The sequence below is a fragment of the Phaenicophaeus curvirostris genome, chromosome 5 (genome assembly GCF_032191515.1).
Source record: "Phaenicophaeus curvirostris isolate KB17595 chromosome 5, BPBGC_Pcur_1.0, whole genome shotgun sequence".
In the NCBI taxonomy this organism is placed as follows: domain Eukaryota; kingdom Metazoa; phylum Chordata; class Aves; order Cuculiformes; family Cuculidae; genus Phaenicophaeus; species Phaenicophaeus curvirostris.
In genome coordinates this window covers 67,130,333-67,202,421 of record NC_091396.1, presented here as the reverse complement: position 1 = coordinate 67,202,421, position 72,089 = coordinate 67,130,333, and the positions used below count along the sequence as shown (strand labels likewise).

At 42.0% G+C, this 72,089-nt stretch overlaps 1 protein-coding gene across 3 annotated transcripts; it reads right to left on the bottom strand.

Annotated features, from left to right (window-relative positions):
* Positions 1-32,087: 32,087 nt before the first annotated feature.
* Positions 32,088-62,052, bottom strand: EXOC5 (exocyst complex component 5). 3 transcript variants are annotated; one of them, XM_069856825.1, is made up of 19 exons: positions 61,905-62,052; positions 56,320-56,411; positions 52,698-52,845; positions 52,114-52,308; positions 47,890-47,954; positions 47,428-47,456; positions 47,165-47,274; positions 46,647-46,691; positions 46,409-46,549; positions 45,321-45,403; positions 44,282-44,491; positions 43,990-44,025; positions 42,954-43,101; positions 40,400-40,508; positions 39,510-39,630; positions 37,955-38,041; positions 35,195-35,303; positions 34,466-34,681; positions 32,088-34,037 (listed from the first exon to the last, which is right to left on the bottom strand). In XM_069856825.1, the coding sequence occupies exons 1-19, from the start codon at positions 61,929-61,931 to the stop codon at positions 33,849-33,851; spliced, it is 2,160 nt and encodes a 719-aa protein (XP_069712926.1). In that variant the 5' UTR covers positions 61,932-62,052; the 3' UTR covers positions 32,088-33,848. The 3 variants fall into 3 exon arrangements, with proteins under 3 accessions (XP_069712926.1, XP_069712927.1, XP_069712928.1); XM_069856826.1 differs by lacking the exon at positions 43,990-44,025; XM_069856827.1 differs by lacking the exons at positions 43,990-44,025; positions 44,282-44,491.
* Between the last annotated feature and the right edge of the window lie 10,037 nt (positions 62,053-72,089).

Here is a 72,089-nt window from a genome sequence, read left to right as displayed (position 1 = left end):
AGAGAGATTACTCTTCACTGCTTGAACCCCATGAGAACTGCTTGATATGATACAAACTTTAGAAGGGGGTTGATGTCTTGGTGTGCAAGACTGAATATCTCTTTTTTCCATCTGATTGATACAAAGAATCCATACCTACTGCATCCATCTAGAGAGTCTCTCCCTCCAGTTCAGTTAGTGATAACCACAAAAATGCTAAACAGAACAAATAAGGATTTACCCTAAAGTAATCTGCAGGTGCCACATCAGCCAATCTTCCCTTCAGATACACATACAGAAAGGATAACACACAATATTTAGCAATCCATTTTTCTATTCCTTTTCATTACCACCTCAATGGAAAATACATATATATATATATATAAATACACACATATATATCTCAAATGGAGTGGGTGCAGGAGTAGAGAAGATAGAGAAAAAATGTAACATTTAAGTCCCTATAGTCAAGCTTATTGCTGCATAATCAAAGAGGAAAGTAAACCTTAGAATCTGCAGAAATTCCGAGCTAAGATCAAAACTGGAACTTGTTTTCCTTCCCCAAAACACTGTTTGACTTTAGGGCATTGTAGTCTTCCACCTTCTGCATGTCCTCAAAAAAAAAATTATTGAGCTGTGTAATGGGAACAGGTGCCAGTCATAAAGCCCAGAAACTCTGTTTGTCCTCATAAGAAATTGTCATCTCACTATGTAAGTACAGCCTGGTACTGTCGATAAATATAAACAGCATTTTGATAAAGAGAAATTATAAAGCGGTTCTTTGGTCTTCTAAAGAAAATGGGTATTGTGGACAGCTGTTTGGCTGCTGGAGCTACATTTAATGAGATTTATGCACAAAATTGTTCTCACGTTTGAGTGATATCTTTCACAATGGCACTGAAAACAATTGAGTGTTGTGGGATAAGTACCTTTTACAGTATATCAAGGTCAAACCTTTTACTTGATGTACTTAACTAACCATGTAAAATATTACATCAGCAAGCCTATGAGGCACTTAGAGATATATTCATATTTGCATAATGTCCTCTGTAAGTTAGTCTGCGGTCCTTAAGGGTGTTTAGAATAACTGCATGCAAGAATATACTTAATCCAATCTCATTTTAGCTTTTGCTCTTTTAAGATTTCAAAATTAATAAATCCTCCTGATACTCCAAATTACCATGAGCTTTTATAAGCATAACTTTGTAACTTTAACCCATTTATGAACATACCCTACAGGCATATGTACTAATGAATAAGAAATAACATTAGAAGTTTAAAGATGGTCTCTTTATGAAGTAATGTAAGAAAATCCTGTTAGCTGGATCAAGTACAAAAGTGTGATTTCTTAAAAATAGAAAATCCTTCACAAAATTACTTGTAATTACAATAACCAAAGGATAAAAAGTAAGAATAGTTTAAGTATTGTGCATTATTTAACTTGGTACATGAAATATGTTTTATGTATATGTATGAAGCATGCAAATAGAAATCTGATCTAAAGTGTGCTTCCATGGCTACAGGATTTTAATTTATTTATTTATTTTCTATTGTGCTTGATTGCTGTCAAGAATACTGACAGATAAAGGATTTCAAATTACCTTAAACACTTGGTGCTTCTTCAAGTGAATTAAGCTCTTCTCTTGTTTGCCTGTAAGACATTTGGAAGAGACAGGGAAATCTTCCTCGTTGAAGGCTCTCCCAGCATCCCACAAGTTCTCCAGATTCACAAACATCATCTTTGCAGAATTAAAAAGATGAAAAGAACCCTGACTATAATAAATGGGTCAGTAGTTGACATTCCTCCATCTACTTGCCGTAGGGTTGATGTAGCAACCGTTGTCTGTCCACAATCAGGAGTAATTACAATCCGTCAAATGAGATGTCCCGGTGACCAAACCCTATGAGTAGAGCAAGGGGAAGACACTGAGTCCCAGATATTGATGTTGGAAAAAAGGCCATGCGGGACCCACACGGAAGTGGGATGTAAAGATTTGTTTTGCCCACCATGAATTAAATATGGACAGAAGAAAACCAGAGCACCTCTTGCTTCCCCTCACCCCTTCCCACTTAAACATAAATGGCCAAATGATGAGGATCTCCTCTTTCCCAGTTATTACTTATTATGATAATCCAGTCTGTTTTGTTCCCAGATCGGCTTTAATCACTATTCTCCTTACACAAAATAACGAAAAAAAGGGATTTTATCTGGTACGAGCAGTCAGTGTGTATCATCAGAGCTGCTTTAGATCAATGGAGCTATGATACACAGAAAAGCTGAACAGCTGGCCCTGAGACCTTCGTGCTCCCAATAGATTAACTCTGTTGATTTCCTAAGAGTGGCATTTCAGCATATCGAGAATGTATTGCTTTCAGAAGGAGGACAGGTGCAAGTCCCAGACGTCAAAGGAGTCACCCTTTTATTGTAAGGGAGCTGAAGGGTATTGACAGGTCTTACAACGAAAGCCATTTCATTCATCACATGTTGACTTTGGCAAGTTTTCGCCCTGCTCAGTGGAGCAAGAATAAAATAAATTTAAAGCAATGACAACCAAGATTTTACCAGGTGGGTGTGCTACGGAGAAGCTCCACTGCTCTTCCACTGGATGTCACTCTGACATTGAGCCGAATTCTAGATCTCCCAGAGACCGAAGATGCTTTGTTCAGGGGATAATGCAAGAGCTGGTGGAGACAAAAGCTAAGTGGCTTCTTATTAAAGCAGCTTCAGAGATGCGATGACTCTTTGAGAAGTGGGATTGTGCTTTGTCACAGGGACATAAAGAATAATTCTTCAGCCTTAGCCAAACAAGGCTGTGAGGGGATAGATCTGCTGCAAATAAACCTAGAACTATTGCCTAGAGGGAGTAACTGAAGCTAAAGGACAGTAATGTACAGGAGCATAGGAGAGTCGTGCTCTTATTTAGACTGCTAATTAGAGGGAGATTTCAGAGTGTAAGACCAGAGAATCATAGAATCACCAGGTTGGAAGAGATCCACCGGAACATTGAGTCCAACCATAAGAAGGTGTGGGGTTGCCTTGCTAAGCAGACTAGCAGGACAGTTTTCCTTCTCCACCCAAGAAAATAAATGCCAGTTAGAATTAAAATGGACCTTGATCTGTTTATAGGTGACACTTCATCAATTCATGGGTCAGGAGGTGACCTAACTCTATAACCCAGGAGGTCTGTTCTAGTCTTCAGTTATCAACGACACATGAAATTACTAGGAACTGTATTTATCTCAAGTCATTAATACTTGGTCTAGACATAAGATTGAATATGAAGTGATACTATTCTGCGATATATAGATTATTCTTTACACTGAATCACAGAATGGTTTGGGTTGGAAGGGACCTTAAATATCATTCAGCTCCAACCACCCTGACACGAGCAAGGACAACTTCCACTGCATCAGGTTGATCCCCATCCAGCCTGGCCTTGACCAGCCTCCAGGGAAGGGGCACCCTGGGCAACCTGGGCCAGGGCCTCACCACTCTCACAGTGAAGAATTTCTTCCTAATACCTCATCTCAATCTCTCCTCTTTGAGCTTAAAATCGTTTCCCCTTGTCTTACCCCTGAACACCCTGACCAAAAGCCCCTCCCCAGCCTTCCTGGAGCCCCTTTCAGGACTGGAAGCTGCTCTAAGGTCGCCCTGCAGCCTTCTCTTCTCCAGGCTGAACAACTCCAACTCTCTCAGCCTGTCCTTGTATGGGACATACTCCAGCCCTCGGATCATCATGGTGACCTCCTCTGCATTTGCTCCAACGGATCCATGTCCTTCCTGTGTTGAGGGCTCCAGAACTTAACACAGGACTCCAGGTGAGGTCTCACATGAGGAGAGTAGGGGGGCAGAATCACCTCCCTTGACCTACTGGGCACACTTCTTTGCATGCAGCCCAGAGTACAGGTAGTTTTCTGGGCTGCAAGTGCACATTGCCATCTCATATTGAGTTTCTCATCTGCCAGCACCCCCAAGTCCTTCTCTTCAGGGCTGCTCTCAATCCATTCTCTGCCCAACCTGTGTCCATGCTTTGGATTGCCCTGACCCAGGCACAAGACCTTGCACTTGGCCTTGTTGAACTTCTTGATGTTCACACAGGCCAACCACTCATGCCTGTCCAGGTCCCTCTGGTTGACATCTAACAATATGAACTACTATCCACAGAATACACTTTCCTGTGACTGTGTAATAATTTTATGTACACAATTAACAGTGCCAAGCATACAGAGAAAAGATGTCACTGAACCTTACCAATATGACAAGTTTGAAGTGACTTTACCACCGCATTACTGAAATTATCAAGGAAAGAAGAGCCTGACATTCCTAAATTTCTTAAAGGATGAATAACTTAATTTAATTCCCCACACTGAATAACAGATTTACTTGTAAATGCGCAGACTTTCATTCTGTGCTCAGGTTAAGAACCCTGGCTTTGGGGAAGAAACACAGTATTTTCTTTTATACACAACAGTAAGTTTGAGACAACCCTTCAACTGTAAATCTCAATTCCCCTCATTTAATGGGCCATCACCAATGCACCCATAACAGCAGAAGTCAGAGATTTGAGAGTTTTGAAAGGGTTTAGATACACAAGTCCCATTAAACTCACAGGAACTGTTTCTGTAAATCTTTCAGGCAGCTCTAAAAAAATTCAGTCTAAACTCCTTCCCAGCTCTGACTGCATATGGTAAAGAACCTTAATGCAGCCCTGGAGAAAAACAGCAAGCAGAAAGACTACATTATCATCAGTGTTAGTATGGTAGAACAGGAGAATTGTCTTTAGAAGAGGAGGCTGAGGGGAGACCTCATTGCTCTCTACAACTACCTGAAAGGAGGTTGTGGAGAGGAGGCAGGCTCTTCTCCCAAGTGACAGGGGACAGGACGAGAGGGAATGGCCTCAAGCTGCACCAGGGGAGGTTTAGGCTGGACATTAGGAAAAAATTCTTCACAGAGAGGGTCATTGGGCACTGGCAGAGGCTGCCCAGGGAGGGGGTTGAGTCCTCTTCCCTGGAGCTGTTTGAGGGACGGGTGGACGAGGTGCTGAGGGGCATGGGTTAGTGCTTTATAGGAATGTTTGGACTCGATGATCCAATGGGTCTCTTCCAACCTGGTTATTCTATGAAGTTTAATAGAAGACACTTCTAAGTGCCATCACGTTTGTCCTGCACATGTAGCTGTCACATATGGTATCAAGTGAGTGATGGTGTAACACACGTAGTACAATTAGCCCCATATAGTTGTTGGCCAGAGGTAAAAAGAGGGCCACAAAGATGAGCCACAAAGTGGCTCCAGGCAAGCTCAGGAGGGGCTCTTGATCAGGGAGTGCAGGGAAAGGATGAGGGGGAATGGTTTTAAGCTGAAAAAGGGAAGATTTAGACAAGATATAAGGAAGAAATGTTTTCCTGTGCGGGTGGGGAGGCCCTGACCCAGGTTGCCCAGGGATGTAGTGGCTGTCCCATCCCTGGAGGTGTTCAAGGCCAGGTTGGATGGGGCTTGGAGCCCCTGATCCAGTGGGAGGTGTCCCTGCCCATGACAGGGAGTGGGACTGGATGGGCTTTGAGGTTCCTTCCAACCCAAACCATTCTCTGATCCTATGAAAAATGCTTCTGAAAGATTGAGAACTACTATTGAACATAACACGTTAAGTTCAAAAAGCTGAAGTAAGGAAATTAATCAAAGGCTTAATGGAAATATTTACTTGCAAATAGCACTACCAGTGATTCTGGTGAATCAAGCGTGATTCTCCTTTAGGGGACACAAAGTTTGATAAAAATGCAGAACCCTGATGTTGATTGAGTCCCGTGCAGGGACAGGAGTTGGACTCCATGATCCTTGTGAGTCCCTTCCAACTCAGGACGTTCTACGATTCTATGATTATGATAAATGCTCATTGAAGACCTACGTGGTGGTGACAAGGAGCTGTGTGGAGTACCAGTGCTCCAAGACGGACACTTGTGGCCCCAGCAGCTGCAATTCTGTACAGGAGCAGCCCTTCTGCAGAGGAAGCAAATAAAGAAAAGAGCTCAGCTCTGACACAAAACATCTTTTAACTCAATTACTGTTTACAAACACAGCCATGCTCCTGTCTGGGGAAGCAGAGCCCAGATACTGTCAAACTGGATAATGAAATGGAGAAGGAATAGGGGGAGGAAAAAAAAAAACCCAAACCCCTCTTCTTGGGCATCCCTTGATTTCCTAGCCCTGGTCATTTGGAGAAATGCATCCAAACCCACCCAGAGACACAGTGAGGATTGGCCTCCCGAGAAGAGCAGGCAACATAAAAGTCTGGAACGTACTCTGTCCTACACCCATCACAGCACAGCATTAGTATATTGGATTTAGTGTTGTGCTTCCACAGATATAAAATTAGGCCGACAGAAGCCTGGATTGAGGCCCTTGCTTCATACTGCTAACTTGTAGAGAACTGGTAGCCAAGAGCATTTGGAACGGTTGTCTCTCTCCAGATGCTGCCATTCATTTCTGTGGGAACAAGACCACTTACATCTAATTACAGTTTCTGCTCAAATTAACAAGACAAAAATGACAGAAAAAAAAAAAAAAAAGCCTTCTCTGGACTAACTGGTAGACTTCGCATCAGCACAACTTACGAAACACTTGACTTCCAGACACATCGACTTTTAAGTGATTTGAAGTTCACTTTTCAACTGCTCGATTTCTCATTGCTGTATTAAAGGCACAGCAAAAAGAAGAGGAAACAGTTTTACTAAAAAGAGCTCCTGCGTATGAAATATTTGTTAAATGACCATGCACTCAGCTGTGGAATTTTGATCATCATGGCATTAAATGCCGTTAGGTAAAATCATTCATATCATTCCAAAAGAGGGCGTTACATCAAGATAGTTAGTCATTTAATACATTCAGTGGAAAATTCTGGTGGGTTTTTGACATAAATTCTTCAGATAATGGGTTCTTTTGCAGTTCCTTGCTAAGGTCAAGCCTAGTTTCCACTGAAGTCAGTTCTTGGAGTTCAATGGCAGTTGTGTTGGACCTTTAAGGTCAGATTTTCAAAAGCTTCTCACTGTCTCACAGTGTGTCTCCACAGTTAGTTAAGCTTGTCTCTGAGCCTGATCCTTAATTTAGTAATCATCTGCCCAGTTAAACCTCAAAACACCTACAGATTGATGCCGGAAGACCTTCAGGAAGAGTAGGGTAAGAGGAAAAACAACCATTTTGGGGAGCTGTGAGGGAAGAAGATGTGAACCCCTTCCACAGACAATGCAGTAGGAGCTCAGGCTGAAGAAACAGCTTCTCAGGGTACTCCTCAGCTACTTAGCTGGTAATGGTAACTCCACTGTTTGACTTCGCAGTGGGAGCGACTGAAGTAGGACTTCATATGGTTGGTGACAGCAACATGGAAACTTAGAAATTTATGAGCACCTCTGTGATGGAATAACTGTTAACTAAGAGTACCTTAATACTGCCACAACAGCTGAAGTAATTTATATACTTAAAAGTAAGGTACGTTCATTTCTTTTGCTGAATCCAGTCTCCAGAATCTTCCTCAAAGTCCTATTTCCCAGAGAACTGATATCCCAGCCTACTCGCTAGAGAGGTTCCATGGAGTAGGGAACAGTAGGTACAGCAGTACCAATCCATTTTTATGTATTCTTTAAAACAAGTTAACATAGTTTTACTTTCCTGGATTCAAATTCACGTTGGTAATTATAAGAAGAAACCAATAGGTATGGACCTGATAAAAGAGAAAAGAAACCTTCATCTTCAAGCTGCTGAAAGATTCAAAGCTGTTTTATAAGGGCCTAGATAAATGTCGATTTTCCTTTCAGGTGGAAAAATCCAAAAATACTGCATTTGTGTAACAAGGAAACATCCCTAATATTTGACTTAAAAGAAATCTTTTCTGGGAAAGACTATGATGGTGCAAACCAATCACAAATTGATAATTGTATGTTGTCAGTTTGTTCCAAGGACAAATTCTTGGAATAACAGCCACTAAGTTGGCAGGTTTAAAGATTTATCTAGAGGGAACATGAGAGGGAATGTGCAACAGAACAGATTTTTCACTTGAGACACATTCCAAGAGCTGCAAAACTACAGCAGTTTCCAAAATGTAGGACAGACTTCCCCGGGTTATTGCCTTACACACATGTCCACACGGCCAACGATTAAAAATTCACAAGAACATCTTGTCGCACGGCTCAGCATTCAATTTGCTTTCCAGTCTCTGAATCTAATCTTACCTTGAGCATTCCTAATCCCGGGAGGAAGGCAGTCTTGTAGTTAAGACAGGACTAGACTCCAAAGTCACAAGAGTTCAAGTCCTGATCCTGCTTCTAAGTTTTGAAGAAATTGTTTAATCCCTCCAAGATGCAGCTTTCCATGTGTAGAACGGGGATAATGCCACTTGCTTTTGGTTCTCTGCTCAGGCTCTCCAGATCCCAAGTTATTTAGGAAACAGTTTCTTACCATACATTTACCTTTTGCTTTGTGGAGCAGGGCATCCGAAGCCATCGGAGCCCTTAAGCAATGTACCAATCTTAGCAGAAACTAGTGAAATAACATCAAAGGACATCATGGTGCATGCAGCTTTAAAACCCAGGTCAGACAAAAAGCTCTCCAGAATGCTTTAAACAAAATTGATCCTCTCTTGAAGGCCATGGATCAGCTACATCATTGCTTCTCAATATGGTTCACCACTTAAGAACTGTTTTTCTCCACCCCCACCCCGGTATGAGGCTCCTGGCTCTGAAGGAATTTAATCTCTAACTTAATATTTACTGTGTGAACACCAGGAAGGCATTGCTGAAGAAGGAATTCAGTTTTGTGATTCCTACCTCAACAAAAGCTGAACTGTATTATAAAGTCATAGAATGCTTTGGGCTGGAAGGGACTTTGACAGGTCACCTAGTTTAACCCTCCTGCAGAAGCAGAGACATCTTTAACTCGATCCGTTGCTCAGAGCCCCATCCAACCTGACCTTGTATTTCAACCTGAAATTGATGGGCTGGATGGAGAGACTTCAGGATTAAATTCTCTGGCTAATATAGGCCAGATGTCAGGGTAGATGATAACAGCAGATCCTGCTAGTCTCACAAAAAGTTGACTAATCCACTGTGGCCAACTCTCAGTTCGAGCTCAGCTTTTAGTCTGGAGAAGAGTAGGCTGAGGGGAGACCTTATCACTCTATACAACCACCTAAAAGGAGATTGTAGAGAGGTGGGTGTTGGTATCTTCTCCCAAGTGATACGTGATAGGACAAGAAGGAATGGCCTTAAGCTGCATCAGGGGAAGTTTAGATTGGACACTAGGAAATATTTGTTCACAGAAAGGGTTCTCAGGCATTGGAACACACTGCCCAGGAAGGTGGTTGAGTTGCCATCCCCGGAGGTGTTTAAAAGGCAGGTAGAAGAATTGCACAGGCAAATGATTTAGTAGTGGACAGGTACAGTTGGAGCAGATGATCTTGAAGGTCTTTTCCAACCTAACGATTCTGTGATTTATGAGCAAGCAATGATTTCTTACCGTATGAACATGGAATGCGTGCAAGGAGTAGCCACGGGAAAGCCTCTACAAAACTCTCAGGAGCAAATATCACCCCAAATATTGCTGCCCATTTCGTGATTTTTTTTGCATATCAGGAAAAGGGACGCGTTCAGAAGAATACAGGCTGCAAATTGTTCACCCCGTTCCACTAAGCCTACTAAATCATCTGGAGGTGTCCCAGTTATGCAGAACTACAATCCCTATTAAGTGGCACTCATTGCCACTAAGCATCATTGGACTTACATGATTTCCCTTGTAGATGTCTGGATTAAGTGGTTTTGCCAACTAAGCACCTCCTTTTTCTGATTCAGCGAAGCGTACTGAAACATACGTATTTTACTGCTTTATATATTTCACATAGCAAGAAAATGGGCTGGTTTTGTGGAAATGAAAATACAGTTTATCTGTTGCACAAATTTTCTATACACATGAGCTCCCAATGCACGTGGAATACATTTCATTCCATCTATATATGTAGCCCTACATTATGTTCATAGTGGTTTTCAGAGAGCAGCAAGCAGCCTCCCTGTGCACTTATCCTGGCCTGATAACATTCCTGTGAAACAGAAATCATACGCTGAACGCTGGAATAATGTCAACGCACAAAGGAAGGGGAAATAAATAAATAAACAAAACCAAAATCCAGGCACCTTGAAGCAAAGCTCTGAGAAACCGTCTGTCTCAATGGAAAATCCTAAGGCTGGTGCATTTGGCCGCTTTCAGAGCGTAGTTCAGCGAGTAATTCCTCTTTCATTGGACACTCAAAGCTCTAGAGTCACATCTGTTTGTGCTGGCTTGAGATTGGCACACTGCTCCTGCTGATGAAAGCTGAAGCGATGGGGCCAACCTACAGGGAAAAGCATGGCTTTCAGGATTTTTCCTTTCTTTCCTTTTGCTGCAAGTATTCTAATACAGTGCCAAGGCAGTGAAAGAGGCAAGCGCACACAAGTTTTCTTTGGAGGACGAGGAGAAAAGAAGGAGGAGGGAGTGAGCACTGCTTCAGGGTGGAGAGAGGGAAAGCGTCTTATCTGAAAGATGTACCTGTCAGAGTTTTTTTCCTTTTTTTTTTTTGATAATAACAGAACAGGTCAACAATGATCTGGACCACGGAAGGCAACAGAAGGCTTGCCTTTAACTCTGAGAGGCAGCTTCAGTCCTTGAGCCTCTGTGTAGCAAGCACACACCCCCAGCCTCTAGTGTAAATGTGCCTGATTTTCAGAATATAATCACAGAATTGTTTAGGCTGAAAAAGACCTTTAAGACAATCTTTCCAAACTGGTTCCATTTCAGGTGAGGCAGATCAAGGTTTTTAGACTCACGCGTTTGACCCAATGAAGCATTCAAGCACTGATAAATTAGGGGCTGCAAAGCCTAACATCCAGGTGCCCAGTCCCAGGAGACCACACAGCTTTGTGGCATGTGTCTAGGTTCCTTTCTCAATTGAAGGGAAGAGCTGGAGGCCTCTGGATTTGGCTGGTAAGTCTGCAGCTCATACTTAAAACAGTGACTCTATCACCTTTGTTCGTAGAATCACAGAATGGTCTGGGTTGGAAAAGACCTTTATAGGTCATTTAGTCCAACCCCCCTGCAATAATCAAGGACATCTTTAACTCAATCTTGTTGCTCAGAGCTCCATACAACCTGACCTTGAATATTTCCAGGGATGGGGCTTCTGCCACCTCTCTGGCCAACCTGTGTCAGTGTTTCACTGCTCTCACTGCAGAAAACGTCGTCCTTATATCAAGTTTGAATCTCCCCTCTTTCGGATTGAAACCATCACCCCTTGTCCTGAACAGACTAAAAAGTCTGTTCCCATAATTCTTGTAGCCCCACTTTGAGTACTGAAAAATGCCATAAGGTCTCCGTGGAGCCTCCTCTTCTCCAGACTGAACAATCCCAACTCTGTCAGCATTTCTTCGTAGAGATGTGCTACAGCCCCGTGATCATCTTTGTTGCCCTCCTCTGGACTTGCTCCAACAGGTCCACATGTTTCCTGTGCTGAGAGCTCCAGAGATGGACACAGTACTTGAGGTAGGGGTCTCGGAATCACCTCGCTTGACCTGCTGGCCACATACACTGCTTTTGATGCAGCCCAGGATATTGTTGGCTCTCTGGTCCGGGAGCTCCCATTACTCGCTCGTCTCCAGCTTTGTCTCATTGCTGGTGCAAGACCTTGAACTTGGTCATTGGGAACTGGAACAGGCTGCCCAGGCAGGTGGTTGATTCACCTTCCCTGGAGGGGTTTAAGGGACGGGTGGACGAGGTGCTAAGGGGCATGGTTTAGTGTTTGATAGGAATGGTTGGACTGGATGATCTGGTGGGTCTCTTCCAACCTGGTGATTCTATGATTCTATGATTCATGAGGCTCACACAGATCCACTCCTCTAGTTTACATAGGTCCTTCTGGGTGGTATCCTATCCCTCAGGCTTGTTATATTCAGCAAGGTCCAAATAACTTTCTATTTTTCTCCATCCTTTCTTGTGAGTACTTAATAAACAAAATCCACATAGGCCTGAGAGATGCAGACATTGTCCAAGCAGCTGCCTCCATCCCGGACTGAAGGGATGGACCAGGGACATGTACTTAATTTCTAGCTAGGCTCTTATTAACAGGAAATGATGTTATGGCCCGTAGGCTTCATCTAGGAATAAGCATAAGACTCAGGACTCTGCTCTCTTCTGAGGGAGCAAAGGCTGCAAATTCATTGAAACCCAGGTTTCAAATATGGTTCCCTAAACACCAAGTGGAAAGGATGGCCAGGAGAAGAATATACACTCTACAGCTCTTGAAACAGTTTCACCAGAAGGAAGATGGCACATGACGAGGAGCGGCTGAGAGAGCTGGGGGTGTTTAGCCTGGAGAAGAGGAGGCTGAGGGGAGACCTCATTGCTCTCTCCAGCTCCCTGAAAGGAGGTTGTAGAGAGGAGGGTGCTGGCCTCTTCTCCCAAGTGACAGGGGACAGGACAAGAGGGAATGGCCTCAAGCTCCACCACGGGAGATTTAGGCTGGACATTAGGAAAAAATTGTTCACAGAAAGGGTGATTGCGCACTGGCAGAGGCTGCCCAGGGAGGTGCTTGAGTCACCTTCCCTGGAGGGGTTTAAGGCGCGGGTGGACGAGGTGCTGAGGGACATGGTTTAGTGTTTGATAGGAACGGTTGGACTCGATGATCCGGTGGGTCTCTTCCAACCTGGTTATTCTATGATTCTATGATTCCTTAGGCCAGATCTCTGGGAGGTTTTCAGGATCTTCACAGGGGAAGATTACAAATAAATAAATAGAGATAAACAGAGGTTAAAAAAAAATAATCAAACAACTAGGAGTTGCAGCAGGGCTGAGATTTCACCCAGCCTCATCCTCATGCCTTGTGAAATATCTGAGAATAATTAAAGCTGTTCCTTTTCTTTAATTAGCCTTGTGTCTCATTAGAGCAGCTCACTGCCATGTCTTTATTTACTTGATTATATCTCCTCCACACCTTTGCCTTCCCTCATTCACCTAATCTTAACATCTCTTTTCCTCCCCTTAAAGCTCTTTATTTTAATGCTTTGATGTTATACTGGCTCCCCTCCGACATGCTTTGTTTAAAAGAAAAACAAAGATGGAAAAATCCATACACGAAACAGAAGAGTCAACTACATCTTGACAAATCAAGCTTTTAAAATGTCAGAAAAAGCAGATTTAAAGATGAAAGCTCATTCTTAACCCAGCTTCCTTCTTCAGAGACCTTAATATGATCTCTTTATGTAACCATTTCCCAATTAATTCAAAATATAATGCTAGCTGTGGTTTCTCATAGAGACTTGCATTCATTAGGTTTGTGGAGAGTATATAGTTTTCAGACTTTGATCGATTTTTAAATCTCATTGAGACGCACAGAACAAGGCATCTTTTAAAGACATCAATTGTCCAAACAACCACTGTTTGAATCTACAAACGTACAATAAGCAGATATTTTCCACTTGGGTGGCAAGCACAGTTTCTCTGGAAGACTGGTTACATTTAATCTTAGAGCAGCAAGACAAGCCCTGTTCAAGTTCTGACCTACATAAGGAGAAAACAGCAGTTCATAGATTGATGGAATCATAGAACAGTTTGGGTAGGAAGGGATCTTGAAGATTATCTAGTTCCAACCCCCTTACCATGGGCAGGGACAACTTCCACTGGATCAGGTTAATCAAAGCCTCTTTCAACCCTCCATCCATCAAACCCTCACACATATTCATCATCACAGTTTGCCTTTCTCAACACATTACCAAAGCTTATAAGCAGGGCCATGAGAGATCAGATCCCTCAATCTGTAAGATTATAACCTGTAAAAGTTGCTCTGGGCACTTGTAGTTATCTCTTCCATCCTCCTGAAGACGCTCATGCATTACACCTACGGTACGAGGACATACGGCTTTAAATGCAGACACACACCTAAAGCAGCCCAGATAAACACAGGAATATGAAAGTCCATTCCCACCAATTCTGTTGGAGAAATAGACACCTTAAACAGAAGAGACAGTAATTGCAGGGCCAGAGATTTCACAGGCACCATTTGAAAAGCCTTTCAGCTTTCAAATCTAAATAACAATGCTACCCCAAAGCCGTTCAGCTGATGCTTCATACAGTAGGTCGATGGCATACTCTGAAATACAAAGCAAGATGATAAGAAGCCATAAGCTGTGGGATATGGTATGACGGTTTCCCTATGCATGTTTTGGGTGATGGACGTGGTTTTGAGATGCTCTCTACAACTACCTAAAAGGAGGTTGTGGAGAGGAGGGTGCTGGGCTCTTCTCCCAAGTGTCAGGGGACAGGACAAGAGGGAATGGCCTCAAGCTCCACCAGGGGAGGGTCAGGCTGGACATTAGGAAAAAAATTGTTCACAGAAAGGGTCATTGGGCACTGGCAGAGGCTGCCCAGGGCGGGGGTTGAGTCACTTTCCCTGGAGGGGTTTAAGGCACGGGTGGACGAGGTGCTGAGGGACATGGTTTAGTGTTTGATAGGAATGGTTGGACTCGATGATCTGGTAGGTCTCTTCCAACCTGGTTATTCTATGATTCTATTTCATTTCTAAGGATTCCTGTGTGGAATCAGGAGTCCAATTCCTGTTGCCTTTCAGATCTTTCCACTCCTGACTTCTTCAAAGTGCTTCCAAGCCCATGCCCTGCTTTGCCTCCAGCTGCAGCCCTGTTATTGGACAACACTACTGCAGGAATGCACTGCGGATACAGCCTGAGATCCTGTCTGAAAATGAGTCCCTGCCTGAAAAATATGACACCCAAATCTTGGTATGAACCAGTGTTCCCTGCATTTTTCCTGTGTAAATGCCCTGAAATATCAAATATGTTCCCATGGGTCATTTTTAACAGGATCAGGAGGGGAGATGGCCAGAACATTGCAGCACACATCGATTCGCTTCCAAGTGAGCCCTCCTCTGCGAGCCTCACATTTTAAAAATTCCTATCCAGACATTCTTGTTACGTCCATGACATACATTGAACAATAAAATAAAATCATAGAATGGTTTGGGTTGGAAGGGATCTTACAAATCATCCATTTCCAACACCCCGGCCATGGGCAGGGACACCTCACACTGGATGAGGTTGATCAAAGCCCCATTCAAACCGGTCTTGAACAATTTCCAGGGATGGGGCATTCACACCATCTCTGGGCAACCTGGGCCAGGGCTTCCCCACACTCACAGAAAAACATTTCTTCCTAATATCTCATCTCAATCTCCCCTTTTTCAGCTTAAACCATTCCCTCTCATCCTACCCCTGCACTCCCTGATCAAGAGCCCCTCCCCAGCTTTCCTGGAGGATTGGGATTACCCTGACCCAGGTGTAGGACCTTGCATTTGGCCTTGGAATATGTCTGCAGATAGAACTCTTTGAGTGTAGTAGGACTAAAACTTATGCCACTGGATCTTAGGTGACACAAGCCAGGTAGAAAACAAGAAAGAAATAACTGAGAAGTGGATCGACAACGCAGATTGACAGTGAAACAGGGGTCATGGTACAAAATAAAAGCAGAAAAAGGAAAGCACGTTGCTCTGGGGTGAAGAGATAAACTTTTGGCCAGTCAGTGGAAGAGAAAAGGAGCAGAAGAGAAAGTCCATTACCAGCAGCACAGAAGCAAGGCACAAAGACAGAAGCCCTGGACCGTGGCCTAATCACAGAATCACAGTTTCCTCTTGAGCCTGCAGAGGACCAGTAGTAATTATACATCCTCGCTCACTGAGTCATTAAGGTTGGAAAAGCTCATCAAGTCCAGCTGTCAGCCCAACACCACAGTGTCTACTAAAACAAGTCCCAAAGTGCCACATCTACACATCCTCTCCAGGGATGCTGTTTCCACCACTGCCCTGGGCAGCCTCTGCCAGGGCTTCACCAATCTTACAGTAAAGAATTTTTTCCTAGTATCCAATCTAAACCTCCTCTGGTGCAATATGAGGCCATTTCCTATCATCCTATCACTTGTTACCAGGAAAAAGTGAACAACACCTACCTGACTACAACCTCCTGTCAGGGAGCTGCAGAGAGTGATAAGGTTTCTCTTCAGTCTCCTCTTCTCCAGACTAAACAACCCCAGTTCCCTCAGCCACTCCTCGTAAGACTTTTTCTCCAGACTCTTCACTAGATTCCTTGCTCTTGTTTGGACATTGCCCTTACCTGCTATACCCTCCAGGCAAGGAGCAAGGTCTAATAACAAACATATCAAAAGTGCAGCTTGGTGTGCTCTGACCAAGTCCCCTTGCTCCTTTGGCCACTCTGTTCTGACCCCAGCGCTGCAGTGTAGATGGAAAACATCTATTCCTTGGGTATTCATCACTTGGACCTTATTTCCTAGTAACAGACTAGACCACTCAGGACTTTTCTCTCCCAACGTGTGACATCTCAGCAGCTGCGTTAGAGGAAAATGTGGGTGTTCAGCTGCAACCCAGCAATATGCTTCCCTCTGGGAGAGCACAAGATGCTGTGAGGACACAGGTCCTCAAGGTCCAAGACCCTTCTCTCAAGATAGTTATAGCTGGTTCACAAGGTCAGAGAGGAGCCCGGGGCAGCAACAGTGCACTGCAAGCATATGAAACATCAGCTTGGAATTTCAGGGACCAGGAACCACCTCTGAGCTTCCCATGTGATGCCTGAGACCAGAGAAGTAGTAAGAAGGTGCTTTTAGCATAGGAATGAATGGGTGCCAGAATGCAGCCTTAGATCTGGTTCAGGGAGCATCCAATGATCTCCCAAAATCTGATATCATTACAGACTATGGGGAAAAACACTAAAAAGTAAGATATCAGCAAAACCTGTAACAAGATGACAGTATAGATGGGTTCCTCAAGAGTCCCAAACAGGATCATAGCCCTGTCCTCTCTGCTCAGGCAAAACTACTGAAGAGAAGAATTTCCTCTGTGACAGAGCATGCTGGAATCATGCCCAGGCCCACCACGGCTCCATCCCAGCACTTCAGTGCAGAGCCCCTGGTGCTATTCACAATCAAGAAAGTGAATTCTATATTCCCTTGCTTCTCCCTGCCCCCCTGGCAGCCAAATTCCAACACCAGCATTATGCAAATCTAGCTCAGCTACCCTGCCCCCCTACTTCTTAGGTCTATGCAATATTTTATTGAGTTTTTGTTTCTGTAGGACAGCACAGAAAACATCACGCATTGTCCTCCATTGACAGTCTCAAGCCACAAAGGAAAACATTCCTGTCCTCACAGAGGAGTTTTGCACCCCATCGATGGCAACGTGCTCTCCTGATGCATCATATTCCAGGTTATAGTGTATTTCCCTGGCTAACGTTACCACTGTCCCAAGGGTGGGATCTCCCCACAGCCAGCTGACAATCAGCTTCTCCAGCATCCAAGGTGCTAAACGATGCACCCAGCATCATCCACTAATTGGTCCAGAGCAGCTTACAGGCAGCTGCATTCCCTGCAGATGGGGTTGTGTAACTGGGGTTTAAACACTTGCATCCTACGGCATCAGGCTCTGCCGGGATCCTCCACCAACCCAAGGAGCCAGCGTGTGTGTCCAAAGCAATTTCAGAGCACGCCTCGTCGAGGGAGAAAATGTTGCTACCCCAGTGAACTTTCTCCCACCTGACAAAATAAAAAGCAGGATAGAATTACTTGCCTGCTCAATCCCTGTGTTAATCTAGTTGCAAGTATAACCTGATTTCCCTCCTGTCCCCGTAGTAGGTATTGCAACACCTTACATATGGATCATTTTAATCTAATATAATCTGGCTGGCTAGAAGGGAGGTTTCCCTCCACCACAGCTGCTTGTGATTAATGCTAAATATACACATCAAGCTTCCATCAACAAGAGTGCATCTCAGCTTGGCTGTGTTTGGTAAATCAACAGCAAACCCTATGAAAGATGCTGCAGTAAACCCTACAGAAGATGCTGCAAAGCTTTACATGCTTAAGTTACATTGAGCTTTTTTTTTTAACCTAAATGCTTCCTCTATTTACCATTTCTGATGCATCAGGATTTATTACTTCTTTTCTTTAAGCAAAATTGATTTAAAAGCTGATCACCAGAGATAGGAAGCGTCACCTCACCTTTACAAATAACAATCCACGGGCAAATACTCATTAACCGTTCTGTCCTCTTCATTTTCCATTCACTTACTGCAAGCTTCAGCAAGGAGAGAAGCATTTGTGTTGAAACTAAGATCGAGCACATACGTGATAATAACAACACAAAGCCAATAAATGCTAGCTTTTTAATCATTATTAAATACAAACATGTATTCTTATTTTACTATAATTATCAAACTAGGATTAATATAATCTTGTATATTGCTTCCCTTCACGGTGAATTAAATTATGTAAAAAGTCTCCCACTAGTATTCTTACCCAGCAAGAAACATTTTAATTGTAAATTTGCCTTTTGGAGTCTTTAAATCACACACACACATTAAAAAAGGCCAGGACTATGGATACTGTGTATCCACTAATCTGTAAATAGACTCCCAGTCCAGGACTCATCTCTGAAATGTGGCATCAATTGCACAGGCTCCCATTTAGTTTTAGTTGAATAAAGCCATACTAGATACGCAAATAACATCAAACTTGCCGGATTAGAAAGGGGCACCTCGTACTCTAAATCATGATTGTCAATCATCACCCAGGATTAAGGGATATAGTTTAAAAACCTAAAAGCAAGCACTTCCTTTTAACTTCTGCCTACTGTGCATTTTGGATTATGGCCCAGAAAGAGCATTACTTGAAACAAGGCTGCCTCCCTTCTACCATCCCAGGGAAGTGCATCTTTACCATCCTCTAACCCCTGTCTGGGGGAGAGGAGGGAAAAAAAAAAGTCTCAGCAAAGCATACAATTTAGATTTGAGATCTACCGCTGACTGCGATTATATTTATAACTCGCTTTTCACAGAAAAATGGGGGTTTATTTTTGGCTTAATAAGCGCTTTCTGAACGCAGCCACCGTTCTTATCGCAAAGATGTAAGGCAGTTAAAAACCAGAGCAGCCGCTCTACTCTTATACAGAGCTGGCAGCTTTCCTGAACCACTCCTGCCTGTCACATGAAGGGTTTTGAGAGTATTATTTGGAATGTATTTCATTGCACACCTGAAAACGGAGGAGCATCCTGTGGATAACTGCACCTGTCCCCTCGCACACGAGACAGCACTCAGCCTTCTACTCTGTCCCCCACTTGTCCCTCCAGCACTTCTAAGTTCCCCTGGTTGAGCTACAAGATATTTCTGCAAAGCTAGAGTTGGAAGTCTCTCCTTCACCCCTAGAAAAGGCCACGGGATGGGGAAATTGGTCAACAAACTTTAATGTTGAAGGTGTACGACGGTTCAGTGAACTGAGCTCAGGATTGGGTCATAACACGGGAATAATTTATGGGAACCGTTAGCAGAACTGGAGGCTCTGTTTGGCCCTTTACCCATCGCTTAATACCTGATTTTCCAGGCAAACAGGTACGTGGGGTTCCTAATTCAGGCCATTTTGGGCACTTGGTTATTTCTGGACAACAACCATCACACTGAGGTACCCGCACGTACAAGTTACACGGAGAGATGGACACAGGTGAAGAGTTGTGGGACTCAGGGGTGGCTAAATCCATGCAAAATGGAAGGTGCTTACAGAAGCAGGTGGAAAGAATAGCTGTGTGCATGAACAAGGGTCCCTCTGCTCCATTTGAAGGCATTTCCATCTGTCGTTCTGTGCTTCCATTTCTTTGGCTGCTACCAGAGAGGACAATACATATCTCACAGCTCACATCCACCCTCATGGACTTGGGCAATGCTTGCAGAGCACTAAGTTGTGCCACGTCATGGCACAGACCCATTAAAGTCATTCAGGCACATAAGGCCTCTTTGAAACAATGATATTTATATACCCCAATACTTCTGCGGATCTGAATTTCTAAACTGGATGCTGCAGCACTGAGTTTGCTCAGTTTTCCATTACAGATCCCTCGAGTGTCCTAGAAGGTGGTCCTACATAAGCAAAATTTTCTTGCTACACCTGAGTGTCTTCCCCTTTTCTCTCTCTCTCTCTATATATATAAATATATATGCATTTTTATATACACACTTGCATGGAACTGGATGATCTTTAAGGTCCCTTCCAACCCAAGCTATTCTATGATTCTATGATTTAACATTTTAAAACATGTTATGTAATATAGCCAAGTTATGAGGAAGAAAATGACAAACTAGAAGAGAACAAAGTATTATCGCTGCCATCTTATTCTATAAAAGTAGAATTAAATCAAATCCCACTGCTAATGAAAATCTTTCAAAAAATCAGTATTTTTGGAATATCTGTATAATTAAGATGTCCACTGGATTTTGAGAATAAAGGTCATATCCTGAGCAGGTGTAAACTGTCCCAATTGCACTGACTTCACTTCCACAGTCTAAATGAGTCAACGATCCTGCCTGTAAGGTACAGTTTATGGCTGCATACTGATTAAAGAAAACATGCACTGATTCTTTAAGCAAGAAAGGGGGGAAAAAAAAAATCAGCTAAGGCTAATCTTATCAACATATAACCTTTTAATCAGATTATTGAAACAACATGTTAATTTATGAAAAGTTCAGCACTCTATTAAATTGCAAACAACGTTGTGAATTGCAACCCAACAGGCTGCTTCATTGAATTCATGCAGCCACTCCTAGCAAAGGCATTCCAAATTTGAACTTAATTAATATTCCTACTCCTGGTTTCCATAGTTTCTTTTTAAACATGAGTACCAGCAGAAACTGGCAGTAACTTTACCCATATTCTCAATAATAACCCCCCTCTGGCTGTCAATATGTATGAAAGGGAAAATTTCTTGCATACCCCAAACAGCCTGTCATTTTCCCGTCTTTTGTCAAAAATAGGTTGGCAACTTTTTCCTCCCCCCCCCCCCCTCCTTTTTGCTTACACAGCTTAAGAAGCTTAACTGTTTCTCTGCTTGAGTTACAAGTCCCTCCTTTGTCCCTTGGAGGGAACAGTGGCCACGATTCTCCAACCTCGAGCAGCAGCCAATTTGCAAAAAACCCCACATTTTAGAGATGTGCATGGTGGGGGAAAAGCTTTCCTTGGACAACCTGGAACTGAAGTGATTAAAACGTTTGGAGAAGTGGTTCATATTTTCCTTCCTTGTCTAGAAACTTCAAAAATGGCTACAGCTCATATTGGACCAAGAACATACTACTCTAAATATGCTTTAATGCTACTTTTGTATTCCTATATAAAAAGGCGACCGCCCTTCATACAAGCAGGACCTGACCTAGCCCGAGTACCAGAAACGTAGACTAAGAAAGCTTCCCTCTCATCATCTGGACAGAAAGCAGGAGAGGAGCACAGCACTGAGCAAGGAGGAGGAGAGAAGAGACTTTCCTACTAGGGTCCCAGTTCTATAGGGCACAGCTCCTACTCTGCACCTTAACAACACTCCCCCTTCTGCATGATGTGGCCCCAAACCACGTCTTTCGCTGCCATGTGAGCCTGTTCACTAAAACTCCTCATTCACGGTATCTAACCCAGTATTCTCTGCCTTTTGGGGGAGTATTTCATCTTTTCAAGACAAAGTCTCTTGGTTAGGCACTATACCTAAAACTATTCCCTAAACTGAAACCAAGATGTAAGCTCTGGGTCTCACCATGGGTTTATCCAACCTGATTCTTCTCTGGGAATTTCAAGGAGTGGTTTTTTTTAGACAATTTGTCTGCTTTAACTATAGGTAGTAGAGGCATAGAAACCTGAAAAAAAAAAATTAAAAAATCTGTTCTAATAAATTCAGTGCAAAATCTTCAATGCAAAGAAATACCTATTAGTGTCTCAAGAAAGCAAAGGCTATAGAGCAATCGCAGCAGTAGTTTGTTGTTTATTCCATCTGTTGATTACTTGAAACGGTTTAGTGTTTGATAGGAATGGTTGAACTCGATGATCCGGTGGGTCTCTTCTAACCTGGTTGTTCTACGATTCTATGAAATGTGTGAACTGGTGTCTGCTTAGCACATGTATGAGATATGCAAGACTAATGTGTATCACACAGATATGGTTTAATCATGGACAGGTATGCTTGGACTCAATGATCTCAAAGGTCTTTTCCAACCAAATGATTCAATGATTCTGCCTCACATGAATCTAACACAGGTGACCACTCATCCACTTAAAAGCTGGAGGACACAGCACAGCACAGGAGGTGCTTCAGAATGATTTAAGGGAGTCTTGGGCATCTTCAGGTGGAGGAACCTGACAACGTTCCCCAGACTTCTATTTACTCCACTGTTCAAAGAGTAATCCTTATGCAAAAAAAGTAATTAAAAACCTCCTGACAAAATAGAACTTGGATACACACAATCAACATGTCCACCTCCTGCACCTTCTTTCCAGGGCTGTTATTACAGTCTGAATTCAATGCTGATTCTGCTTTAAAAATAGTAGAATGGACCAGATGACTTTCAGATGCCGCTTTCAATCTGAATTATCCAGTGTCTTTGAAATACCTAGCAATACAGGCAGTTAAATCTTATATCTGCCCTGCAGCTAAGTACAGCCACAGTAGAATTGGCCAATTGCAAAGGTTAGACCACAGAAAAATCCAACTTCATAAAGAATTAGCTCCCGCATGATAAACTGGCACAGTAAGTCTACGACACACTCTCAATAGGTACAGGAAACAATGACTCCAAGAACCAACTATCAAACATTGAGCACAGGGCAACCTTGGACTAGGCAGGCCCCATATTTCATTCCATCAAGGCTGATGTCAACCGCTGTTTCCAAGATTTTGCAAAATAAGAAGCCTGCCTTCAGGGTACCACAGCGTGAAAAGGTGAGGTTTCATTCTGTCATTCCAAATTCTTCTGTTTTATTGAGTTGAATCAACTAAGCTCTGTTAGCAGTTGCCTCCTGCGTTGCCAGACGGGGAAACTCAAAGCCACCTGTGAATCAGGAGGGGTCAAGATGACAAGGAACTGCTTGACTGATAGAGATCCTGTTCTTGGAATAGTTTCTGTTCTCTCCTGCCAAGTACGCCTTGGCTGAAGTGCGAGTTGGTTTGGGAGGAGGGATGAGGAGAGGGGAGGGTGTGCTGGGAATCAAAAAACTGCCTCCAGGTAAGGTAGTCCCAAAGCAGAGTTGAAAGAGAATGGCAGGTCAGATGGAAGCACCCTAGGAGAGGTGCTTCCCAGGATGTTCTTCAGAGGGAGATAAATAATTTCTCCTTGGTGTTCGTGGTAGCCTTCAGCTTCAGGGACTCTCAAAGTCCTAACCTGAGAGAATTGGTTAAAAAAAATAGAAATCAATCAGGAAGCTCAGCTGCTCCTTTGATGTTTTGTGGTTTACAAGGTAAATACGATGGCTAGAAATACCATTCATTGCTGCACAGGGGAAAAAAAATACTCTGATTCTTCAGGTCCCCTGGCAAGGACAGCAGACACCATTTCTGTGACAGCCTGACAAGCATTGGCTAGCAGATGGATTCAGGAAAATAAGAGGGTGAAAGTAGTGAAGACGTATGAGGGCAGCTCATAAACAGAGCCCTGCAGGAAGCAGACAGACATGAGGTGCGCCCTAACAGACTGCCAGAGTAGCTCTAAAATATCAAAAAAACCCCAAGAAGCCACTCAGACCAGGACCAGCATTGAAGAATTCCACCTGCAAAGGGAAGTTTGCTGTGTTCAATGTGGAAGAAGAGATCCAGAAAAGAAATTTTTGAGGACAAGAGAAGAAAGCCCACTTCTATGAGAAGCCAGCGATGGAACAGATGGATGGCATCTGTAGATTGTCTAACTTGTATCATACCTCATTGTGCAGTCTTAGACAAATGCACAATCATCAGTCAACCAAATGGTCAGACAGCAGCTGTCACTCATGCAGGCAGAGCTGGGATCCAAGGGGGAGCAAAATGAGAGGGCCTGTTCTTCTCTGCCAAGGACCAGCAGGTGTGGAAGGAGAGAGATGCCAAGCAGAAGGGAACCAAGCTAGAAGAAAACTCATTTTGTTTGAAGTTAGCCAGTGTCAGATTAAAGAAATCAAAGACTTGTTTAGAGCAAAGCAAAGAGAAATGAAGGAAGCATTTGTCAGATTTCAGTCCAAGCCTTTTGTCCAGTTTAACCTCTTTTCTCTCGTTCCCCCATTTGCTTGTTTTCTTCATCAGCCACAACAGAACGGCTCCTCCAGAAAAGACTCATCCCTTGGCTTTGAGATCACCAGAGAGACCAGGATCAAAGTAATTTAGGAAACACATTTTTCATGTCTGCATCACCGTGTACGCTAACGTGCTTCTTGACACAGCATTGCCACTGGAGATAAATCCATAAGCGATGTTGTGCCATAGCCAGAGCTACTATGCAGTCTTCGTAAAGACAACCACTGAACACTGAAAGACAGTATCAGCCTGCTATCAAATCCTCTGTTCTCCAGTCTACCATCAGGCTTCCAAATGAAAAAAAAATATCAGCTCTAGATTCTTCCATTTGCCAGGGAAAATGAAATCCAATGAGCCAAGAAAGCTGAAAGGGATGAATCCATTACAGGCAGTTCTTCAGGGGTCAAAATAATAAGTTTCAGTGGGCTTCCTTGGTCTCAACAAGTAGGTGAAGCCATCTTACCCTTTAGGTATATCTCATTTTAGCTGTTCTAAATGAGCGGCTCGTGTCTCTTTGTGGTGATGAAGCAACCGAGACTCATCTAAGCAAGCAAATCATCTGTCCTACTTAAGTTATATGAATAAGACTTTGGATGAATAAGACTTTGGAAGAGCTCCCTTTGCTCTTAGACCATGATATAGGGAGTGCCCACAACTAGCACACTACACATTTAAATTCACTGAGTGGGTATTCAGTGATCCCAGCCCCCTGTGATGCTACCGTGCCTTGAGAACTGCTTCACTTTTGCCTCTTTTGGCTCCTTTATGTCTTGCGTGGTAGTGCAGGGTAGCTGTGTTCTCGTCAGCAATCTTGTTTCATCGCAGAATAGGCTCCACTCCGTTTTCCCCTTGGAATCCACCTGGTTTGACATCCAAATATAACATTCTGCTAAATTAACAATAACAAAAGAAATTTTAAAGAGTGCCACATCACTCTCCCCCAGCTTCCTCAGCACATCTACATCTATGTCTATTTTATATAGAGCAAGTTCTGCTGAAGAACGAGAGCCATTTCTCGACTGTTATGGCACAAAGCAATTTGTTGGCACTTTAAAATTAAAGGAAAGTACACTTCAATTCAACAATCTCAAGTGTAAGGGTGTATCTGACAGCACACTATTTAAGCTCCACTCTTACAAGCTCCTAAGAGTAAAAGGCTGACTTTTCCTGAGCCTGATTAGGACTTTATTCAGTCCTGGAAATAAAGAACCAAGATGAACTCTCCTTTAACCGGTATTGCTGTTGATTTCTGCCCTCGCAACAGGACTGAACAGTTGAGCACTAAGGACTCCCATTGAATCATTATTTTCTGCCTCCTCTTTTTAAGCTAGGCCCCTAACGTTGCTAAATGTACCATTTTGACATGAAACAAAACAGAAGACTGCCCACCTTCTTGTTTGTTACCTCATACGGTGGGTCTGAATGGAAAACACCAACATGGAGAGAATTACGAGTTGCACAAAGAATAGCTTGGGTTTTCTCAATGTTTGCGGTGTCTTAAATGGGAAACAAACTACATTTTGGATCACGTCGCTGCCACACAAGACAATCTCCCTCTGGTGGTGTGAGCTGAGGGTATGTTCTGAAATAATTTCCTAGAGGGGAACTGACAGCTCTTTCATGCCCTTCCCCTCCTCCCTACACACAACTAGCAGCGTTATTCTTACACGATCATTATTTCTCAAGACCAAATGAATTAATTTCACTTACAGCAAAGCTCCTTCATGGCAAAAAGACTTCAAAGGGATCTTTGCCCACCTTTGTGGGGACTATCACCACCTCAGATGTGTCTTCTTTGTCCACTTTAGCCTACTACTTCGTTTTCAGAGAAGAAGCATTATTTGTTGCTAACAAAACTACCACCTTAGCACCTCATTCACCAACAAATTAGGTGCCATCAGCTGAACACGCTCCACCGTCTGCTCCAAGTTATACACCAGTCATGGTAGGCTTTAATTTGATTAGTGATTGGGCTAAAAGCAGCTAAATAAAAATTATAATGCCCAAGAGCCACTTAGACTTGTTCAGACACTTTAAGTACCAAATCCCTTCAGCAATATAACATTATCTTTACAGACAAAACTGAGTTTAAAAGTACAAATCTAATTTGATCTCAAGTGCATTGGAATTACTATATTTAGGCATTGGATTATGTACCACAGAAAGCCTCATGCTATGTAAGCAACAAAACTAATTGTGGAAAGACAAAGGTATGTGTCTAACGTGCTTATGGACTTTTAAAAATTCATATTTTCATTGAAGCTGGCAAAGTCACAGCCGCTCACATCAGCAGTGAATTTGGCACAGAGCCCTATATGTTGAGCGAACATAAGCCGGCTATTTCTGGTCTCCTTCAGAAGACCTGGACTTGAAGCCCTGCCTCAAAATTACAATTTAAGGCTCTCACTGTTGCAGGAGAGAAAAAGTAAATTAAAAAAACCCAGCAAGTTGATTCTCAACAGCTAAGCAAGACTTTCTTTTCTTCAGTCTCAACTGGGGGCTCGGTTCACACAGGCATTTATGGCAGATGCTCAGACACCACAGAAGGATGCCATTACACTTTTAAAGAAGCTTTTCAAATGCAGCATGTTATTTCAGAATAAACAAGTTACCTAGAGAAGAGAAAGGAATAATCCATTCCTGCAGCCACCACCGAGATTCAAACATATCAGCATGTACAAAAAAAAAGAAAAAAGAGCACAAAAATGGACAGATTCACCAGTCTAGTTGAACTTTGGTCTGGCTGGACAGGGAGATTCATTTTGAAGTCTTCAGGTGCACGCAAGGATTCTGCCTGCTTTGAGCTCTGCTGCTGCATGCAACTTGGTTCCCTGCCTCCAGACAGACATCCCAGGGAGGAAAAAGCAATACAATCCGTTTCTTCCTAAACACAAATCCTTGTCTGCATCTCAGAACAAAACAACCATCACAAAACACATGCAAACAACATGATTCATAGAACAGTTTGGGTTGGAAGGGACCTTAAGGACTACCCAGTTCCACCCCCTGCCATGGGCAGGGACACCTCCCATTGGATCAGGTTGATCAAAGCCCCATCCAACCTGGCTTTGAACCCCTCCAGGGATGGGGCAGCCACAGCTTCTCTGGGCAACCTGGGCCAGGGCCTCCCCACCCTCACAGAAGAAACTTCTTCCTAATATCTAGTCTAAATCTCTTCTCTTTCAGCTGAAAACCATTTCCACTCATCCACGATAAAGAGCCCCTCCCCAGCTTTCAGGGAGCCTCCTTTAAGTACTAGAAGGCTGCTAGAAGGTCTCCCTGGAGCTTTTTCTACTCCAGGCTGAAGAAGCCCAACTCTCAGCCTGACCTCCTATAGGTGCTCCAGGCTTCAGGTCATATTTGTGGCCTCTTCTGGACTTGCTCCAACAGATCCAGGTCCTTCCTGTGCTGAGGACTCCAGAATTGAACACAGGACTCCAGAGGAGGTCTCACAGATACCCCTCTAAAACTTTCTGCTTCACATGGGATTTTCCAGCAATAACAACACCCGGAGAGGAGTCTCTTCTCTCACTCCTCCTTTATAAAAGGAGGTATGTTCACGAGTTAATCAGACTAACTTTACCCTCAGGGGCTTCCAGAAAGAGAGGGGAAAACATTGATCAACGTAGCAGAAGACAAAATATGCCTAAAAAGATGTAACAGTGATCTCCAGTTAATTCAGGAAAATCTTCAAAGGGAATCCACCTATTAAACACCTAAACAGAGGTTGTACCCAGTATTAATACAGAGAGCTGGGTCTCAGAGGTATCATTTCAAGATGTTTCCTAACAGGCTAGGGAGAGCAAGACTGATCAGAAATTCCGCAGAAGAGTAAAAGCCTTTCTAGGTTGAAGGGTGGTTTTATTTTTATAATGAGAAATTAAACTCGCACACACTGGAAAGCAAAGTTGAGTTAAATCTAACCCAGCTTTGCACATTTTAACAATTCTCTCTGCTGTCTGTAGAACACAGCAATATAAATATTGCTATCTCTGTTAAAATGAATTATTGACAATTTTAATACATGTTGCACAGTACATATTAATATAGAAAAATACATGTTATCAGCAGTGCAATGTTGACCATGTACTAATCCATTCCACCTGCTCAAATATTAGTGCAAATAATTATATATTTGTAATGCATCATTGCTGTCTAGTTTGAATCTTTGCCTCCAGAATAAATGTCTCTTCTCTGAAGTTGTTTGCTATTATGAGTAAAATGTTATATATTCATACTCAAATTGACTTTGGGTGCATAAGTAAAATGAGCAACCTTCAAAAATCCACTTGTCTAAGACTCAACAAGACATTTTAATGAATTGTTTACAGTAAAATGTTATAAAAATGTTTCAGATACAAGCTCCTATTAGCTGGCTTCTCCGCAATACTCAAATACCAGGCATCAAAGCAGCATAGAGCTCAAAATTACCATCTTCAACTGGCAGCATCAATTGAGGTGGACCTTAATCATGTCTGTCAGCAGGAGCTATTTATCCCGATATCGTGCAGTTTATCTACCGATGAATCTACTCTAGGGACTTCTCTTCACAGTCTCGCCTTTCTTTTCAAGCAAAGAGGTGGACTTAGTGACACTGGATGCTTGGTTGAACAGCTCCTATCCCCAACGGACTGATGCTTAAAACAGAAAAGGCAGATGTGGATGAGGCGCTGAGGGACGTGGTTTAGTGATTGATGGGAATGGTTGGACTCGATGCTTCTGTAGGTCTTTTCCAACCTGGTGATTCTGTGAAATGTACAATGAAGACCCTGCTAGGGCTCATTTGTGTCAGCGTATACCCCTGGCTATAAGGGAAGCTGGGATAGAAAGAAGAAGGACAAGGGCAGCCTTACAAACAGATGAGGTGGGGTTAAGGTTTTTGATTATAAAGCTGTTCTCAAAAACATGAGTCAGAGATGGCTCAACTTTACATTTCACATTGCTTTCCTGGCACATGACCTAATGGATGCTGAAGATATCTCTTACCCCGAGATAAGGGACCCTTACGTGATACTTCATTTCAGTGCACCAAGTTGGATGGGCCTTGGGCAGCCTGATCTAGTGGCAGGGGGGTTGGAACTGGATGATCTTTAAGGTCCCTTCCACCTCAAAACTATTCTATGACTCTATACAGGACAGACTATGCAGAAACAGAGACCCACAGAGATGAGAGAATACAGGGAAGGCAAAGGAATAAAGGGGAAGGGAAGGGAGCTGAACTCCTCCAGCCAGGCTACGCGCGGATGAAGAACCACTAGATAATACGTAAGTCTCCTAGAAGCCATGCTGCAAAGTGAAAGGTTTCCCTCTCTCTCTGGTAGTGTGGTAACAGAGGGGAAGGGATAGAGCAGTCCTAAGGGATCTGGAAAGGGAAACAGGGCACAGGCACATAAAGCTAATAGAATAAAAGTAGAAACCAAGGCTTCCACATACACCAGGGGCTGTATTGACACAGAGTAAGCAGTGCCCCATACAAGAGAAAAGACGACAAGCAAACACAGCTGCTTCCCCACTCTAAGATAAGCAGAAGACATGGTATAGAAATCTCCTACCACCAAAAGAAATGAGAATGGAGGAAAAGCAGCCAAAAAAAAGCAGCAAACAGGACTCGGCAGGAGATCTGGCTCCCTCCCCTCCTTAAAACAGGTGTAGAAAAAAACAGAAAAAAAACCAGTATCAAAATGCTAGCTTCGATATCCAGAAAGAAAACACTTCTATGTAGATAGCAAAACACAGATCTGTCTCCACTTACAACTAGCACAGAGGTGGTGGTGGTGGATAATGCCTTGAAGCCAATACTCAGCAGAACAACAGGACAGGAAAGGTGCTCCTACCTTTCAGTTGTCCTCTAGGAGAGCAGCTTTTGGTGCTGATGGCTGGTTTGTTCATCCACCTGCTCCTAGGACAAGAAGTGTAAAGCAGAAGAGCTGCTACCTGCACCTAAAAATTAGACAAGAAATTATTTCGATGTCCACTTCCTTTATCGTATAGGAAAAACAATCACCTCAGTGTGGTTTCCCTATCTATGACTAGTTCAACTCAAACAATAAACCAATTTAAGGTATTTATTGCTATGAAAATTTAACGCAGTGCACTGTCTCTGTTGGAACTTGTCATGACATCTCTAACTCAGTACATTAGGTTTATTGCTACGCAGATATTGGATTGAGAAACCTGGAACTACAGGCCAACATGTATCCAGCCCACAAAGGAACCCAGCGGGTCTCATCCTCTTCAGGGCACTTTGTAAGACGTAGTATTTTTGCCACATATTCCCAACCCTTCCTACAGCAATGGAGCAATCAATTCTGATAACATTCAATCACAACACACCAGCACCAGCTCCGTGGTGGGGAATTTCTCCTTAGGCAGCTGAAATTGAGTTACCCGTGACAATAAACATGGAAGCAACCAGTGATTTAAAACAATTTTGGGAAAGCTAATAAGGAAAAATACCCAAACCAAACTACTCGCATAGATTGCAAAGTAAACTGACCTGTCCCCTGTCAATACCTTGTCATCCTCAAATCAGGCACTTACCATTACACAGATCACTGTAGCCTTCAAAGAAAATAATTAGTCTGTGATCAGGCAGATTCTCCTTCCTTCCCATCAGATTGCAAACAGCCAATGCCTTTCTCCTCCTCATGGTAGAAATGAGCAGTGCTCACATTCACAGCACCGATACTTGTCCTTCACAGCAGATGCACACTTGTATAAAGGAACCTCTTCTCTTGAGTTTTAAAGACAAGTGAACAGCTCCACAACAAAGTATTCCACAGCCAGTTCCTCTCCTCTAGGGGCTCACTTCATTTCAGGGTAGGATTTTAATTCAAGCTCTGCTTATTCTCCTTGGTTGATATGTCAGGTTTCTATTAATCCCATTTTAACCTTCTCCTTCCATGTATTGCTACTTCACTTAAAACTGCTTGTGCTTCACATCCTTTAAGTTCATGTCTTTTTCACTTCTTACCATCTAAGTATTTAGTTCTTTTTCCAATCACTTGTATTTCCCATTTTTTTTTTGTATTTTAATTTGTGTTGGGAAGCATTCTTTCCGAACACCAACTCCTCCCCGCCCTCTGTGCGTACGCAAACAGAACACAACACCAAATCATGTTAATAAATTATAGGACTTGGAAAAACACAGCTGATTTTTCCAGCCTACAGCAGTTCACCACAAAGACATTTTCACCAATTGTAGACAACATAATTACACACACATACACACACCTCCTCTCAGGCATTCATGTGGCTGCCAGCCCGTTAAATACTTATGTTCTAGGAGCGAACCTTAGAAAGGCAATACTTTAACTTGTTACGTGAACATTAAAAGGCATATTTGTGTTTTGGATAGTACTTTATTGTATTCATAAGCCACTGGAAGTATTTTTCCCAAATTACATGCTGTAAGGGCTCTAAACTTAAAAATGTGAAAATTATAGTTCCCCACCCTAATGCAACTTGTAGAGCAAAGTTACTGACAACGCAGTCTTCTCTAGAAATAAAAACTCCTCCAGTGTGTGCATGGGGAGGGTCTTTTAAAGGAAGGGGAAAGGGAAAGCTCACACCAGCAATAAATTTGGTCAGTAAAATTACTTTTATTCTTTTTTTTTTTTTAAATAGAAGGGCTTATACAATTGAGTATAAAGATTTTTTTGAAGGACATGGAAATAAAAAAAAAGTGTCTGGGTGGAATTCTCTTTATTGAGGAAGAGTTTACATATCTAAGTTTAAGTATTCACCTACTTTTTGCTGCCTCCTGTTAACAGGCATAATGAAAATATTGCACTGACCATATGCATGGGAAACACAGCTAATAAAGCAAGAAATATGGTAAATACATTTCATACAGTCTTAAAATAATTCAAATGATCATACAACAAACCCTGAAACACTTCTGTGATCTGCAGTCTTAAGATGATGTTCGCTCTTCTGAAGCATTTACAAATTTGACACTTTTTGTCTGTAGAAAGATTTTGTATTGGTTAAGAAAACCACAGCCTTAAAATTGTTGGCTTTCAGTTACAGAGGTAACAGAGGTATTATCTGAATTCACATCAGAGCTCTTGGAAAAAAAATATGGCAGCAGTACAAGTACGTGCCTCCTCCAGTGTCCAAACCTCTTTGTGGCTTCGCCATGGCCAAGGAATAGAGCTACAGAGCTCACCAAAGCAGCCAACCTCCCAATATAATTTGAGACAATCTGGCATCCTCTCTTGTTTACTGATACAACGCTCTGCTAAACAGAAAATGAAGCATAAGAACCTCAACTAAAAGAAGTTCCACACATCTGTCAACACTGACTGCACCTGGGAAGTCATTAATAGCAGAAAAAAATTTTATTTGGCCAACCCATCAAGTAAATTTATAGAAATGCTGCTCTGAAGATGGGAGAGCAAGATGTTTCCATACCACAGTAGAAAAAGTGTTACCAGATGATTTGTTTTAGGGATGACATAAGCCAGACTGAAGAGACAAACCACAGCAGTTCCAACCTGTTTTCCACAAGAGCTCACTCTGAAAAGGCCTATTTACAACAACTTTCAGCTACTTGTGGAAAAGCTACTTCAGATGTTTCAAACAACACTGTTGGCTTCAATTCACTCTATGCACACTATGGGTCCACGTCAAACACCCCGAAAAAATGCCGGATGCAAAAGTAGCCTGTCTCAAATATTAAAATTATGAGCAGTGGAAGAGAAGTTTCTGCACACTTCAACATTTTATATTGCTCAGGCACTGAGGATCCATTATCTTCAGCACAGGAATTTTCAGCTCCAGGTTTTTGCTAGAGCCACTGTCTGCGCCTCCTCCATGAGCAACTAGGCTACATTTTATCCTTTCACCTTGTTATAATTAAGTTATTTACATACAAGAAGTTTTTTTTACATTAACCCAACAATGGGCACCTTCACCTTGTAAAAGGAACGCCTTAGACAAAGCAGCTGCATTTACTTTAGGAGCATATATAAAATTCAGTGTGCCGGTATCAGAGACAAGAATGTAGATCATCCGATGCCAATACATTCCAGTGGGCCCTCGAGTACTAGGTGCAAAAAATCCAAAGGCAAAGAACCAAAAAAAAAAAATCCCAAAAACCTGTCACCACTTTAGTTCTGTTTAGAATGCTATACAATGAATAAATTACATCTTTCTGGGACTGTGTTGCTTTTACTCCTACATATCAAAGAAACTCCAAGCCAATTAATTAGAGCAAGAAATTACATTGAGCAGGATAATGTTTTAAATGAAAGAAATGACTTAGAAACACCAATCAAAGATAATTTGATTATCATTAGCTGTGCTGAAGTCTAAGTCATTAAAATGGATGAAGAATGTTTTTACACTGGTCTATTCTATGTAATCCATTACCTACACTATGCTCTGTAGTTCAAGTCTAAAAAATGGTATCTGATAATTCAATATTGAAGACTAATACTTCAGACGCACCGCTTGCTTTCCTACACCGACGTGTTTCCAATGAAAAATAAATCAGTAGCAAGTAGATTTGCACAATTCTTCACCAGGCGAACTTCAGCTTACGTGAAACACCATTCAGAATTTTACCTGCTCACCTTTCTACATGGTCATGTTTAAATATGGCTGCTGCTTGAGTCTCAACAGTCATTATCCCACAAAGGTTACAACCATGGTGTGTTAAGAAATCATTTCCTGTGCTTTCTAACAGCTAAGGCCTGCCCAAAGGTACATTTCTTTCCATGCTCTCAGCTGAAGTGACGAGCAAGACGAGCAGACCTATAATCAACACGCAGCTGAACAAAGGAGTGAAGGATGTTCTTGTCCAGATTAGCAAGTTGTTCTCCTGAGCAAACTTGTTTTAAGTTATCCGGAGCTACAACCAGAAGATTGCAAAGTGCATGCAAGGTATCAAAAAGTTGTAACACCAGTGCAATCTGTGGTTAAGAGAAAAAGAGAAAGACAGATATAGCGTTAGAGATGCTCGAACCCTTTTTATGCTATGTCCCCCTAAATTCTCAAAACACTTCCTCTCTACAGAGGATTTACATCTATTATTCTCTCCTTGTGTGTGCACATGCACATATACATCTTTGTATAACACAAAGTTATACACAGAACACATAATGCAAACTCAATTCTTCAATAAACACAGCCTACAAGTGATAAAACTGTATCAGGAAATAGCTTTTTAGGAAATTATAAAGAGCCACTGGTATAGTAACAGACTACATCACATCAGCAAGTTAAATATGATGTTCAGTTAGAAACAAACTTTTTTTATGAAGAAAAGCCATCGGATTAAAAATAGCATCCTGTTACTAATTCCTGTATGGCTGTACAACACGGACCCATCCGCACCTACCTTGAAGTCTTTGGCACACTTCCTGTATTCAGCCACGTCACAAATAGCTAACATGCCTCCCATGCAACTGTAGGAATATTGCTGTAGGTGTTCATAGATAAGTCGATGAAAACGAACTCCGAGCTCCATCAAAACTGTGTCCACATTCTTACCATCCATAGAATTTCTAATCTTTTCCACTTGCTTTCTGACATAACCACAGACTTTAACACAAGCCTAAATTAAAAAAAAAAAAAAAGAAAAATAAGAATTAGGTAGCTTACTTTCTAGAAATCTGTTCTTCTCAAAGTGGCTTCTGTATTATACGGTGAACATCAAGTTTTTTACCCACGATGCTTTGTTATGCTCCTGTCATTCTAAGGGGAAAAAACTGTCCAGCAATTAAAGAGTACTTGACAAATGACTTGCTGAAACTGATAGCTTAAAGCTAATTATCAGCTAAAAACCTTGTTCTACATCTTGGCCTCTTGGGAGAGGAAAGAACGCGGCAGTTCACCCAGCACCTACCAATTTGTGTCTGACATTAAGATACAAAACTGCTAATATTTCTTTTCAGCTTAAGAAAACATCCCACAACGGAGTTTGGAGGTGCTGAGGGCAAAAGGGAATGCTAAGCATATTAATCAAACGCACACGTTGTCTAACGTGCTTGGTAAGAAACATCTTGTACCTAGTAAAACTCTCAAGAATTTGAGGCTCTGCTGATGAGCTGGGACTTAATCTACTTACATTCGTATATTGAATCAAAACATTGTTTTCATCTTCTGGTTTAAAATCTGTCTTCTTTTGCTCTGCAGCCAAGATGTGCTTCATCTGCCCGATCATACAGTTCAGCGTCCTTTAAAGTTAAAAACACAAATTGGGTTTTGAGGGGAACATTTGAATTTCCTTTAATTTTATATTTACATATATTAATACAGCCATACAGAAATAAGCAGCATAAAGGAATGAGAAAAAATATTCTCTAACATTTGAGTAATCTACAGAAGATATAGTAATGGTTTGCTTTTAGTGTAAGAAGCAAGCAGTGCTAAGACACGTCAAAGGAAACACTTAATTTAACAGACATGCACACACTCATATGCACTCTTCTGAAGTTCCAAAGCACTCCTCTAGAGCAGATAAGCTTGATTTTACGTAAGCAGTTAAAAAGGGGAGAATGAGACAAAACACGCCCCCCCAAACTCTAAAAGCACGCTTTCCTCAAAGTTCAGTGTCTTGGAGCAGAGCACACAGCACACTGGCCAGCTGGTTTTACAGGGGGGACAGTCATTGCAAGGTAATCCATTCAAACCCAGCTCCTCAGAGAAACTGGAGAGCATTCCTCAACACAGAGTCTGACAGCCCAAGGAAGCATTCCAATCAGTTTAGCAAAATTAGATCACACTGCTTATTATTTGGAAGAAAGCATCAGAAAACATTTGGAAAATGAAGAAAGGGATAAAAGAGGGGAAAACTGAAAAAGAACACCTCTCTCTGTGCCTACTGTTACCTCCCTCTGTCTCTCCTTTTTTTTTTTTTTCCCCCTCCCCTTCTCACCACCTCTCTCACTTCTTCATCCCCTGAAGGAAACAGTCAAGGCCATTATTGGCCTTGAAGGATTCAAGTTGTGGTTAAGTGACAATATAGGTATCCAAAGAGGGGAAAAGCCTTCTTGCTTTTGCACAGAGCTCAGGCTTGCATTTCAGGTGTACTTTGTTCAACAACCCACATACCAACAGAACATTAAAGAAAACATATCTTGTGTTCTCCCCTATTTCCATTTTCAATAAATACTCCCAGAAGGCTGTTTACACACAATATACACTGAAAGAAAATCAACTGAATTAATTTTGTTTGGCTAATAAATCACTTTTACAGAGGCAGACAATGGCTGTGAATGCATTCAAGAAGCTGCTATAAGACCTTTTCAGATTGGATAATGCTGAAACCACCAACGTTTAGAAATCTGCTTTTATTTTTTTGAACTAAGATCATTTCTGTACGCAAGACAATCAATTCTCAATAGCATCAGCGGCACCAGAAAACAGCACATAAGCAGGCACACGAACACATTTCACATATAATCTCAGAACTAACCTCACTTTTCTGTGTGCCAAAGCACAAATGTTTTTGAAGTCCCCACACACAGAAACTATGAATTTACCATTTTCCAACAGGGGCTTGTTCTTCTAAGTCTTACTGTCACTTTTAAGTTCACACAAACAGTTACAAACTCCTGTAATGCTGATGACCACTTATGCTTGTCTAGATCTAAGCTCATGGTCTCAATGGTTCAAGTATTTCAAATTTTGAGTTTAGATTTCTAAGGTGATTTCCAGCAGGAGCAGCTAAAATTTCAGCTGCTACTCACACATTACTCTATCTCCACCTTTCTTCTTCCACCTACAGAAAATTCTTCACGATGAGTGTGGGTTCACACTGTCCCAGGGAAGTGGTGGCTGCCCCATCCCTAGAGGTGTTCAAGGCCAGACTGGATGGGGCTTGGAGCCCCTGATCCAGTGGGAGGTGTCCCTGCCCTCGGCAGGGGATTGGAACTGGATAGTTTTTAGGGATCCCTTCTGATCCAAACCATTCCATGACTCTGCCATCTCTCTGCAGAATGTACCCTGGAAGACATGAATTTAACGCCTGTTCTTCCTGCTCAATGCTGTTCTCATCTCTCTCCACTAAAGTGTGGACTTGTCAAAAACATCAATAATAATTCCCAGAAAAGCCCTTGCTTCTCACAGGAGGGATCATTTCCATTTACTGGAGAGAGAAAACAGGCAGAGAATGCTTGGGCAACACGTTCTAGGTTGATGAACGCCGCCTTCAACTATTGGAACACAACATGCTTCTGGACCAAAGCAGGGCATCACGCAACAGATCCATTTCCTAATATTAAGCTTGTTTGTTATTTTCCTGCCAAGCAGCTAAGATTTTAATTTACAATTTTTATAGCTATATTCTCATTTTTATTTGGAGAAATGGAGGAAAAAAAAGATTAAATGAGTCAGTCACAACCTCGAAGCAAGTCAATGTCTGCATCAAAATCAGTCCATGCCTATAGACTTTTATGACTAGGTCTAATCCATAGCACTGCACAGATTCAAGCAAAGCATCTAACCTATTTTTGTCAAACTTTGCTCCTAGTGGAAATCCTGCAAGTCTTTAACCTATTTAAATCATCATTCCTCCTGCCTTTAAAGTAGAAAAAACTAGTCTGAGACAATAAGGTAAACTGAATTGTTGCATTCTTTCAGCATAATCAAAATCCTTTAACATCCTTCCAGGAGTATTTATGGGTCAGAAATCTGCCATGGAAAATAAAACCTTCTAATAAACCAAAGCTAAGTTTTCCATGCACAGTACTGCACACCTATAGATTTAAAAAAAGTAAATTAAAAACTCAGTTCTGTGTTCAGAAGTAATTAATCCTTAAATAAAAGCTAACACCACAAATTTTACAAGAACCAAAGATTAACAGAAAGTTTAAATTGTACTTGCCTGTCAATACCCATATCCAGCTTCACTTCCATTTGTTCTATGATATCCTTTTTCTTCTGAAGGCATTCAGATAATTTAGGAGAAGAACTGCAAGAGCATAAAGGGTTGGGGGAGCGATGGTGTTATAATAACAAAACAAATTTGTCTGCTGAGTTTGCTACTGACAACAGGATTTTTTTGAATACTTCCCATCCCATCAGAAAGGGTAGTTTAGCTGGAGTTTGCTGCCTTCAGAACAAATCAAGAGCCTGAACTGCCAGCTGACCCAGAGTGGGATTTGCTCGGTGCTGACAGTGCAGGCAGCACTGTGCTTACAGAGCAGCACCTCCCTGCTGCTGCCAGCCCTGCAGATGAGCCAGCAAACCCAGCTCCTCATGCACATTAAGCCACAACACATCTGTGCACTCCACCTCGAGTGCGTCCAGCTCGCGGGTACCAAAACCACACAGCCTTCACATAGTTCACATGGCTCCCGCGGGGCCAGCTGTCTCCTCTGCAAAGCCCATGAAGCACCCGAGGGATCTCAGCAGCCCCAGTATTGCCAACTCACTCCAGGGTGCAGCTACAAACCCCCTGTAATCCTGGCCTGTAATGCAGCAGTAAGGTCTCTACAGAGCAACTTGTTTCTTATTTCTATCAATACCTGCGGAGCTGCCTCCTGCCTGCTTGTTCTCCAAGGTAGCGATCTGTTTAACTACCTGTTGTGGTTTGAGTTAAAGTAGGATCAGCTTCTGACTCAACTCAGTCGCTCTAAGTAACTCCGCTTCTCTGAAAATTAAGTGCCTGTTTTGGAGACAGCGTTCTTCGCTAAAGCGATAACACAGGGCATTGGTAGCAAAAAGGCCACTTAGCCAAGGCCATCCTCAAGCTGGTGGAAAAGGAGCCGCACCTGCAAGGAGGGGCAAATATGGCAGGTGACCCTAAACTGACCAAGAGAGTATTCCATCCTGTAGGTGTCATACTTGGTATAAATTTGAGATCACCAGGGTCTCGCTTTCTTCTGCAACATCTGACATCCAGACCTTGTCAGTCTGGTTGCTCCTGATCCAAAATTCGTGTGTTTCTGTATTTGGTTCCTGAGTTCAGCTCCCTCCTAGCCATGGACCCATTTTCTGTGTCTGCTCTGTAGCATTTGTGGTGATGTAGCATCATCGAAGGGTGGGGTGGGGGTGTGATCTCACGTAGTTGTTTATATTTTATTACCTTCAAATTATTTTCATTCTTATCATCATCATCTACATTTAGGCTGTAGTTCTAGCTTCCAACCATAAGTCTTCCTCCTCTCATTTCCCTCTCCTCTCTTCCTGCAGGGCTCGGGGGAGGGAAAGGGATTTTGAAGGCTCAACTGCACCAGTTTTAGCTGCTGAGTTTGGCAGGGTGGGGCTAAACCATGACACTTCCCTTCTTCCCCATCTCATGACAGCATTTTATCTACCGACAACAAGCTGACCTACTCCATCTTTGTAGAGGAGTTTGTTCTTTAAGAATGAAAAAAAAACTTGCTTTCTTCACCAAAACTGACCATTCACAAAGGAAATGCTAATCACAAAGTTACCTGATCAATGGCATCAGATGATCATTGAACTGCTTGTCAAATAAATGGAAAATAGTATTGGCCTGGTGGACAACATCCAAGAAATAAAGATTTGCATTCTTTGAATCAGAAGAAGGAATGCCTAAAGCAAAGAAGGTGTCATTAGGATTGTAATGATACACAGTTCTTACAGTTAGCATGATGAAGAACTTTCCCATAAACACTTAAATCATGGGCTTAGAGTTTCATAAATTTACCATGGTGCCATACACAGAACACTTCTCACAGCTGTATTAGGCAACAACCATAAGCATAGAAATATCCTGCTTTTAAATTTTCTAGAAGCAAAATGGAACAGGTAATTTAAATATTTCAACATTACGCGAATTTTGTGCTTTGACGCAGAAACAGTAGGTTCTTGCTGTCAAGATTTTAACTTGTTTAATACAAGCAGTTCTCATATCTGCTCTCACTCTTTAAAATGCATAGGTATACAAACAAGCATGGAATTCTTATAAAACATAAGATCCTAAGCCTTAATGTGAAGACATTCTGCTGCTATAGCACAAAGAACAACTAAAAGAGGTAGGTAGTGCTGATGTCCCAATTTGAGACACCAATGTTTTTGACGACAGTAGCATGTTTCCACCTGTACTTCAATTCCCCAAATGGAAGTTACACAGCAGAAGACATTAAATGCTGAGTCCCAAATACACAAACCAAATTTCATTCAACCTATACTTTCTAAACAAGGCCAATCAATAAGGACTTTTTTTTTTTGGTAGGAATGGTTGGACTCAATGATCCAGTGGGTCTCTTCCAACCTGGTTATTCTATGATTCTATGACTTGCAAAGATCATCTGCACAGAAAGGCCAATGAGATGAAACGCTCATAAAACATTACACTCACCAGCAAGGCCTGTTTCTAATGCATAATCGATGTGTTCAGTACATAAGAACTCTACAAGCATAGAAAAAATCCTGAAAGCATTCTTGGGTAAGTCAGACGGATCAGAGAGCTTTAAAGAAAGAGAAAATAAATTATCCTAAAGGTCAGATTTACATACATTTGAAAGCTTACCCAATACTGCAAGGAGGATAAGCTTAAAATGTAACAAGTATTCTAGAATAACTGGAATTTTATTCTAAATGAAAAGTATCCATAAAGAGAACTGTTCGGAAATAGCCTTCAGTATCGATAAACCTTTTGGCATTAACAAGTAAACTGAACCCAGAACACCACAGGATGCCACAATACTGAAACACTGTAGTGGTAGGATGAGGAGGGAGGGGTATAAATTGGAAGGGGAAAGATTTAGATTAGACATTAGGAAGAAGTTCTATATGATGAGGGTGGGGAGGCCCTGGCCCAGGTTGCCCAGAGAAGCTGTGGCTGCCCCATCCCTGAAGGTGTTCAACGCCAGGTTGGACAGGGCTTGGAGCAACCTGATCCAGTGGAAGGTGTCCCTGCCCATGGCAGAGGGTTTGGAACTGGGTGGGCATAAAGGGCCCTTCCAGCCCAAACCATTCTGATTCTATGAAAAAGCAAAAACATAAGCATTTCACAATAATAATAGCAATAAAAAAAAGCAGATAACAGTCCCTAAAACACAACTTGTCCAGATGTAATCAAGAATGTACCTACACTGCTTATCACTGGATGCTAGGAAAAACTTACACAGAAAAGCTGATTCTCTCCACAACCTGCCCTTTTCCCCTTTTACTAATTTTCTGCCACTGACAACAGCCAGAAGCAGGATGCTGGGTTAGATGGACCTTCAGTTTCACCCAGTGTGGTTGTTTAGTCACTGCCACAGTATTGCACAAAAAAAATTACACAGACTGAACCTCTGCTACGTTTATCACAGTTCAGCTGGAGCCAGCGAAGCATGGACGTTTTTATTAAGTAATGCTCACATATACACACAGCATCTGTACTTCATAAGCTGTAAGCAACACGGGATTTTGGACAGCAACCTGTCAGTAAATCCCTTTTCTGAGGTTAAGCGTCAAGGCTTTTGTACATAAGCAATGCGGCTTTGGTTTTTAAGGAATTATATGAAGACCTTATGCAGCTAGGAGTAAGAAAGATTACATAAATTGACTTGAATTGTAGTGGTAGCACACTCCCAAAGACTTCTGCTGCATTCCCCCAAAAACTGCAACAAAAACCCCAACAAAATACCATCAGATATGTCCAAACAGCAAAATGTTTCAATGAATGGTTACATTCAGAATGGACAACTTATTTTCCCTACAGCAGTCACAGTTGGGACAGAGTGTGTCTGCCTGCATCTGTCGTGATATAAATATCACAATTAGTTAGTTAGCCAGGGACATGTTTTAACTTCTCTTATGCATAAAGACCTGCCCCGACCACAAATAAAGCCCTAGCAACACATGTGAGAACAGAGAAATTAAATACCTGTCATTCTAAAAAACCTCCTTACATGCCAAGATCCATTTGGCACTGGTTTCTGTCCCAACACAATTGCTTTTAAATAAAGTGTGAAAAAAAAACTGATGCCAACAGAAAAAGGAGGGGACAAAACGCCATACACAACTGAAAAAAAGTTAGTTAATACCTTGAATTAAACAACCACCTTTAGCAACTACCACATACAGTATACGGTTTAGTAGTGGACAGGTACAGTTGGACTTGATGATCTCAAAGGTCTTTTCCAACCAAACAATTCTATGATAGAGAAAAATAACGATCTGCCTGCTTGTCCTGCAGTCACTGACTTTCACCACCAGGTAGGGGGCCATTTCAGTGTCTACAGTATTTGTACATTGTTATAGCTGTGGCCCCCTCAAGTATATCAAATACTGAATTTTCTAAATATGTTAAATGTTAAGTTTTTCTGCACTAAGCTAACTTCGAATGTTAGAGGTATTAAGATTTGCAAGAAATCAGTGTTTAGCTAATAAAAAAACCCTTGCAATTAAATTTCTAGGGTTTTCATTTACACTGAAGTACCAGACAAACAGTAACTGACAGGTAGTAAAACCAGAGTTACCCAGGAAAACAATGTCAAAGATAATTCCTCTCAGCATTTTATTGGCAAAATTCTCTAATGCTAGAAGAAACGGCACGTGACACTGGAAAAAAACACTGTTGAACTATTCTCTGTATTCTTAAAGCAGGTAAAAACCCACAAAAAGCTCCTTAGGTCTCAGGTCTAATTTAGCAAAAGCAGCAATACAGACAGCAGGTTTAACCATCCTCACTTCCTCCAAAACCAGATAATACTAAAACCCACAAAGTACAACTCGATCCACATTTAAAAAGCAAACCCTTAGCCTCCACAATGACCCTGATCAGTGAAAAAAAATCAAAAGGGAATTAATTTAAGAATGTCCTTCCTTTCTTCCTATCACACTTGAATCAAAAATTGAACCTCACGATTTAATTTCACACACAAAATTCTATCACTAATGCAGATCACCAGAAACAAACTTACCCTGTGACATCTTTCAAAAGCCTGTTTAGTTTCTTGCAGAAGGTTAACCACCACTTCTTGTGACAGAAAAGTTTCTCCATGCGTATCAATACTTGGCCCCAGTGGCAAGTTGGTACGTTGCCTTATTCTCTCTTTGAGGTCTTGAATACTGGAACAAAGACAGACCGAGAGAAGATTTCACTGTGTGGAAATTCCGATGTTCAAGTTCAACAATGACTTTGGATGTTTTATTAATAGTTGTTACCTCAAACAGAACCCAAGACACAGTTTAGGATACGCAAGCATTAAGACAGTCTTGCAAGCATAAAAGTTGCCAGTAAATGCAAAACTACGACCTCTGATCCCACGACCAACTGTTCTACCATGGTGCGCTCACACCATGGGAGCAGCTATTCCCCACTGCGGAATAAGCGTAGTTTCAAATGAATACTATGGCACTTATGCTCTGTGGACAAAGTTTAGCCTCCAAGCATTCTGTCACATTGTACGTTCAAAACATTAGTTAGAGCTACCTCATCCATGCCCACGAATCCTCTCATCCTCATCCACTATCTCAGCAGTCCTGATTCAGTCAAGCATGCTCCAACACATTTCCATGCATAAAACAACCCATAAAGTCAGTCACTACCATCAATTTAATTTTCCCCAAGAAAATTAAATTTTCATCTTTGTTTTTTAATTCATTTAATTTCTTTGCTGCTGCTGTTCTCTCCCAATAACTTTTAATTCTTGACACACGGAACCCAGTAGCTCCTTGAAAGGGGCAGTAGCCTTAATCACATCTGCCTCACACGTTCTAATTCTTCCTTTCCCATTTCTCACTCGTCCTTTATTAGAGTTTCTCTACCCTAAGGATAATGAAGTCTTGTTTTACCTTTCTATAAGTCCACTGCATCTTCTGGACTCATTAAGAGCTTTCTCACTGACATTGCTATGGTCTTTTCCCCTTCCTAGGTCTTGGGAGGGGACCACAAGACCTGGGCAGGTGAAAAAAAATGTATGCTTTTAGATACACACATATACATGCTTTAGGTACCTTAATTTTGCTTCAGTCCTTTTGTGGATCTGGATCCTAAGTTGAAACATAGGTTTAACTGGTATTTTTCATTTCCCATGAGCGTATAAATACCATTCACACGTACCGAGAGCAATACACTTTTTAGCAGAAGTTAACATAAAGTGATAGCACATTACAAACAGCTGGAGGTCACTTTAGAAGTTTGCCTTTTTGCAGTTCATCACTGTCCATCTAACAGCACAGACTACATTTCTCCCCTTATCAACTCCCTTCTGTTTTAAAAGTAAAAAACTCCACAGAAGAAACTTACCCTCCAGTGCCAATGGACCTCTTCTGGTGGTTTTTGGAATCATAATAGCGTTGAAGAATCATAGCACTCCTACTTTTCAAATAACCGATTTCCACCTCAATATAGTTCTCCAAGTAGGAAATGAAAATGGATTTGATAAGCTTAGACAAGAAAGTCTGCTTATCAGTACCCAAGTTAAATTCCATCAATTTGCTTGACAGATTAGTAGTTCTTTATGCAAAAGAAACAAAGAAGGAGAAAAGAGAAGGTTGAATTTGTATGAACTGCAGCACTATGTGTTTGTAAAGTGCATAGCACAACAGAATCCTCATTGCGATGAAGACTTCTAGCAGGTTTATATTTATTTATATTTATATTTTGCATAATTCATGCTTAATTACATATAGCCCAACTGCAATCAACTGAGTTGTCAGTGAGGACTGGCTTTTGCACAACTTCAAAATTACTCTCAAAGATCATGGAATCATAGAACGGCTTGAGTTGGAAGGGACCTTAAAGCACATATAGTTCCAGCCCCACTGCAATGGGCAGGGACACCTCCCCCAGACCAGGCTACTCAAGGCCCCATCCAGCCTAGCCTTGAACACTTCCAGGCATAGGGCATCCACCGCTTCCCTAGGTAACCACCCTCATGTAGAATTTCTTCCTAACATTTAATCTAAATACTCCCTTTCCAATTTAAAGCCATTCCTCCTCGTCCTGTTTCTACAGGCCCTTGTAAAAAGCATCTCCCCAGCTTTCTTGCAAGCCCCTTTCAGGTACTGCAAGACTGCTGTGAGATCGCTCCAGAGCCTTCTCTTCTCCAGGGTGAACAACCCCAACTCACTATAAAGATCGCTATACTAAATAATTCCCATTAAAATAATAACAGCAATTTAAACATTTCTTCAGGAAAGCTACCACTGTAAAGGTTAATGATCATAAAAACATTTTCAATTTTATTTGTTTACTTTTTTTGCATCTCTTCCTTCACCTTGATAAAGCAATCTATTACAAGAGCACATCTACAACAATAACTTCATCATCAGTATATAAATACCTTGAATACAGATCATAGAGATTCTTCAGATATTGTTCTGCATCTGATTTCCTGTGTTCTTCTAGCTGGTCCTTCACATAACTCTGGAAAATGTGGGTACATCTGTTAGAAGATGAACTCGCAACTACAGGTCACACTCACTACTTGCTAGGTTGTATGTAATTTACTGCACGGTGTATGTCTGTGTCTTCAGGTAATTCATATGTTCTTTGTTTTTAAATCTCTAATTTACAGATCCTGCTTTATCTATAGAGAGAGCTAAATAAATCCTTCAGAAGAAATTATTTAATAATACAAAGCAGTAGCGTGTGAAGCAAAGACAAAAGACAGCTTGCCTGGAAAATATGCTTGACCAAACACACACAAAATCCTGTCTTTTTAAAAATCAAAAGCAGCAGAGGCCTGGGGGCATTTCTGCAGCTGACAGTAAGCAAAGGAAATGCTTACATATTTGCTTTTCATAATACATACACAAAGTACACACAAGTTTAGAGCCTTCTTGTCACTGAATATTTGGACAAAAATATTGTTTACGATAAATACAAAGTCAAAACTGACACAATTTTAGGGTTGAAACACATGCTCAATCTCTGCACTAGGAGAATAATATTCATAGGGAAATTGCTTTTTGCAACAAATAGTCATGTTGTTGGTTTTATGCACCTGTTACTTTCCCTTACTCTGTGCTAGCCCCACACTTGAAACCAGGTTCCATGAACAAGCAGATTTAAGATGCTTATATGTGAAACTTCTTTTCCCAACATATTCTTGGTAGGGGGCATAAGAAGAAATGAAATGTGCATGTGACATCTGATGAACTACCCAATGAACAGACTTGATTCCTTCATAATTTCACATAATGAGTATTTTTCAGTCACATGGCATTCAGAGCAGAAGCAGCTTTGATATAGGCTTGATTACATGTTTGAATTGTTACAGAGCAATCAGCCATGATTCCACATCCTTAGATGAGATTACAAATACTGTAAATTCTCAGTACTTACTACAATAGGTCCATAACTGTTATTACAATAGTTTAGGGTTAAAAGTTTCCTCAATGAACTTCAATGTGGTAAAATGTTAAATACCTGAAGTTTAACTTCAAAGATATTTTGAATGAGTTTGGCTAGCACAGTCTCTGGATTGCTGAAGACTTCTCCAACTTGCTTATTCACTCGCTGGCAGAGAATGGCTGCATCTTCAAAGACATCATTCCTCAGGAACGCACCCTAGAGTTTTAGAAGCACATTTCTTAACATATTTACAAGAACCTATACAACTAAATAAATCGAGACATAAGAGATGCATGCAAAAAAAATGCATTACCTCTTGACACTGTTTTATGTACACATCCACACAGTGGGAATAGCCCTATGGAAGGAGAGAAACAACTCAGTGTTAAAGCAGGTTGTCCACCCTTCCAGAAGAAGGAAATCAAGGAAACACAACCCCTGCAGAAAAGTTATTGTTAAAAAAATAGATTCATTGAAAGTGCAGACTTTCAACTCTATTTTTCTCACAAACCTAATTAACTTCACTTATCACTGCTCTATGTGGATATACACCACAGGTTTCACCACTATCTAAAGCATGAAGGTTTGTTCACGTACGGACAAGAAAATCTTTTCTTGAACTGTTCTTTACCGATACTGGCTCCAACCTCCCATCATCTGCCTTCTTTACTCCCCTGTATTTGATTTCTGATGAACACCACAGTATTTTTGCAGTTATACTGTTACCTGATATGGTGGTTATGCCCATGCACACACATGCACTTAAAACAGGCACTTATCGCATTGTGGGTTGGGGGGTTAAGTATTTAAATGAACACCCTCAGGTTTTACCTTAAAATGAAGCAAAACTGCTGCTACTTCTCTCATTCTGGAGATTTCACCTCTCCGCTGTGCACTAGTAAACTCTTGAATTAGCTGGCACTCTAAATCATGGTACTTACCTGGAGAGGAAAGGGGATAACAACAAAAATCCATAAGGCTAGGTAAGACAAGCACCGACAAAAACTGTTAATACTGACAGTACTGCATACTTCTTTAATCATCTTTAACAATTCAAATATAGGAAGGTGGATTGAACTGGATAGATAACTCACTTGCTATCTTTGATTTTACTTCAGAAAACCTGTTAACAACAGAAAAATACCATGATTAAATTCAAATCTACATCACAAGAGAAATCACAGACATCCTAGATAACCAGTAACAGGCACCCTACTTAAGAATGAAAACATGTAACAAAGATGACAGAAAAGTTACATGCTTTATATCCATAAAAACCTACAAGCATCTAATTCAAATCTAGCATTAAGTCAGCACAGCAAAATTATCCCATTAGAAGTCTGTTAAGCAGTTTAGGATGTGTATGTAAAGATGATCCTACAACATGAGCATATGAACACAAATTTGAGAATAGAGGAGAGAGAAATATGCACACAATCCATCTCAAAAGCTAACTGAATCACTAAGCAAAGCACCAAAAAAGTAGACAAGGGAAGCATCAGAAAGTTATAGCTATGTGAAGATTTATTTTTTAAGATGTTCAGATAGATTTTTACCTGTCAAAAGGCAGTTCCTGTGCAATCAAATGCAGTTTCTGAATAATATCAGCTGCCTCTTTAATCTGTTAAGAGTAAAACATGGCAGAATTAAAGGTCTGATTGTGGGCTGTTCTTTTCCTCCCCCTCCACTGTCCAACTTCCATACATGTCATTCCTATTTCTAAAGCTGGTTGAGTGGATATACCCATGGAAGAGATCATCCCCTTACAGCTCCTGTATGCACTTTTACGACGCTTAAGGTATTTTTGTTTAACATAAAGTTATGTAGGACAAAATGAGATAAAAGGTCTTGTTATATGTTTACATCGGGCATGTCTGTGTGGGTGCATAAGCTACCTGGACAAAGAGCTCATCACTGCAATGTGCCAACAGGGCTACACAGCTTGCAGACCAAAGATTCCTCAGGGCTGATCAGAACGGGGTCAGAGCAATCTCATGAAAATTTGCCCCCTTCTATTTAGAAATAAAATACATAAGTAACTCAAAGCTGCACTGCAACATTATACTTTTCAAGTAATCAGGATCAAAGTCTGACTGACGCCTAACCAAAGGAGATCTCTGTCGAACTCGGAAGTGAAACGGGAAGCAACCCTTTCAGGTACGTCAGGAAAAGCACTAGGGAATTCTTTGCAATTGATGAAATCTGTAGAGCTATGTCAAAAAAAAACCAAAACATTATGACATGCTTGGCGTGGGGAAGGAAGGAAAGGGAAAAAGGGCACCAAAGTGGAGCATAGCTGTATGTTAAGAGTACTTCACATCCTCCCAAGGAAGGAGGAATGGAAGCTGTATTAGAAACTATGAACTCTGAAGTCCAAAGCAAAGACGAAGATGAAAGTCAATTAACTATGCATTTATACAAAATAGGAATAGTTGCACGAATACAAACGCTAACAGATAAATTTAATACAGAAAGCAAATTTCTGCTCTGTCCAGGACAGGAAAGCCTTTAATCATTTACTCTTCCATAATCAATTAGCATGAAAAGCGCAACTAGGAAGTGCTTAGTGACTGTTTCACTAGTCTGGCTAAAACCACAGAAACCACTTTGGAAATGTGGGGAACACAGCTGACTGCAACTGAAGTTCAGTGGATTTAAGCACACAGCACTGACTGGCCCAAACCAGACACAGCTCTGGGATGGTTTTACAGACTTATTACATTGTTTGCGTGACTGGAAGACACCTTGAAGGGTGCGATGAAAGCTCTAGCTACTACTCTCAAGGAAAACCTTTATAAATTGACACAATGGAAAACATGGAGAGCATGCAGTTTATCTTGTTATTCCCATTAGTTGTGTTCCAGGGAACTAGAATGAGAGGAAAGTAATGTTCTCCCACCACTTAGAGCAGGCTAGGATTAAAACTTTTCAAGAATAGAACAAGACACAGGTAAGAATGCAGAGCACAGGCATCGTGCTAGGTTGGTTGTTCAGCAAAAGCCGAGGCTCTCAAAGTGTATCCATTCTGCTTATTAAGAGCAGCTTATATTTTGAACTGTCAGCTTACAATAGCCTCTTAAGTCAAAAGCAGCTACGCTCCTCAAATAAATCCAATGGAACAGAAGTTATTTCTACTAGCTTACAGCAACCTTAATACCTAACTAGGAAGTGTTATCAATACTGATGTCATCAGAACAGTCTGTATATTAGCAGTTATTCACCAATGTTATAAAACAAAAAAAAAAAAAAAGAACAAGCACACCAGAAATGCAACATTTTTTGTCTCCTCTTCACACAATAACTGCTAACTAAGATTTTCTTGAATTCGGAGCCTTTTCTTATGCACAAAAGAAGCCACAACAAATCAATTCTCCGTGGTTTCTCCTTAAACCTGGACATATTTCATTTCTAATTGAACCAAGTTTCTGTAAACTATTACATCAAAATGAATACAGACTCCATAAAACAACTTAAGGGGTATAACATCTGGAAAAAAAACACAGAAAAATCACAGACGAATAATGACAAGAGAATTTTAACATATAGTATTTCTATGAGGAAGTTAAAAGGCATAATAGAATAATTTTGAGCACAGAACATAAATGGAGAAAAGAACATAATAATAGTAAATACATTAAACAAAAGACTCTGGGCAATGCTGTTGCATGGGATAGCAGCCCACTTGTTTATCATTTTCATCATTTAGAGTGATTTATTCACTTTAAGATTCTTTAGTACAGAAGAGGGACTGGTAAACTAGCAATGCAAGGGAGATAATGATTCAGAGGACGAAGACACAACAACATAGCAAGGGACAAGACAACAAGGAAAAGCTTTCATAGAGATGGTAAGTTAGAAATTGCCCAGTATACCTAGGAGAACATAACATGGGAAGCAACAACATGTGTTGAATCCAACAGATTAAGAACTGACACTGGGAAAAGTGAATTCCTGATGAAATAACTGCATTATAATTCCTTTCTTGCCTCTCCTTTCACAGTATCCCCCCACCTCCAATGCCCCAAGGAAAAACCCACACTTGTGAGGGATGGCATAGTACAAAAATAACATCCTCCAAAACACTACCTAAACCCCACATCAGGTGAAGATCAGAAGACTGACAAAACATGAAGGTTCTACACCTATTTGTTATTATCTCATACTTTAGAACTATTTTTAGTTCAAAGATGGATTAAGACACGACAGCACATGTCTAGGCAGATTCTTCTATAAAAACTACTTCTGCTTACAATTTAAACTAGGACGCAAAAAGTTACAGAACAGCACTAACCCATCTTGGCTAAAATTTCTCTCAGTGAGATAACCTATATCCAGAAAAATCTTGTTTGTGCTCCCACACACTTCCTCTGCAAACTGGCACAAGACTTCTGACCTTCACTACCCTTGTATTCCTTCAGATTTGCTGAATACCTTATTACTATTTTTCAGGGTGTATAAAGTTATATACCCAATTCCTTGTTTACCCTATTTATCTATCCACTTTTTCAGCTCCACCAACAGAAGCATTACAAAAGTTCCAGTTATAAGTTGAATTCTGTAGGAGACACTTCAGCAGACAACATAATTCTCTTTAACTTAAGCTTTATAATTTAGCATGTTGCCATTAAATGTTTTCAAAATGCATGTTTTATTTCCACTCATGAGAAAAAAAACCAAACACACGCTTAAGCAGATCTGGAAAAAGCTGTCCATAGAAGAACTTCTATTATGTTGAAATCTTTCTTTTCCCTGGGAGTCAGAAGTTTGCACGTGTTCCCTCTTTGATCAGGGCAAACCATCAAACTAGCAATTACCCTGTTTCCACAGACCATGAATTAGAAGCCACTACGCAACTGACTTCTTGGAAATACAGCTATAAAAAAATAATCCGTTTTTCATTTCCCTGAGAGATACCTCCAGCTCAGTAGAGAGGGAATGACTATTAACCTATTCTCAGGTCCTTCAAGACACTTCAAGCACGTATTTTTTCCAAATGCATAAACCAAGTTTCTGTAGTTCCCACACAGTCATTTGTTCCTGACTACAATCACACCACTGCACAGAATACAAGGAGAGTAGGATGATTCCTCAGGACACCCTCAAAAAAAACCCCAAAACCAACAACTTTATTTATCAAACAGCATAGAGAGGCGTAGTATGTGCCTTTTTGCTTACAGCTGGATAATTTCCTTTCAATTTATTTCTATTCAACACATCATTCAGATTATATTTGCTTCACGAACATATTCTTGAAGCATAAGAAAAACAAAATGCTTTAACGTTTCTTTGAAGTTTTCCTGCCTGGTTCCTCTAAATTCAGAGGGTGGAGACATAACCACAGGACTATAAAAAGCTCAAAGGCATGCTGTGACAAAAAGGTATCCAAGGCCAGCAGACTGACCCAAAAGAGTAAAGTTTCACAAAGAAGTTGTATTCAGAAACATTCTGCATTACAGGGTGGATCTGAGGCAAGGGGTTCAAAGGAAAAGGGCAGATGTTGTATGCTATCTAAAGTTGCCCTCCCAGCATTTCTCGAATCTCTGATAATTTCACAAAATGAAAAATGCCAACATTGCCACATTAAGCATCATTGAATACAAATGCTTTATCAGCGATCTGCAGCCCAGTGTTGTTAATTTACATTTCAGAACAATGAAACTTTAACAAGTCAGTCACTCACTGTTTTGAAGTCTGACCATGGTAAGTCATGGTAGCAGCTTGTAATTAGGGCAGTACTGCTTATTGCTTTGAACTGCTTTCATCCCGCTGACAGCTCTTACCTTTTCAGAGTTTGTAAAAACATCAGACTTCAGCTCTCCATCCAGAAACTCATTAAAGTATTTCATCAGCTTCTGAGCCTCCACAGCCCGTTGCCGTGGTGTGTTTACCCCCTCCAGTTGGTCACCAAGGTGACAGACCTTCGTTGCTACATAGCTGATGTGCTCATCTAGTTCTTGGAAATGTTGGAAGGCAACCTGGGAGAACATAGAGGCGGATACACAACTCGTGATTTCCATTTACTGCACTTTAAGAAACACCAGATTTACTGGAGTAAGCAGCACAGTGAATGCAGGCATCAGCTTTCCAGGTGCTGCATCTCAGAACTACAGAACCATTCAGAACCACTAATTAAGTGCATAGAACTGGTTAAAGTTTGGCATCTTCCTTTAAATTGCGAAGAATCCTTAACCCTCTTTAATGGAACATGCAAATAAGCCCCTTTTGACAAGAGAAATTGTTTTCCATCAAACCCTCTTTATTTTTATCTCAAACAGCAGCACGCCACACCAAGAATCGTTAATAAAGCACATGATGCTTTTAAAACTCACACAGCTCAGCACTGACTGTACTCTTTATATTTTACCTGGTTGCTTTTCTGCAGCTCTTGTACTTTCTTGGCAAACTCCTTGGCTTCCTTCTGGCATTGTTGTTCTAGTTTCTCCACCTTTCTCTGAATCCTTTCATCCATTACCTGTAATTCTTGGATATGATTTACAAATTCTTCCAGTAATCTGATTTAAAACACAGTAAAGTAGACTTGAGTTGGAAAGACATCGTTTTCTGCAGAGCTTAAAAAAAACTCAAAGAAAAGAGTTTGCCTACAAGGCTGAAATAATCACATCTAACTTATAAATGCTGGGTTTTTTTCAGTTATACAACAGAGAACTCTGTCTACATAAAAGCTACAGGATCATACAAATGGTGGGCTGGGGGAGAGGGAAATACCTAAATACCAACCACTCAAGCATGTCGCCCTGCCACCAGAACAAAAATCCTTATATGCCCATAAATATAAGTCTAAATAAGTCTCATCAGGGCAAAGAGAGCTTAGGCCACTATATTCCTTCAATGTAAGGGCTATAACAGGAGAATATTTTCTACTGTACATGTTACAGTAAATCAGCATCATATCAAATATGCAATTAATACAATCATATTGTCTCATAACGCTGTTTTGGTTATAAATACATTGCTTCCCAACTTCACTTCTGCCTATAAAATATACCAGTTTAAGGTTTTTTTCTGCCCATTCTCATCACTTTGATTCTTTTGGACTCACATTTTACTCTTCCCAAATACAGCACATCTGAATGCATTTTTAATTTCCCCTATTCTTTTCCTTTCCATTCTCAATGTTGTCTTTCTTATTATTTTTATCCACTCTGTCTCATTCCAGTCACCTCTTTAGCTTATACTTCTCTAAACAACCCAGTCACTTAAATTCTGGGATCTTCCATAGCCATAAAACTCAAGTTAATAACTGAAAACATATGAAAGATTTGAGAACTCAGCTATCCTTATTTAATGTCAAAGCAGAAGAGGAAAGGAAATGGGAACCCCTTCCAGGAAGCTATTTCTACGCTACTCGGGAATCTGCATTTTCACATACAGTCTGTTCGGAAGGTTTTTTGTGAACTTGAAGCCTTTCCAACCTGCAGCACCGCTGCAGGGCAGAATGAGCATGCTGTTCCTCTCCTGGCTCCCTACGCACAGGCTGGAGACTCTCAGTAACCAGAAGGGAAAGCAGAACATATTATTCTACCCTCTCAGTAACAACTACAGCACCTCTCTTCGCCAACACGTAGAGCTTTCTCTTACGAACAAGTAAATGATACTAATGTCATTCTCTTTAGTTGCATGGAGGGTCACTGAACTTCAGTTTTAACTTCTGCTGCTAAAATGACTGGCTTTTACCCTGCTCCTTGGACCATGTGAACTGCCTTTTTGCTCAATGTGTCGGTCTAAAAAACCTACTTCAAGTGGTACCTTTACAACAGTAAGCAACTTAAAAGCACAACTTAAAGAAAAGTGGACTGGGACAGATGTTTATGATGACTTTCCTCCACTTCCAGTTTGCCAGAAGCCCAAGCAATTTGTATTAGATTCCACAAAAAAACACAAGGAACAGAAGTTTACAGAAGTATATTTAAAATAACAAACAATAGTAAGTGACATAAAGCACACTTTCAAACAAAAGCCTAGAGAAGTGTAGATAGTTTCTATTCATTTTAACAAGCTGATTCGGTTCACTTTGGGGTTTGTTTTTGAAACAGGTATTGTGCCAACTCAGTACTTATTCAGCAGTAGCACTCAAAATAGTGACAGAGGAAAGAATGCTCAAGTAGAAGAGGTCACTGGCGGTCGGGTTTCTCGAAACAGAAATAAAGGCTCCGACATTATTTCTACAAAACAAAAGTAACATCTCTTAAAAACAGAAAGGAAAAAAAGCACAACAAATGTTCTGTTTCTTTTTGATATTAATTTTGGCTCTTTGCCCAATACTAGAAGATCCCACAAGAAAACTATTTACTATTGCAGGATTCTCCCACTTGTCTGAAAAACAGGAAAGTGCATCACAGAAGTTAACACAACCAAAACAGCAGAAGCATAGAAAATAGGTTAAACTGAGTTGATGTTGGTACAAATCATTAACTACCCCAAGGAATACAGTAGGCACAACTGTGGAGAAAGAGCAACAGGAAGCAATGTTGTGTATTTTCAGGCCTCTTCCTGTTTAAACCCCATGTAAAGCTCTGCATAGGATACAAGCCCCAAACTGAATGTCAAGGGTAGCATCTTGCTATAACTCCAGCAATATGCCTCCTCATCTCACGTGCCTCCAAAGAGCCACACTGCTCCAGAAGGAATGTCCTTTGTCTGTGCTAATGAAGTATTTCATATTTCCTTTTGAGTAACAACATCTTGTCTATGGAGTTAGTAATTCCTACACTCCTTAAGAGTTCTAACTCAGGTTACCACAATCTCAATCTGGAATAAGATCACATACATGGATGAGAAGTCACTAAGGTATAGCTCTTGCACTTTGAATTCATATCACCATAATCTAAATTAACATTTGGATATCTGGACTTTTTGGTGACCTTGTTAGCTCAATGGTGTTCCAATAATCATAACAGGAAGGTCAAGCTCTTCTCCCAAGTTATAACCATGTGAAAAATGAAGACACTTCATTAGAACTCTAGAAAGTCTACCAATACTGGTACAGAAATTAAGAAGTAGCACTCCTGGAAAAACATGCCAAATCAAAAGAAGATCCAGAGGTCTAGAGTACAAAAGCTTAGACGTTGAACAGGGCTGTATAAAACTGCATAGTGCTAGTGTGGTAACTAGAGAGCTGGGTGAGGTTTCTCAGAGCCAAGCCAGCCCACCGCAAACAAGAGAAGGTCCTGCACTACCTCCTCCTTCCCCACTTTCCCTACCCTAGCACTGCTCCTTTCCACATCCCTTTTCACCACCAGCTCACAGACACAATCTCTTCCCTATGCACCTGGCTCCCAGGCTTCTCCAGTCCCTCAAAACTGCTAATACAACTAGAAAAAAAGTTGGGTATTTTTTCCTGTCAGGCTAGTTTGGTGACCTTGCAGTAAGATTAGCTTACCATGAGATTACCTGCCTAGAGCTCACATAAGATGAGCCAACCGCAGTTTGCAGCTAAAAGTAAGGAAGTGAGGCACAAGTCCAACCCCACTCAGCAGCAGCAAGCTGTTTGTTGATTCAGACTACCCTACACAAATTCAGTTTAAAACAATCTAAGTCAACATTGCCATGTATCTGCCTTTCTTCCCATCCTACCTGTTTGCACCTTCTATTTGCACGAAGTCTGTAAACTACTGGATCTTGCAACAAGCCAGCTCAGGGAGCTTAACTAGCAAGAAACTAATTAAATTGACTGTGGCAGTGAAGCCTCATATTATGCTTTAATCCAGTAACTCTAGTGCTTTGGAACATTCACATCTTACAAGGACAAACAGCATCAATCCCCTTTCACTCTAAAGTTCTAAATCAGAAAGTGACTTTCCCTACTCTTGTTACTGAATAATTGGCTCATGGTCACAAATTCTAGTAATTCTCCCAAAAGAAAACCTCCTTGGACACACACCAACACTACATACAGGCTTTATGTGTGCAATAAAACAGTACCATTAAAGACACATTCACCTTACCATTATGCAATTTTATTTTACCTTTTTGGATCGAAAGCTTCTCCACCTCTGGAACCTCCTCCAGGTGTTCTCCATGCCAGGCGTTCAATGTATTCATCTGCCACAAAAGGCTCCTAGGCACAGAATAAGAACTCTTTACAATGTGCAACAGCAGGTTGTTCCTTAGGCAGTTGCTTACAGTTGCTTAGTAATTCCTACAAGTTTGAAAGTGTTTAGAAGCTTTAATACCATCAAAAGTACAGTGTTGACAATTACTCCACCACCTCTTACCTTTACATACCTCATATAGAGAACACTGTTCTTAATATAGTGGTTCTGAACATCTAGGCTAGAGAAGGCCAGACTACTAGCAAAGAATTTGCTGCAGCTCTGTGAAGAGCTGCCTCTGAATTACCTGTCCCTATTTCCAGGTGAGCTTTTATGGCTTGTTATTACAAAGTGTCTGAACCATGCAGCAGCTACGCTGATCTGGGATATTACACCCAGAGACTCAGCCATCAGCTGTGCAGCAAACAGACAGGAGAACTCGTCTGCCCAAAAAATTATGCAGCAAAGTTTTCTTTGCAGTTGTTCAACTCTGATGCAATTCACAACACAGCAACACAAGAACTGACCAAGGCAGACACAGTGCGAGACTGCCACTGGACACTATGCAGCACCAAACTGCAACTGTAGGAACAAAGCAGATAAAAAGGTAAAAACAAAGCAAGCATAAAAACAGGCAATGGACCTGACTGTCCCAAGAAGGAAAAACAGGGCATGAGTGATGCTAAAAACACAAGGTTCCTCAAGTTTCTTCCATAATATTTGCTGGGTCTTCCATAAAAGTACTGTAGAATGAAGAGTTAAGATTATTTTTCCACCCAACAATGTTTTCTGAAGGTAGAAAAATAAATCATCATAAAATCAAGAGCTCCGATACCAGTTGGCATAGTACTTAAGACACTTGAAATATTTCTTCGCATAGTTAACATTAAATACCCAAAACACAGTCCAACACCAACCCTTTAAAAACTAGTATTTATCCCTTCAGCTTCATTGATAACCTACCAGTACTGGTTGGGTACTAGCATCAGCGCATCTAAGATCAGCAAAGTATTCTTACAATGACCAGGATTTCATGGAAAGCTTTTAAATTACTGACAGCAACAGCTCTAAAACTGTGAAGGAGCAGCTCTACTTAATAGTGGTATGTTCCACAACTCATTTCTTATAATGAAACATGAGCGTGCCACTATTTCTTTTGATAAAGCTTGGTTTAAAAACACAAAAATAACAAAAAATAAACAGACCTTCACATGTATCAAGTTAGTTCCTGTGTCAACAGGTCTAAAAACCTTGTCAGAAGTAGCAGGGTGGGGGGAAAACAGCATTGTACTTTTATTCTAATAACTAAAAACAAGTGCTGGAAAGAAAATATTGCCAGTGCAAGGTTTGTGATCCCTCAGAAACTCGTTATGCCCTATGCAGTCAGGCCCAGCTATTACACATAACAAAAGTCTGTTAAATGAACTTTGCAACACACTGATTCTTGCTAGACGGGACAAGTTTCACCCCTTTTGAGGGATCACCCCGTAACTCCTCATTCAAGGACTGACAAGAGTAATGGTGCTTTACTCAGCCTCCTTGGTGAAGCTTCAAAAATGACTGGATGATACCACACACCAACCGTTTCTCTACAAGTCACTCATGCCTTTAACACAGTTCTTCCTATTCACAGAGTTAAACTCTTTATGTGAATCCTTTCCATCAAAAGCTATAATGTACTCCTCCTTTGTATGAAAACCATATATATCCTTTCCTCCACAGACCCTGTAATTCAGCTGGAGAACCCCTCTAGTGGCACGGATACCAATGCCGAGCACAGCAATGTGTAAGAACCCTATATAGGAGGGGCTGTTTACTGGTGCTCTCTCTGTGTAGAGCATTTCCTACATTTCTCCCTTCCTTCAGATGCTCCCACTACAAGATAATTCCCGCATGCACACAACAACCTTGAATTTTGTTTCCCCTTTTTTTCTGGCAACACAACCTTTAGAGGTTTTTCTGCAAGCCTATCAAAGCTTCCTCTCCTAAGAAAATCTGATGTATATCCTTCCAGTACCTGAAGAGGGACATTCTACAAGGGAACGTAGAGACAGAATGAGGGAGAATGGCTTTAAATTGGAGGAGGAGGAAATTTAGATTAGACATTAGGAAGAAATTCTTCACTATAAGGGTGGGTGAGGCAATGGCACAGGTTGCCCAGGGAAGTTGTGGATGTCACCTCTGTGGATGCATTTAAGGCCAGGCGGGACTGGGCCTTGAGCAGCCTGGTCTGGTGGGAGGTGTCCCTGCCCATGGCAGCAGGGTTGGAATTGGATGATCTTTAGGGTCCCTTTCAAGCCAAACCATTCTATGATACTATAATGACCTTGAATTTTCTTTCCCTTTTGGCAACACAAGAGTTAGTTTTTCTGCAAGCTTATCAAAGCCTCCTCTCCCAAGAAAATCTGATATACATTCCCTAGGCCCTTAAAAAAAACCCCACTGTAATGCCAATCTTGCTCTATCCATTATGCCTTTTCTCCTCTAAAGCTCCCTCAAGTGCACGCGTACACAGAGCACCTGCAGCTCCCACTTCAGCATCCCAAAAGCTACCTGGGCACATGGCAACAAACCCTGTGGTTGACTCCAAACTGGACTGTGCCACTCGACCAGCTACAAGGCCAAACCGAACACAGAGCAGCCCAGTCCCCTCCACCGCACTCGCACGCGTCCCCCTCTTCCACAACGCTCATCCCATCTTCCAGTCTGTATTATTTAAGAATTAGTGACTGCAGAGGATATTATTACACGCAGAACACTGACCAACAGAGAGACAAAATGAGCTTTTTCTTCCAAAATTTTACAAGGAGCGTGCTAAAAATTATCTACCTGCTTCGTAAAGAATACATGAAGTTCAACAGTGCCATTTTAAGACATGACTTCACAGGCTCCACTGCAAATCCAAAAAATTCTTTGTTTGCACATTGTGCCTTCCACTCACAATTTTCTTTTTAATGCTATCCTGATAATAGGGTTACCTGTAGCCGACAGCCTAATTCCCATTTTAAGTCTCTTATGCAGTTTTGCAGAACTGGAAATCAGCTATCACAAATGTCATTTGCAAGCCCTTTACCTGTTATCAGATGAGCCCCAACAGTCAATTTCTTCATAGCTTTGAACTTCCCTCTAGCTCTGGATGAATTAACGTGATCCCAGCCATTCAGCCAACACTGCTGATTTAATAAGAGATACGCCTAAAGTGGATGATAACCTGGTTTGATCTGGTCTGCACAGATGAAACTAACCCGGACGTGGCCACATCAAAATCCAGCTCAGGAGCGATCCTTGTTAAATTACATTTCAAGTTACAGAAGGAAGAATGCAGTCCATGTTAAGTCCATTTTCAGCACAGACCCTTCTACACAACATCACTTATCTATGTCGAAAATTACTTTTGAACACACATTCATGAAAACAAAGCAATCAAACAGCACCCTCAGCATGCATCAAAGGGTTACTCCCATAATAAAGATGTTTTCATGTTCTAACTTATGAGGCAGTGACTTCAAACTAACATAGCAGTTAACATTAATTAGCAAACTTCAATAACACCTCTCTTGCCTTCGGAATGAAAGAGAAGTGAAAGCAGGAAAGAAAGAAAGACTGGTTTCCATATTAGAAAACATAATTCCAAGCCCCATCTCTAGGCAAATGTCTCCTCTACTTTGTAATCTCACTCTCAAAGCAGCCGAAACAGTTTTGTTCCCACAGCTGAGTCATGTCCCATTCAACACCCCACAAAGAACAGAGCCACAGTGTCATCATGTTGGGAAACCAAAGTCTCCTAGGACTGAGGTGCTGAGAGGGTATAAAACCTGGCACTATGTTCCTTGGAACATCACATATTAGTGTTGTCATTGTCTTAAACCATGCAAGCCAAAAGATGTGAGTCATAACACTCATGTGTCATCATAATGATTCATAAATACAAATGCACACAATGCATTTACACAAACCACGGATATAGGACCTTCCAGAGAAACAGGAAGAGCTTTCCTCAAGGCTGGGCAAAGTGTGTCCCAGATGCCAAATGAACAAGTGGTTCTTGGGTGACTTGGAGAGAAAACACAGGATACCTGGCAACACCACAACATCCTCACACATTAGGAAGTGGGGACAAGCATTTTCTGTTAAGCACAGGTCACATCATGAGAGCCTGTGATCCAGGCCAGGCCAGGAGAATTTCCCAGGTTCTTCTATGTTGCCACCCCAGCGACAAAAATCCTTGGGCAAGGTGTTCAGCTTCTCACGCCTCAGTCCCACAGCAGTTAAAGAGAGGGTGAAGTTATTTCCTCGTTTCAAAAAAGCAGATGTTGCCCTGAGATGCCAGGGTGTTGCCTTCAGGAGCACCAAACCCACATTTCCTGCTCAGCAGCCGGGACTGGCATGACCTGTGACCCTGCCGAGGGCAGCACCCATCTGCTGGGAAGGCCTGGGAGCCCTGTGGGATGGCAGCCCAGACACATGGGACACTGCCAGCCCCAGCCTGGGGTACTGCTTCCTCCTGGGCCATCACCTCCAACCTCTCCCATCTCCTCAGGCCCCCACAAACCCCTCAATCTCCTCAGGTGCTGTTATTGCGCCTTGCTCCCTGCACACACCCTCACCCCACAGCAGGAGGGACCAGTGACCCCATCCTCTCACCCTCACCCCTCCCTGGGGTGGGAGGGCCTGGTTTCTGTGCCCCCCCCGCCCTTAACCCTAATGTGAGAGGGTCCAGCCCCCACATGCCTCCTCACCCCTAGGAGGGGAGGGGAGAGCCCAATGTCACATAATCATAGAATAGGCTGGGTTGGAAAGGATCTTAAAGCCCATCCAGTTCCACACGTCCCTGCCATGGGCAGGGACACCTCCCACCAGACCAGGCTGCTCAAGGCCCCATTCAGCCTGGCCTTGAACACCTCCAGGGATGGAGCAGCCACGACTTCCCTAGGCAACCTGTGCCAGTGTTTCACCATTCTCATAGTGAAAAATTTCTTACTAACGTCCTGTTTAAATCTTCCCCTCTCCAATTTAAAGCCATTCCCCCTAGTTCTATCACTTCACAGCCTTGTAAAAAGTCTTTGTTCAGCTTTCCTGTAGCCCTTTCAGTACTGGAAGCTACTATAAGGTTTTCCTGGAGCCTTCAGCCTCCAGGCTGAACAACCCCTACTCCATTAACCTGTCCTCGTAGCAGAGGTGCTCCAGCCCTCGGATCATCTCCGTGGCCTCCTCTGGACCAGCTGCAATAGTTCCATCTCCTTCTTACACTGGGGACTCCAGAACTGGACAGAGGACTCCAGGTGGGGGTCTCAGAACAGGAGACAGGGAGAACCCCCTCCCTTGCCCTGCCGGCCACGCTGCTTTGAGATGTTTCCCGACCCCCCTGCCCCTCACTCCGGGGGCGGGAGGGCCCGTTGTCCCCGTCCCCCTCCCCACACTCCAGGACCGCCTCCTCCCCTCACTGAGCCGAGCAGGCCCGGCGCGGCACCCTCCTCCGGGAGCATCCCTCGGGGAAACCCGGCGCTGCCCGCACCCACCTCGAAGAGCTCGGCGGCGGTGGCCATGGCGGCAGGGAGGAGAGCGGCGGGGCTCCCTCAGCGCCCCGGGGCCGCCCCGCCGCCGCCGCCCATTGTGTCCCGCCAGCGGCAGCAGCAGCGGCCGCGGCACCGCCCCCGCCCGCCGGAAGTAGCCCTGCCCGCCGGAAGTGAGCGCCAGCCGGAAGTGGCTCTGCGCCGGGCGCGCGACGGCCCCCTCCCCTCTGACCACGCCCCTTACGTGGCCACGCCCACCGCGGTCCTTCTGGCCACGCCCCTTACCGGTACCGGCTCCTCTGGGCCCGCCCCCCGCTATAGCCCCGCCCCCCGGTGGCTCCCCGCGCTGCCAGGCGGCGCCGCCCGGCTCTGCAGGTAACGGGGCGGCGGGCGCTCCGCCCCCGGGCTGCCCCCGGGCTGCGGGAAAGGGAAGGAGGGAGGGAGGGAGCCCGGGGAGGCGGTGGAGTCCCCATCGCCATCCCAATCCCCATCCCCGTTCTCATGTCGTTCCCCATCCCATTACCCATCCCCATCCCATTCCCCATCCCTCATCCCCTTCCTATTCCCCAACACATCCCTATCCCTATCCCTGTCCCTGTCCCCATCCCCATCCCCATCCCCATCCCCATCCCTATCCCCACCCCTATCCCCATCCCTGTCCCCACCACTATCCCTATCCCCATCCCCATCCCTATCCCTATCTCCATCCCCATCCCTATCCCCATGCCCATCCCCATGCCCATCCCTATCCCCATCCCTATCCCCATGCCCATCCCCATCCCTATCCCCATCCCTATCCCCATCCCTATCCCCATCCCTATCCCTATCCCTATCCCTATCCCTATTCCCATCCCTATCCCCATCCCTATCCCCATCCCCATCCCTATCCCCATCGCCATCCCTATCGCCATCCCCATCCCCATCCCCATCCCTATCCCTGCTGCTACCCCAGTGCCTGAAGGGGCTACAAGGAAGCTGGGGACGGACTGTTTACAAAGGCTTGTGGTGATAGGACGAGGGGCAATGGGGATAAACTGGAGAGGGGCAGATTTAGACTAGACATAAGGAGGAATTTCGTCATGATGAGTGTGGGGAAGCAGTGGAACATGTAACCCAGAGAAGTCGTGGCTGCGCCATCCCTAGAGGTGTTCAAGGCCAGGTTGGATGGGGCTTGGAGCAACCTGATCCAGTGGGAGGTGTCCCTGCCTAGGGGGGTTGGAACTGGATGGGCTTCAAGGTCCCTTCCAACCCAAACTATTGTATGATTCCATGACCCTTCCAACCCAACCATTCGACTGATACAAGAAGTAGTTGCTATTACAAAAAGTGGAAGATTTTGATTTAAGCTAGAGTGAAGTTTCATCTACATAATTGTGTTCTTTGAAAGTTAGACAGAATATCCCTCTGATAGCATGTTTTGTTTCAAATGATGTTTTTCCAGACACTGTTCACTCTTTGGAGATGATAATGTCTTCTACATGGTGTGATCTATTCTGAAGAGATGTCTCTTCCTCTGTAATCACCTCTGTTTGCAGTCTTTTCCCATCTCAAATTCAAGGTCACGCAGAGCTGGTTCCAAAGCTCCAAATCGGCAAGAGATTTGACTGTTGTAAAGTTCATAATAACATTAAAATGCGTCCTTGGAAAATAATTGAAGATGCATAAAGTTTCTCAGAAAATATGTACATATGCATGTAAGTGGGAAATATATTCTGTCCCCAGCTCTTGTCTTGCTGCCCGTAATCGATGGAGATCACTCCAGAACGAGTCATAAAGAGTTTTATTTGCTGGCATTTTCAGTATCCCTATGATGTCAAATGTCTTTTCCAACCAAACAATTCAATGATTCTAAGCAAAAGAATGAGCTTGGTGTTTGCAGAGCAGCCAGGGCCACTTTGGGGACCAAGGACTAGTGCAGAAATGTCAAAATAGTCACACAGTTATGGAATCATTGGAGTTGGAGAAGACCTCTAGGATCAGCCTGTCCAACCGACAGTCCAACACCACAGTGCCTACCAAACCATGAATCATGGAATGGTTTGGGTCAGAGACTACGTTATTGTCATTGTTAGCAAGGTAAAAGAAGAATTGGCTTTGCATAGTAGGAAAGTTTAATAAAAGGTTCTTAGAAGTGTCGTTACGTTTGTCTCACATGTGTAGCTGTCACACACGGTGTCACAGAATCACAGAATGGTTTGGGTTGGAAGGAACCTCAAAGCCCATCCAGTTCCAACGCCCCTAGGCAGGGACACCTCTCACTGGATCAGGGGCTCCAAGCCCCATCCAACCTGGCCTTGAACCCCTCCAGGGATGGGGCAGCCACCACTTGTCTGGGCAACCTGGGCCAGGGCCTCCCCACCCTCACAGGAAAAAATTGTAATGCTGAAATAGCCATGGAGTCATTGAGGTTGGAAAAGACTTTTAAGGTCATCAAGTCCAGCCAGCAGCCCAACACCACCGTGCCTGCTAATCCATGTCCTGAGGTGCCAGCTCTACACGTTTTTTGAACGCCTCCAGGGGTGGTGACTCCACCACTGCCCTGGGCAGCCTCTTCCAACACTTCACACCACCCTTTCCGTGAAGAAATTAGTCTGATGCCTCATAAACCCCTCCGTGCCTGTGAGCTCCTTTGCCCCTCTGCACTTCTGAGACCAGTTGTGAACATTTATGGGTTCAGATTATGTGCTTTTAGCTAAATCTGGGTGGGGGTTACAACTTCTGTGTTTTACACAACTTTTATTTTCTCTATTCCTCTTTCTGTTAGTTCCTGCAGAGTTTTCCCCCACCTTTTCTCTGTCCTCACATGGAAAAGGACAAGGTAGCAGTTACAAAATTCTGTCAGGTGAACAAAGTCAGCAAAGGAGAAAGCATACATGCTTTTATTCTTTTTGTATTACTGCATTACTGTACAAAAAACCACAGTATTTCACAGAATCACAGAATAACCAGGTTGGAAGAGACCCACTGGATCATCGAGTCCAACCGTTCCTATCAAACAGGTTTTTATCAAACAGGTTCCTATTTTCAGGTAGAAATTTAACTTTCCATTTAATTTTTGCCAGAAAGGCTTTTGTTCAGGTAGTGAACTTTTATGCAGTTCTTTTTATTCAATACTGTTGCAGAGTTTTAAGTAAGACTTTGGGTTAGACAGGCGGCTTTTGTTGGTCTGGCAAAATTTGTTGCCGTTGCTTACACTCTCTGCTATTTCAGAGGACTCTATTTGAAAAAAAAAAAAAGAGGAGAAATAACTAGGGGTGAAGGAAAGGGAAAAAAAATGAGGTCCAGATAAAGAGTTGTGCCCTACAGTCCTGGTCTGAATTCAGTAAAACTGAAAAGAGAATCTAGAAAAGTGCAAAAGAAAAAGAAAGAGCAAGTAAAGAAAGAGCAAGATCCATCTTCAGGTGCTGACAGATCTCTGCGTTGGACATTCCTCTGATTGTTTTAGGGTTAGTATTATAGCCCTTGTATTACTTACAAGAGTAGAGATGAGGCCTCCCCTCTACAAACACAGAGAAAGAGAAAGCCTTGTCCTGAAAATCCGAGAGTGTAATCACCATGGAGGACGGGAGGCTGGTGACAGGGATATTCCGAGTAACTTGTCACACAGTGAGTGGCAGAGACAAGGGATGGCGCTTCTTTGAAAAGGGCAAACTATACTTGATACTTCAAGCGATTTCCAGACTTAGATCTTTCAAGTTCCCAGAGGAAATAATAGGGCCGTGGAAACCCCAAGTTTATCCTCCTAACTGACCTTAAATTCAACAAAGCGCACAGACAATGTAAAGAATGCCGGATCACATGGAAACTGTTGGTTTCAGGACTTAGGCACTCAGCTGGAGATACGTGAGCCCTGATCTTTAACCTCAGAGAAGACATCTGGGACATCAAAGCATTCCGCTTTTTTTTGTTGTTGTTTTGAGCCGATCATAACTTAATTCAGGCAACGAGTACGGTCTCTCTCTCGAATCACCAAAGTGCATACATCCTGGAAACTTTCATCTTTGTAGATTTTCATGACTTTCTAGAAGGGGATGCTGAAAAAAAATGAGATCTGAAGGGCTAACGAGTCGTCTAATGACTCAGCTAAAGCTGGGAAGATTCAGTGGGAGGAGGAGATTGCTGTGGTGTGGGGACAGCTTTGGCAAATGGAGCAGACAGATTGGAACATAAGTAAGACAAAACTAGACTGAAATATCTCCTCTTCCTTTGTTTTGGAAACGTTGGACGATAAAAAGAGATACTCACCAAGGTTACGTGTAACCTCTGATCAGCAACCGTGCTCTGGGAGTCCTCATAAATTTTTAGTCTGCAAATCCACTCTTTTTTTTTTGCTCTTCAAAAGAGACACGAGACTGTAGGGAAGTGTTTTACTGTCGTCTGTATCCTGTTTACGGATCTCATGGCTTTGGCTTCTCTCTGCCTTTTTCCTTACTGGAAAAGAAAAAGAAGCCGTAGATGCCAGATTAAGAACCAAACAAAAAAGCCCAGTCACTGAGAATAAGCCTGAGGAAGCATCGCTGCCTCCAGCAAGAGGCTCTGCTCCTTGGTTAAGAAAAGATGGTGTAGGAGGGACTTAGAGGCAACAGGATAAGAACCATGCAAGTGCTCAGGAGGAGAAGGGGAGCGCTACGTATGGAGGTCATAGATAAAACAAAGCAGCGCATTGCTGGGATTACAAGTTCCATGGCAGTTTAAGAAACAGACTGTCAACGTGTCTTTAAAAGGGGGAATCAATCAACGAAGGCATTTCTCGGTCTGTGCATTTTTTCTCCCATGTTTGCTTTCGGCGTGGCTCTGAGTGCAACCAAACCTGAGTAGGGTCTGCTACAAGGTGATTCATAAAGCAATTTAACCAGTTGCTTGGCCGGTTATCTATGATAAGAATTTTGAGAGCCAGTAGATAACTACTAATAAAGCCCACAAAAAAGGAATGTGGAAAACTAGCCTGTTGTCTACTTGAGCGTAAGAGAGACTTGTAGGGAATCTCTAGTTCTAAAAAACAGTGAAGACCAGTGCATTAGTGGAAGTAATAATTTTTCCTTTCTAAGATACTTATTAGAATCATAGAATCATAGAATAACCATGTTGGAAGAGACCCACCGGATCATCGAGTCCAACCATTCCTATCAAATTAAATGACATTATTAAATGACAACTCTCCAGTTCCTCTTGATAGATTAAGTTAGATAGAGAAGAAATTGACCCTTCTTTCTTTTAAAAAATAATACTGCTTCAGAAGAAAAAAACCCAGATGTAGCATTAAACAGCTAATATGACTTCTCTCGAATGAGGTGCCAAGGGGCATGGTTTAGTGTTTGATAGGAATGGTTGGACTCGATGATCCGGTGGGTCTCTTCCAACCTGGTTATTCTATGATTCTATGATTCTATGATTATCTCTATGAAATTTGAAATTAAATCTATATGTTGATGCAACATAGCGATTCTAAAATATATGCATCCTTGTGCCTCTGTGACATTATGATTACATCTTAAATACTTTAGAAAAATGAAATTATTAGACAATTGGTACTGAAAATGTGGGCAAATAAACACTCTAAGACTCATTTTGGAGTTCTAGAAAGCAAACATCCTTATCAGGCCTGGAAAACACAAGGGAATTCTCTCTATCAGCCATGTGCAGCGAGACAAATGCTGTTACAGAATATATTTGGAATCATAGAATCATAGAATATCCAGGTTGGAAGAGACCTACCAGGTCATTGAATCCAACCGTTCTTATCAAACATTAAACCATGTCCCTCAGCACCTCGTCCACCCGTTGCCCAGGGAAGTTGTGGCTGCCCCATCCCTGGAGGTGTTCAAGGCCAGGCTGGATGGGACCTTGAACAACCTGATCTACTGGGATGTCCTTGCCCATGGCAAGGGGGTTGGAACTGGATGGGCTTCAAGGTCCCTTCCAACCCAAACTATTCCATGATTCTAACTATTTATAGGACTTAAATTTCCAGAGTAGCTACACCATGTGCATTTTTTTTCCCTGAAATTTTCTTATTTAAAATGAACTAAGGAGAAATCATTTCATAGTCTTTGCATATAGAGACTAAGAAATGGTAGTGCTAACACCAGGTTTATTTCCAGCAACCTGATTGTGTTAAATAAAGATTAGAAGCAGAATTTCTGAATGAGTCTTCCACAAGTGTCCTTACCTGAGCATTCTTAATTAATTTTCTTACCAAGTAAGACTTTAATCTTCTATCCTACTTGATTCTATTAGAACAACATTTTGAAATGCTGTTTTTTTGGCTGACATAAGAACTTTTGATACAGAATCCGGTGGAAAAATTTGGCTGTATAATTATTTTGAATGTTTTTGTATGTGACAATGGTTTTCGTTGTTCAGTACTAAAAATTGGGGAATATTGACTAAATAGATCAATAATGAGATACATTAAAATTTGTGCTCTCTGTAGTTATATTTAACATTCTTTGTCCCGAGTTACACTTAGGAAGCACACTATAGTGCCCCAGTACACGGTATTTGTAGCTGCCAGTGTTTTAAGAGGAGAAATACCTAATAAAGTGGATTTTGGCAATTCAATTTTTGCAAGAGGTGGGATATTCGTCTCCGAAGTAAGCCAACCTAGGGACTGTGCTTCCAAAGACTGGGTTATTTCCCAGAAGCCATGCTGTTTGGGATTATGTGGGTGAACAGCTTCCTGCTCTCAGAGGGACAAGTTTCTAGGTCATCTTGCAGAGTGGATGGCCTTACATAAGAGGAAAGCCCTGGTGCAATCGTGCACTGCTGAGGTGGCACACGGGGGGATGAGACAATTGCTGTGCTGCACATGGTTGCTGTGAGAAAGTTGACATGGGACCACAGTGGCCTTTAATAGCATCCTTGAATCCATTAAGCGGATGTTGTAAAAGTAACTGAATTAATTAGACTATCACCAAGTGTGTTTATGTGACATTCATAGCTATATGGTAAGTCCTTGGCTTGCTTTTCTGCTGTTTTCTTGCTAACGAGTCCATGTCAATTAAGAGATACTCACCTAAGACAGCATCACTAGCAGTATTGTGGGAAAGGCTGCAGAAATGGGAAAAGGACTTTGTTTTGAAGGCATTTGTCAGTACTCATGTTTGAAAAATTTTGTGTGGGCTTTTTTTTCACGCTTGTATTGGGGTTTTGAACATCTAATTCTGAGGGAAATAATTTAGAATAACAGCTTGACCTCATTGTTTTTCAAGTGTCACATAGAGATCTGCACAAACATCGCCCTCAGTTTGAATCTCCCAACTAGAGGTCCTCCACTCCAAGATATCATGGTCCAGCTTCCATTGACCCTGCCGTGCTGATGTCCAGTAGTGCCAAGCCTCTGGATGGTTCTGTGTATAACGGACCTTACAAATTTCATTTCACACCCCCTTCAGAGTCATTCAACTTGTGCTACTACACTTCCCAGGTAATAACATCCCTGACCCTCATTTTCCAGTCATCAAATAGGAGTAAAATTAACTGTGTTGTTGAATGTGTCTGAGTGTCAGTCTGATTCAGAAAAATAAAGTGACTTTTGTATAATAAACTGCTGGAAAAGCACTTAAGGACTTGAGTCATCTGAGTCATGTTCAGGAGGTGGCGGAATTTCTGAGTGTTTGGCACGGCTGCTCTTACCTTAAGTGAACCAGTTGGATGCCTGAATTAGACAAAACGAATCCAGAGAATCAATCAATCAATCAATCAATCTATCTATCTATCTATCTATCTATCTATCTATCTATCTATCTATCCATCCATCCATCCATCCATCCATCCATCCATCCATCCATCACAAGCAGCCTGAAGAGTTTGGCATATACTGTTCAAAACTAGTCTGCAATTAATGAGTTTGCTGAAGTACTTTAAAATAAGACAATTAAAACAGTGTATAACCAGTCTTATGATGATGGTATTAATTTATCTTGAGAATGAATTTTCCAGGTTCCTGTTCCACCAATTTTGTGATGTTACCAACTCACTGAAAAGGGATCACAGTTAAAAATAACAGTTAAGTTATAGCTTCATGAAAGCATAAAGAATTCCTTCAAGTACTGTGAAGCTCATATACTGTTTTTTAACAGGTAAGAATAAAGAAATCCTAAATGTATTTCTTCTATTCCTCTGTAATCTTCCTGAAATTAACCTGTTAGGAATCAATACAATATTTTATGCTCTGTCAAAGTACTACCAGTGGACCTTGCAAATGTTGGGAAGAATTCCCCTTGGAAATTCCAGGATACAGAATTGGACCAGAATATTTGGTAGTATTCTGAATATTTCTGTTCCTTATGCAGTTTCCACGTGGTATTATTTTCATGTGAAACACTGCCACAGTCCTCCAGGTGGATTAAGTCTGGAGATCACTTCCAACCTGGGGCTGCCCATTCCTCCAAACTGCTAATCCTAGCTACAGATCAACTTATCAAAAATATAGTTATTTAAAATTAAAACGATAGTTTTCATTTAAGCCTCTCTGACAACTGCCATGTCACGTAATTATCAAAAAGATTTAAAGATGAAGCGGTATGAAGTTGCTGATGCTGATCATAATGTTACTAAAACGCTATCAGTGAACTAAAGACAGTAAAATTAAAGACAGTAAAATATCAACAGCCCTTTTATGATTATTAGGTTAAGACCATGGTGATTTCTTCCTTCTCTGTAATTTCTTCCTATAAATTAGCGGTGTGCTCACATAGGTGTGATTTGTCTGTAGGCACATAAATAATCTCAGCATTTTGTGGCTTTCTTTAACAAAACGAGTGTTAAGAAATACTGAATGATACTAATTCCGATGGCTTCATTTCTCCTCTGTTGTACTGCAGGGGCCCGGTTGGCACAATTAGAGTACAAAGTTAGTTATGGACGGCTGGATTTTTTCATGAAAGAAGAACCTGCTGCTTTGGGTCATCGGTGAGCAGAATACCCCTGTGCTGCTTCCTCCTCCAGTACAGTGTAGACACTTTCTTATAGATGCTGTTCCTGGCTTTAGGACAGAAGTTTCCTAAATCTTTGGAATTTTCTCTGATTTTCCCTGTCTTTTGGCACCACAGGCAAAGAGCACCAAACTGATGATGTTTGCACTGAGAATGCTGCTTATGTCTAAGTAAGTCGCAGCCTGCGAAAAGAGGCCTTAGCAGTCATTTTTTTATTATCTTACACTGGCCATGAAGATAGATTGATTTTAAATCAGGCAAAATTATTAGCCTCTTCGTGCTCAGCGTGGAGTTTTCTGTTTTCTTGGTGACAGACATCCTGTTGTTTTGGGGTACGCTTGCACACCAACAGCCTGTAACACAGATCGCAAGTACAAGAAGGATGTTGAGGCTCTGGAGCGAGTCCAGAGAAGAGCAACGAAGCTGGTGAGGGGGCTGGAGAACAGGCCTTATGAGGAACAGCTGAGAGAGCTGGGGGTGTTTAGCCTGGAGAAGAGGAGGCTGAGGGGAGACCTCTTTGCTCTCTACAACTCCCTGAAAGGAGGTTGTGGAGAGGAGGGAGCTGGGCTCTTCTCCCAAGGGACAGGGGACAGGACGAGAGGGAATGGCCTCAAGCTCCACCAGGGGAGGTTTAGGCTGGACATTAGGAAAAAAAAATTCACAGAAAGGGTGATTGGGCACTGGCAGAGGCTGCCCAGGGAGGGGCTTGAGTCCCCTTCCCTGGAGGTGTTTAAGGGACAGGTGGACGAGGCGCTGAGGGACATGGGTTAGTGTTTGATAGGAATGGTTGGACTCGATGATCCGGTGGGTCTCTTCCAACCTAGTGGTTCTGTGATTCTGTATCTACTTGCACAGCAAGAATGACAGTGTGCATCTGATCACGTTTTCCCTCTTTCTATAGCTGTATTTTAGGATCCCAGATTTCACACTTGCTGGATGTCGCGTAGACCAGCATTCAATCCATATCTTTGCACCACAAAATCCCCAAATTACTGCGTATGAGTTGCTAAAAGGGTCTGTTAGTAGAAGTCCTTAAAATCTTTTGAAAATGGTGATCTACACTGTTAATTTTGTGATTGGTCATGGTCAGTCCTTAATTGTAACACAAAAAAAGCAACATTTTCATGTTTTATGTTGAGTATGCAATTTATATTCATTGAACAAAATCCAAGCCATCCACCTGCTTTTGACTTAACCTCGGTTTGAATTTTAAGCTCGTGGCTGATACAGTAGTAAGGCTAATTGAAGCTGAGAC

Excerpts from the sequence above, each read along its gene's own strand:
- EXOC5 (XM_069856825.1), bottom strand. The coding sequence starts at position 61,931 with ATGGCCACCGCCGCCGAGCTCTTCGAG. Across the intron at positions 52,309-52,697 it reads AGCTGCAGAAAAGCAACCAG|GTTGCCTTCCAACATTTCCA; the intron begins GTAAAATATAAA and ends ATGTTCTCCCAG. Across the intron at positions 44,492-45,320 it reads CTCTATGATCTGTATTCAAG|AACTACTAATCTGTCAAGCA; the intron begins GTATTTATATAC and ends TTTTGCATAAAG.